This window comes from Carassius carassius, chromosome 31, assembly GCF_963082965.1.
Source record: "Carassius carassius chromosome 31, fCarCar2.1, whole genome shotgun sequence".
Taxonomy (NCBI): Eukaryota; Metazoa; Chordata; class Actinopteri; order Cypriniformes; family Cyprinidae; genus Carassius; species Carassius carassius.
In genome coordinates, this window is record NC_081785.1 from 13755210 (window position 1) to 13816157 (window position 60948).

The 60948-nt window shown below is 36.9% G+C and overlaps 1 protein-coding gene and 2 pseudogenes across 5 annotated transcripts; all 3 read right to left on the reverse strand.

Moving 5' to 3' along the window:
• Positions 1-33521: 33521 nt before the first annotated feature.
• LOC132111601 (forkhead box protein G1-like) lies at positions 33522-53345 on the reverse strand. Of its 5 annotated transcripts, XM_059519048.1 has the most exons (8): positions 53213-53345; positions 52991-53069; positions 52637-52733; positions 51217-51306; positions 51026-51121; positions 48830-48986; positions 44400-45746; positions 33535-34339 (listed from the first exon to the last, which is right to left on the reverse strand). In XM_059519048.1, the coding sequence occupies exon 7, from the start codon at positions 45676-45678 to the stop codon at positions 44422-44424; it is 1257 nt and encodes a 418-aa protein (XP_059375031.1). In that variant the 5' UTR covers positions 45679-45746; positions 48830-48986; positions 51026-51121; positions 51217-51306; positions 52637-52733; positions 52991-53069; positions 53213-53345; the 3' UTR covers positions 33535-34339; positions 44400-44421. The 5 variants fall into 5 exon arrangements, 4 of the variants coding, with proteins under 4 accessions (XP_059375031.1, XP_059375030.1, XP_059375033.1 ...); XR_009424829.1 differs by lacking the exon at positions 44400-45746 and having other exon boundaries at positions 33522-34339; XM_059519047.1 differs by lacking the exon at positions 33535-34339 and having other exon boundaries at positions 43465-45746.
• Positions 53346-55306: 1961 nt separating this feature from the next.
• LOC132111602 (spectrin alpha chain, non-erythrocytic 1-like) lies at positions 55307-58346 on the reverse strand (annotated as a pseudogene).
• Positions 58347-59182: 836 nt separating this feature from the next.
• Positions 59183-60503, reverse strand: LOC132111920 (spectrin alpha chain, non-erythrocytic 1-like; annotated as a pseudogene).
• Positions 60504-60948: the final 445 nt, after the last annotated feature.

Sequence of the window (60948 nt, forward strand, 5' to 3'; positions counted from 1 at the left end):
CTGATTGGGGCCTCCATAAACCAGCTAGCACCTTCCTCTTTTCAGACATCTGGGGGATTCTCACATACAATCTGCCATGAACCACAATAGGAGTAATTTATTGTACTTGAAATACAAATGTATGGTGACTGATGATACGGCTTTCCATAGTTCAACCACGCATGAGCAGAAAAATACAAATACAAATCCCTTTTTTTTTTTTTTTTGATACAAGATGTATTGGAGTATAAATTAAATCTAAATTCCTCATATTTTACACCATTGGTTAATCCATTGGTTAATTGTGAAAAAAGGGGGAAATAATGTAAAGCATGTTCCATGTGTAGGTGGAGAATTGGCAAGTAGACAAGAAGAAAAGCAAGGACCTGCTCCAAGATGGGTTGCGTTAAGATTTCACACATGCAGAAAAAGCCAATAAACAAATAGCCATCCCTTGATGGCCTGAAATCAGATGCTAAATGAAGTCACTTGGGATGGAGCCGACAAATGTAGCCAAGGCTCAGAGAGCATCTCAAACTCTGTTGTTTTCTTCTGACCCGACCCCCTAAAAAGCCTTTCCCTGTTTCATACTTCTATGATTGAATTCAGTAGGATCATGTATCCCAAAGAAAAGGCAATTAGTAGATGACACTGAAATGGCAAAGGAAACAAGCTTTAAACATGGCAGAAGACAGCTGTCCAGATATTACCAGTCGCCGGAGCAAACTGCACCCGATTAAAGTTTAATGCAGCTTTTAAGCAAGGATTTTGCTTATCAGTGCAATGGGGTCTGAGGGAAAATATTGTTATTGATTCTTTCATTTTAGACGTAACCGATCCTTTAAGTAATTTCTCTGGGTTCCTGTGTGTCAGTTTTTAAGTGTCTGCTTGGGTTGGATCATGAGGCCCAAGTTCATTTAGAATTCAGAGCTTAATGCACAAAGTGTTCCCAATACGATTTCAGACACATCTGTTGGAGGATGAGACGTTTATTCCATCGGAGACCCAACCGACGACAACATTGTCTAAGTTGGGGCAGCTGAATTATGAAAATGAAGTGCTGCTCAGAGGCATCTTAATTGATGGGAGATTCCAAGGGAGAACATTTTAAAATATTGATCCACCACTATCTTAAAAGTAGAGAGCTATTTACATCAGTTCATTAAGGTACTACATTGCTTTTGTTTTTCACTCAACATATTCTTCTGGTTTGAAATAGTTCCAATAGTATTTTATTAGGAAATGCAATTATTGTTATGCTTGGCTATTTTGTTCCAAGTTATTTTTGTTAAATACACTGCTATTCATATATACATACATATATATATATATATATATATATATATATATATATATATATATTTCATTTATATTCAGCAAGGACAATAAAGACATTTATTATGTGACAAAAAATGTCTATTTCTATTTTTATATTTAAAGAACCCTGATAAAATGTATCACTGTTTCCTAAAAGCATGAAGCAGCACAACTGTTTTCAACACTGATAATAAGACACATTTCTTGAGCACCAAATCAGCATATTGAAATGATGCTGAAAATTAAGGAATAATTTATATTTTTAAATATATTAAAATATAAAACAGTTGTTATATATTGTAATATTTCACAATATTAATGTTTACACAACTTTGGTGAGCAGATACTGAAAAACATTTTACTATCCCCAAATGTTTGAATAGTATTGCTTATGTTTTGCCTTAAAATAATCTGTGACAGTGGATAGCATATATTAATATTTCAACAGTATTAAACGTCAACAGACCCAAATATCTGTTTAAGGCGAACTTGATATAAAGATTTACTTAAGGAGAAGCTGGTATAAACTCTCAGATTAAAATTCAGTTTTAAAATGGAGAGAGAGAGAGAGAGAGAGAGAGAGAGAGGGAGAGAGATAGAGAGAGAGAGAGAGAGAGAGAGAGAGAGAGAGAGACGGCAACAAAGTTTGGCTCATTGTGCAGGTCCCTCCACTCCATGAACAGACTGCAGCGATATACAATAGCCCCGCTCAGGAATGGAGGTGTGGGCTAATTTGTCCATCTCCTGCAGTAACCCTCCACTGCTGTAAGAGAAGAAAGACCACATTCAGACCTCAACTGGATTAGACAGGCCAAAAAGAGCAGGATGTTGAAAGAATGGGAAGCTTTTGTTACATTCCCTTTCAGATCATATAAGATTTTGATTAAAGAACAGTGGTTTTAATGCATATTGGTCGATTCAAATTCAATCTGAACTTTTTAGACATTAACGTACAAACCGACAACAGTAACCCGAGCTTAAGTAGTACATCTTTGGCACATTAAGGGTTCTTCAAGAAAGGAAACCAAAGACAGAAAATATAGGTTCAGGTTTCAGGCTTTAGCCAGTGTGAAAATATCGTCAATTCGATAAAAAATTTATAATGCAACTTTCCTGGTCTTAAATTTCCTTTGGCTGCACTTGAAATGGGCACTTGTTTCCCCATTATGGCTTTTTTAATCTACTTATGTCCGACTTGTCTTGCTTAAAGATCACTCCACTGTATTGGATGTTCAGTATCTAAGGTATGTGTTCCTCTGCCAGGCCTGATGAAATAACACAACAGTTTACATATTTCTAAACCCGATCTGCAGACCGATTGAAAAATCCATACCGACAATCAAATTTCCCTGAAAATATATACATACAAGTCTGCTTTGAGGTGACTGAAATGAGCAAATTTGGTTTCAGGAGACAGGAAGAGAGTCGGGTCTAAGGAGCACGGATCAGGCGGTAAATGGCTACTCATCGCAACCAGGAACGAAACTCATCCATCCCAAGAGACCCTTAGAGAAGGGTGAGAGAGGCAAGCGGTGAGGAAGGAAGAATTTGCGCTGCTCTCTCTTCCTTGCAGCTGGTATGAATTATTCACTGAGGGGGAGGGATCGCCTTACATTAGCCATCTTGTTTCTTGTGCCTTTAATGACAGTTGTTGTAAACATACATAGACAAACACCGTTCCCGCTCCTACACAAATCTCTCTCTCTCATCTGACTGAGAGAAATATCTCAATTCTTTTTTTGTCTCAATTTTGTCCCCGCTCCCAATAGATCAATGAAGAATATCTGACCTTTTTTTCTTGTGGTGCCCTTTTAATGTGCCTATGTGTGTTTTGAAAGTCGGATGGGAGGGAGGGTGTTCGTAGCGAACTGTCATCACCACCATTATCCATCAGGCATAAAATCAGGGTGCTGAATGACATGTAAGTGTTTGTGTCCCCTCCTTGAATTTGCAAGGTCAAGGGGAGACATTTGGCCCCTGCTAAGAACTAAAGCCCCCAGTATTCAAAACATTTACCTATTTGTGTTTAAGAGATGGCCTGCTTAAATAAATGATGACGGTTTACATAAGTGTCTAAGGAACAACATTCGATCTCACGTGCGTTCCTGTGGCCATACGGGTTTCATGGATTTGGTTTTGCGTGGAGAGTTAAATTGGGCAACAGTAACACCATATCGAGGCCTCAAGGCCTTTTAGAGAGATATTATAGAGAGCCTATGGATGTTTTCCTTCCTATCTACACCTTTGGGTTCCTCTGTGCTTGAATTGTTAATGCCTATTTCAAGATCAAGAGATGATACAGGATATTCGAGAAGCCTGAGATATTCATCTTGTGTAGTGCACACTTCAACAGTGCTGACTGCTGGACTGAATACTCTTCACCAACATAATCAGGATCCCCTCAAGTGCTTGCTAGTAATACTCATTCAATATCACAGTGAGATGGATTCCTATGTGTTTGCTAATTCTTCCGATATGTCTTCCCAGTGTCACAGCCTAGTGTTCAGTAGAAACATCCAGGCATTTGGTCTGCGGGCACTCGAGGTGGGTCGTCTGTCAACAGCCAAACTTTGGCCGCGGCCTCCCGAATAAGCACACTGAGAGCTGCTTTGTCCCGATCTGCCCTTCGCACTCAAGCAGACCAGAGGAATGTCAGGTCTCCAAGGTGAGATTGTGTGGATAGCTTCGACTGATCACTTGAGGAAGTCCCAGTTGTTAAAGTGAGCCTCAGAGGCACCCCGAAGCAGCTTAGGGGAATCGCCATATTGATATACGATGAAAACCGGGGGCCCGGCAATCCCTCCTTAATCCTATAATGCAATGCTGCACTGTGGATTTGGTTATCGGAGGGTTCTCCAGTGTCACTCGTGGAGGCGTATCTGTGTGACCTGACATGGTGACCACGATCGCTGACTCGCCTATTCAACTTGACTCAAGTTGATTCACTCACTTGGATCTAGAGTTTCCCTTTCTCCCTCTCGCTCTCCCTTTTGCCTCTCCCTCTCCCACCTCTCCTGTTTCTATCTGAGATCAGACAGCAATGTTACTACACCACATCTTGATTTGTTTGTGTAGTGCGTTTCAGGGAACCGCTGAGGAAATGGAAACAGAGAGCCTGAAATTATCTTGCATTATTCAAATGCTTTGCCAACTAGCATGAGCTATTTTATCTCTGTTTACTCTGTGACCTGAGATCAGAAGCTAAGTGGCATATGTATGTCCATTAGCTGCAGGATTGAAGCTCCCTCTCACCCACCACCCTGTTTTCATAATTAGCCCTTCCCTGCTAAATGTCAGAGTCTGCTGCTGCACATCCATCCGACGGGCCCTTGGCAGCATATGCTAACTCCTAAACAACACTGATATGGCTAAGTGTTTCAGGAAGCGAGGCCTCGGTTCCAAGGGGTTATGTAATGGAGCCGGCTCCTTCATTAAAGGCTTCCTGCGCTCTGTGGAGTGTGCCTCGTGTCCCTAGGCTCCTTGCATTGCCATTCATGCTGCCCACATGCAAACAAATATTAATTTTACCCCAGCACAAACAATAACAAAAGCAGATGTCAGTCAAACACTCTTGAGTGTGGCGGTGACCTGCTGTCTTAGGGAGGACTGGCTGGGTGGGACTTCAGAGGCCAGCTCTGCAGAGGCTTGTAAGATGTGTAAGAGGGCGGTAGGCGGACTCTGGGCCTTGTTGTGCTGTGTCCCGTCTCCACCATTAGGTGGAGTGCTTGCTGTCGGTGGAAATGAATCTGTTTTGTGCCCACATCTCATGTCAGCTCCATGCAAGCAGAGAAACTGATTAGATAATTAGTATCACCATTGATTATGATCTTATTATTCAAATGATAATGCACAGATACAATCATGAGTTGTTATGTGCACTGTAAATGGTTATCTATAAGCATGTTGCAAATATAGAAAAGACTTGGTTTTCTTTGTTTATTAGTACTTAAATATTATATATCTCTTAAGTGCTTCAGTGTGTAATGTTAATTTTTCATAAATTTGTTACAGGCATTCACTACAATCATGAAGCATTTTAATACACTCTCAGAAAAAATATACAAATTTGTTAATGGGGCGATAGCCAAATGTATAAAATGTAAATTTTTTAACCTGATTTACCCATTAATGGTGCATATTAGTACCTAAAGCGACCGTATTAGTATCTTTTGAAAGCTTGGACAGCTTGGTACCTTTTTTTTTCTGAGTGTATATAGTGTTTGTAAGGATGAATATGAACATGCAGTACAATAGACCATTGATGTAGCTTGAAATGTAGTTGCATTACAAGACACTATTGCAAGGATTAGCTAAATACATCTAAGCTTTAATACTTTTCAAAGGATTGGGGTCAGTAAGATTTTTTAAAAATGTTTTAGATAGAAGTGTCTTATGCTCACCATGGCAACATTTATTTGATCAAAATATAATAATACTGTTAAATATTATTACCATCTAAAATAATTTAAATGTACAATTTCTATTTTAATATATGTTAATGTACTTTATTTCTGTGGTGGGAAAGGTGAATCGAAAATTCCCTTACTTGTAATTTTCACTGATCTGTCTTATTGCTCATTTGGTGCCTGAGAAACGATTGAAGCTGAAAACAGTTGTGCTGCTGAATGTTTTTGTGGAAATCTTGAAAAAATTAAATAGAAAGATGAAAGTGAGGTTGCTGATAGAACTTCAAGGTGCCGATGCCGAGAGTGGGGACTCACTGCACTGACGCTTGACAAAATATTTTGGTAGGAAATAAGTCATTACCAGAGCCAATGACAGGCGGACGATGAGTCTGGCATTGGTCGGCGGTGGAGGGGGGTGATGATCTGTCCATGCTTGAAAGTAACTCCATAGGGCAGCACTCTCTCAGATTTCCCTTCTCTGTCCCCATAACCAAGAGGTGGCCTGTGAAAAAACAACCATCAAAAAAAAAAAAAAAAAAACACTTCACCCTCTACACCCACCCCCTCACAATACGACTCCCCTCTTCCTTTCAGGGCAGGGGACGAGCTTCTCAGGCTTTGTGCAATTAAACACTCCATCTGTCTGAGAAGCCTACGTCCTCCTGGAGCATTCGCAGCCTCTTCTAATTGCAATTCTTATTAGAAATCAAGCACCACACTGAAGACACAATGCTTGCATTTCAGCATCCCCTCTGCAAAAGAAAAGTGAACAAAAAAAATCAAGCTAATTAATGATTATCCATAAGCTGCTGATCTGCATAACTGCGCCCATCCCTCCAAGGTTCAATTTAAGCCTGATTATGATGCCACATATCAGCTTGTGCTTTATTCATACAAATGGAGGGCAAACCCACTCGGAGAGCACAAGTACACTTTTATACTTTATGTACAATGTATATGACAATGTTTCTGCATAACACAAAGAGTGTCCATCTTTTGATGTGTTCTTTGGGTGAAGTGTGAATTGAGGAAGGCTGGCGGCCAGATGGGACTGCTGGATCAGGTTACCTGTTAAAACTGCACATCTGCCCCTGCAGTCAATCTCACTGATGTCTGTGACAGGTCGATGGAGCCTGTGCAGGAAGAGCTGAAGCACGGGATGGGAAGAGTGAACTGGGATGGGTCTGACCACTATAATTTCGATTTCACTGGACAGGGCAGGAATTCTATAAGGCCACTTGGTGCTCTGGAGTCAGTGGGACAGAGGGACAAAGGCAGAGTTCAGTTACACAGGGGCCAGGGCCGTGGCACCCAGTCGATACAAAATAGATTTACACAGTCTCTTACATAAGTTTTTGAAATGTCACAGGCTCCTCTGTCCCCTCTTTGTCTGCAAACATGGTGTCGAGTATTATCGCAGATTCATTCACACAATCGCCTTGGGAAAGATGAGACCTTTGCAATCCTGTTGTGGATAGCATGTGTCTGAGAGCTTCAAAACAATATTATACACTTCACGTTAAGTTAGTGTGCTTTATTAAAATAAATGTATGACAATGCCTATCTATTTTATTTTATTTTTACAAAAAAGTGAAGTGACGCGACATACAGCCAAATATGGTGACCCATACTCTGAATTCGTGCTCTGCATTTGACCCATCCAGTTTAGATTGTAGAGTCACTATTTGCATTATAAGGGGAAATACCATTGGCCACAACTACTTGCACCATAATAGTATAAATACAATAAAAATATGTAGAACTTGTGTAGACAATGTACCTTTTTTATTTTACTTGTGCAAGACAAATACATCTTATTTACTCATTTATTTATTTATATTATATTATATTTGTTTATTTAATTTTATTATATATAGAAAATATTTTTATTTATTTGTGTGCTTTTTATAATTCACACAGCATAGTGTATGCAGTGTTTGTACATTTTTATATTATATATTATATAATTACATAGTGTACATAGGAAAAATTTGTTTATAATAATTTATATTATTTTATTTTCAGAACTTTTTTAAGATTATTTGATGAATAGGAAGTTCAAAAGAACAGTATTTTTTATAATTTTAGTGTAAGAGTCTTTTGACGCTTTTAAGAAATTCTTTCTGAATAAAAGTAGTAATGTAAAAATCTTCAAAACATACTTTAAAAGAAAACTTTTGATTGGCAGTCTGCATATATAATATAATTATTATAAAGATGTATAGTGTAAAAAAACGGCTGTAGAAAAAAACTAAACTATACTATGAAATAAATAAAATACTTATAGTTAATATAGTTAGTAATTATAATATATACACAATATGTATGTTATACTACTAAATATCTGTTTTATTATAGCATGTTACCATACATAAAACAAACAGTGTTAGTTATGTTATGTTAGTATTTGCTTTCCCTTATATCTGCCTTTGCATGTGAACATTTATTGTATAAATACCCCTGCATTTACAAAGCCAGATTTCAACGGCTGTGTGGAATCATCCATAAACCATTTCACCTGTCACCCACGTAAAGGTAAATGACTTATCTTTGCTCTTTGAAAGGGGCCCTAACCCCATCCTTGGCCTCACTTTGCTATTTTTGATATTCTGCTTACAAGTGATTTGAAAGTTGATTGTGAGCAGGCAGTCTGAAACTTTCCTGTCAGCTACTTTAAGGGCAAATAGATAGCCTCATGAATTATGCATAGGAGACAATTTTCTCTCTGTCATTGAGTCATCAGTCAGAAGCTTTGCGAGGACCCCGGAAGCAGCCAGCCCAGCTACATTCAAAGCCTCTAATATACAGGGGTGGTCTGGGCAGCGTTTATGAATTTCTCACTTAAGACAGCAGAGGTGCGGAAAAATTCCTCGCTGACTTCCAGAGCACCTAGCTTCACAATGTTATGCTTTTTTAATTATTTAAAATGCAGAACCCACAGGTGCATAATGGTTCCTTTTTTCAAATAAAGATGTATTTTCATAAGGCAAATAAATGCAAATATTTGCACGTTTTGTCTTTTTTTGTTGTTGTTGCTAACAGAGACGCGTGACTGAAAGGACCCACTAGAGCAGCAATTTGATCCATGATTGCATGCATTTACCCGTGTAATTGAAATAATGAGAGATGATTGCTTTGAGCTATTAGTCATAAGTTCCTGATCTTTTTGTTTAATCCTGGCATCAGCTGTCAGTGTGCTGGTAGGAGCTTTGGGGAAGAGACACTAAGGATATCATTTGCATCACCTCAGACTGTAATTTGTTTTCCCCCTCATATTTTTCGTCTATCTCTCTTACCCTCTGTCTGTCTGTCTCTTCTCTGCAGCTCTCTGAGCTGCACAGGAGTTCTCATGATGTTTTGATGGGAACAAAGTAAGACAGAGCCCAAATATTCATGGTACTCATAACCAGGATGTTGTCAGCCGTAAGCAAAATAAAAGTCTTGGCAGCAGGTGCATGTAAGGTGTAATTCTTCCACAGAGGCCATTTTGTCCTAATGGGGACACACTTTACAACAGCCTGTAACACAAGGTGTTATGTATCACTCCACCAATGACAAACCCTCACAGCGTTTTACAAATGAAGTAATAATTCCCCATTGTATCAGGACCAGCTGTCTGAGACTATCAAAAAAAAAACAAAGGAAAAGAAGCAGGGGGAAAAGAAAAAGATAGAACGGCAATTAATCACAACCATTATCTTCAAGACAAATCAAAGGTGTCAAGCTGTTTTGTAAATATTACTGTGCCAGCAATATTTGATTATGAATTTGACACAAGACAACTACAGCAGGTATCATAAACATCTGGTAATTACGTACACGGAGACAAAACATTCGCCTTGTTTATATCAGCTGTGGCGGGCTGACTTGTTTAATTGACTTGCATCTTATTGTTAGACGGCAAATTTAAACTTGTTTAAAAACATGTTATGTGTTTCAGGTGGTTGGTGGAATGATGCTAATAATAAAAATCGTTGTGACTACCGGCAACAAAGTTAGATGTTTTTGATTAACACATTTCATGTTTGTTTTAAACTACATTCTGAAAGCGTACATGGATAAAGGGCTTGTTTTTTTTTCAGCATGAAATCTCTTTTATTTGTTGATAATGTGCTGCCACTGCAGAACAAAACTGAGCTTTCTCTCAGAAATTACTTTTGTTATTGTTTAGACTCAAGGCATTTGCTTTTCATGATAATCCCTTTGAAATGCTACATTTTGCATATGCTTTAACTAACTTAAAGCCATAGTTCAGCCATCTGCATTTAGCCATCAAACTTAGAATTTTTTTTTATTTTTCATCCAAACAATCTAAGTCAGTGGATTTGTTGTTTTGGATCCCTTTGACTTCATTTATGGCCAAAAAACAATCTGACATTTTTCTAAATATCTTTAGAGTATTTTGTGTAATTTTTAGGTCAGCTGCCCCTTTAACCTAAATGATTAAAGTTTATTTGTCTTTAAAGTATACTGGAATAAGTGAAGTTATCGCATCACTGCTAATGTGGGAGCACTGCTGGCCTCTTAACACCAGACATCAGATCTCTTGCTTTTTCAGTTTCTGAAAGCCTCGCCAGGTAGTTGCAAGCTTTTTTTCCCCTCTCCTGAATCTCTTGTATTTTTGAGCTGGAGAGATGGTGGATTAGACAGAGTGACAATTCCTGCAGGTGAAATGTGTGTCAATTCTCTGATGAATGCTCGTGTGTCTCCCTTCACTCTCTATCCTCTCTTCAATCCTCTCCCAAAGGTAACAGGTATTAGTAAGAGATCTCTACATATTCCCCTGTAGGCTTTCCTTTAAAGAGCATCCTCTTCAAACGCCTCTCCTATTCAGCCAAATCTTTCATCTAAAGCACTAAACCACTGCAGGCTATTATGAACCCTGACACTTAAAAAAGATTTTTTTTTTCTATCATATCCACCTGCGTGTCAAAGTAACGATGTGACACACACATTAAGGGCCGTATTTATCTCCCTATCTGGGTTCCTGTCTCAAAGGGGAAAGGATCGGTTAGGCAGAACTCACTTTCTGGATGGTTCATTGCTATTCTGAAAGCGTCGCCGTTTGTCTGAGGGTTCGCTTCTTTTCCCTCCAAGTCCTATTCCTTCTGTCAGCATGTCTGCGAGCGCAGGCAGGTACACACATGCGCCAGATAAGCAAAGTCACCTCCAGACTCTCTGAATGTATGAAATCTCTCTACTTTCTGGCAATTTAGTTTTTTGTAGCCGAGCGTGTGAGATCCATAACATGATATGGAATACATTCTGCGGTCACTTGCCTGATCTCTCGCGTTCCAGGTGGCCCCGGCGTGCTTTTCTGCTCAGCGGTATGAGGCTTTTTAGAGGCATCTTCCCCCAGACACAATTTCAATGTTCTAAGCATTAGGAAGAGGTATGAGAGAGATCTCACTGTTATCGCCTAACACGCTTGCTACCGTAATTAAATAGAAATGCAAAGCACAGAGCAATTTGGGCCCCGGTGAAGGCTGGATATTTCCTTTAACAGTTACAATTTAATTGGACCATATCAATTTATTTCACATTTTAAAATGTCATGGCTTCGCAAGAACTAACAAAATTTGCATCCTGCACAGAATGTTATTGCACAAGAGTGAAATAAATATATAAGTCTAAATGCCAGTGTAAATGCCAAGTATTTTGAAAGGCGCTAAAGTAGGCTTGTAAAAGCACAGCATCCTCTCTCCTGTGCCTGCTCTTCGCAAAGTTTGCCAAATGCTTTCAGTGCAAGCAGTCGGGCTGGCTTAAAAGGATAGCAAACTGTGTCATGCCATTGTTAGTGTTTTGACATCTGTTTTCAAACTCAAAGAATTACTCATCCACACAACCAAGGAGCTACAACTTTGACACACAGACAACGAGGACAAAGGACTACCAATTTGTCCAATAACAAATTATAAAATACACCAGAAGCCACAATGTAAATTAGCCAAGGTCTTTAGATGCCTCTCCAATAATGAGATAAAATGTGCTGCAGTCATTTAAAGAGGATTTTATTTCATGTGCTTTCCATTGCTGTCATCAAACTGTGACCCTCTCGTGTGTGTTTAAACAGGATTCTCAGCTGCAACTGTTAAACTGCTGTAAATATGAACCATCGGCAGTCTTTCACCGTAAAACAATGTGCATTTGCAAATAAAATCTTTATCCTCCGCTTGCTTATTTGCTTAAAACATTTTATTTTCCCTTTGGAATACTACAGACGGAATTCGAAAATATTTTTTTTGCCTTGACTTGCAATTTCTGTTCTTTTAAACAAATAACAGCATTGTTATAGTAAATGGATATTTCATCCAAAAATTTAAATTCTGTCATCAAAATAATATTGTGTTCAATAGATGAATGTTATGCAGGTTTGGTATTGCAGGATGTGTTAACTGCCTCTTTAATAAGCTTATAGTTTAAATAACGTTTAACAAACCTCAATAAAAAAATATGAAGAACATAAAAGCTCATTATAATGTTATTCAGTATATTATTAACATTTCCAGGAAAATGTCAGTTTATGAACAATTTCAATAAAAGGATAGTTCACCCAAATTGTTTTTCACCATTTCCTCACCTGCATGTCTTTACAGTCCTGTGTGACTATCTTCTGTGATGATATTTTGAAAAATGTTTCACATTTATTTTATGTTCTACAGAAGGAGCAATAAAAAAAGGTCCTTTAAAGTAATTTAGTGGCATTCTCAAACATTGCAATGCTGTGTAAGTAAAACAGGTGTCTTGTTATGACACAGCTAGAACCAGAACTTTAATATATTATAGTGTGTTTATGTAACGGAGGCCAGAGACTATGTGCTGTGCAGGTAAACCTCACTCTCCTGATCACAAGAGATGCACTAGCGACTGATGCTAGTGGCTGCAGTCATTTAGCCTCCTTTTAGTGTGTCCACCTCCCACGCTGAAGACTTGGGTTCAAGACCCACTCTGAATGAGAACGAGGTTTGGCGGTGAGGACCCGTGAGAGAGGGGTTACATATATATAGGCAAATTTACAGTATATTTGAAACCACAAATCTTTTTACATTCACACCAAGGATATTCTATAGCTACAGCTGGAACTGTTTTGTTGCTATTGTTTGATTTTGGAACATTTTACCTTTACACCCCCTCTGCGGATATTTTATTTTCGCTGCTTTTGGTGCAAACTGTCACAACAGCCTTCACATTTAGTTCTCTCTTCCAGGCCTTTGGGTGGTGTCTTGTTGCATTCAATTATGAATACAGATTAATATATTCCAGTCCTTGCTTTGTTGTTTTAAATGGGTTAAAAGTTGAAAGACGAGCAAACTGTCATATCAGCATACTCCACCGGGGCAGACAAGGAGACAAACCTGCCTGGGAAAAAAAACTGGCTGTTCAATGAGGCCTCAAATTCCAAAACAATTTATCACCAGATTAAATATCCCTGAAGAGGAGAAGGACTTGTCCATGGGCTGTTTGTAATTCAATGCAGCAGCAACATTGTCAAGTGCCAAAGCTGAACTAAGAGACTTATTACTCCTCTGTGACAAGTTTAGCCTCCGGGTGTCTGCACAAAGCCTCTTCTTACACGTAAAAAGTACCCCCCTTGTAAAAGTGTTGTCTGCGAGTATTTAAAGTCATTATCGCACAGTATTTACAAAACATCCCATCAGAACAGTTTGACATTTGACCACCTATTTTGCTGATTGTGTACAATAGAGGTGTCATGGTGCTCAAAAAGAGCTCTTTGGAATGTGTACAAACTTTGGCCAAAGTTTAGGTTATCACATAACACTCAACAGAAATGAAGACGTGCTAAAAGAGAGATAAGATGGAGAGAGAGAGAGAGAGAGAGAGAGAGAGAACATTCTCTCCCACATTCCTTACCTGCACCTCGTGGTGAGGAACCAGTTCACTGACACATGATGAATTAGCTCGCTCATTACCAAGGACAGGAGTTTTTCTTTCTAAACAGAGGAAAGGGCTCAGAGCGGCAGCTTTCCAGGCGTTTGTCACTGACTTAATGACTCTGTTGAAATGTCGAAGTACATACTGGTAAAACAAATAAGCTAACACAGGCAAGAAAATACCAATAAGAACTGAATTTGTGTATGTGTGTGTGTGTGTGTGTGTGTGTGTGTGTGTGTGTGTGTCTGTAAATGTATGTTTGTTTATGTTTACTGTATACTAATACTATAATGCTATATATATATATTTCATGATACAGCATCTACAAGGGGATACATAGAGCTCTTGTTGCTTTCTTGTGTATACAACACTTGAATCAGTCAAACGTAGTGATCGCACAAAAGAAAAAAGAAAAAAAGGAAAAGGAAAGTAAGATAACAAAAATATCTGCTATCATAATGCGCATGAATGAAGTCTATTGTCTTGAACATGCTTGAATATGGCAAACAACTCAGTTTTATCAGTTCTAGTAGTCATCTCAAAGACGTGTTTAGCAACGATGCATGTCAGGATCATGCAAGAGAGGAGGAAACAGTTCAAATATACCATGCATCTGTGATATCCATCTGTTTAGAATTAGGCTTGGGATTTAGGAGGCAGTCAGTCATAATATTTGGCTATATTGGACTTTTTTCTCTGGAAGACCTCCCCCACTCCGTCCTGGGAATCGCCCTCCATTTGCTACTACAAATAAACTTTGGATTCATTCACCAAGTTTGGTGACAATTGGATGTAAACTGTTTTCATCACTTTAAAGGGAGATTTGCCTCCTTGGCTCTCTAGTGAAAACACCTTTTGACTTGAGCCAACAGTGCAAATTATCGAGGAAAAACAAACAGTCTGGGAGGGAGCGGACCTTTTTGTTCCACGCATAGATACGGATGAAAAGCCCCAGTTTTGGCGGATGGAGGGATGTCACAGACATGGTGTACACACCTGTTATTCGTCTCTTTTCCATTATGAACGCCTTCATGACAACAAAGCTGCTCCGAGCAAAAGACACCACCCATTCTTTCGTCCAATGTCGTGTTTTCTCCACAAGACTGAATAAACCCCATTAGCACCTTAAGCGTAATTATATCCTCTCAGGTGTCGTTTAATGCCTCAACTTGACATGTTTTCAAGTCTCCCTGTCATGTTTTGGAAGGTCAAAACCCTTCATCTGACGTCAAAGGATGGGGCATTTACATTTTGACAAAAAGATATAAATATAATAGCAACAGTAACAATCAATTTGGTGTTTTAAAGTGTTTGGGTGTGGCCCCAGAACACATGTATCATCATACACACACACACACACACACACACACACACACATTGTTCACCTGATCCCAGTCCTTGATATAGTTTTTGTTTCCCCTCCCCTGACAAAGAGCCCCAACAAACCATGTTTCACCTGCAGTAACACAAAGTAAACAAGTGAATGATGGCTTCTAATAATGAATGTATAGAGCCATTGTACTGTGTGGAGTCATTGGCTCATGTAAAGATTTAGTGTCAGGCCTCAGGGTAGCTACCTAATGCTTGTCTCACTTTTCCTCAAAAACATCAAAGAGAACTTGTCTTCAAAAGTCACAATAAAGCACATAGGTAGAGCTCTGGAGTTTGCAGGGCGCTCATTCAGCAGACATCCACCCATGTCATTGTGCCGATGGGTAGATATCTTAGATGTCAGGGGATGCCCTGCGTGGTTTGCTCCAAATGAACTCGTCAGTGCTGCCAAATCCCTACAGGAAAGGAAAAGGTTGTGTGTTTGTTGATGTGAGGAGGGCTTGTCTTTTGTGAAGGTAATTATCCAGTGTGCAAACACAGTCTTTTAGTTGCACTCTGAGTACAGATGCATGTTTTGTTTGCCTTGTTTGTGAGTATGTAAGCATCTCCTGGGGGGGAAAAATCAAAAATCAAAACACAGGCCTCGAGGTCAGAAGCTCAGCCGTGATCTCAGTTCTGCCTGATCATGATATGATTTCACATTGATGTTTAGGAGTGGGTTTTTTTTTTAACTTCTGGCAGTTTTATGTACAGGGGGTTGATTTTTATCAAAGTATATATATTTTTTATTATATCATACAGAATACAGAATTTCAATATTGTGCAAAAAAAAAAAGAAAAATGTATACTGTACATATTTCACAAATTACAATTCTCCCACACACTTAACACATTTGCTTCAGTTAAGTTTTATTTAAATCTAGTTAACTTCAAAAGAGAAATCAAAGTAATTATCAGTTGAGTATTTTTATTGTCCATCATTTCCAATCAAGCTGTAGTAATGCAAAACATAATTAATTATGTGTATATACGTAAACTGCAAAATCTCTGAAATGTTATTTCCACTATAGAATACTACTAAACACAACACATATTTTGAGATGTGGTAGAAATGTTCATTATTTTCAGGAAAAAAAAGTGTAAATGAATTTATGTATGTGTATTTATGTATGTATGTATATGTGCTCTTAGACATTTCATTGAACAAATTAATGAAGAAAACCAAGAGTGTCCACACTTCAAGAAAAGTCTTATAAAATATGGCCCAATTTACAGTGTTAAAAATAAAGGAGATTTCTGTATTGATATTTCAAAGGTGGTTTACCCACACTTTGCATTGTTTTGTGTTTTAGGTTTAAAGGAACGGAAACATTACTGGTAATTTTCTGACAGGGCATTATCCATTTTTCTACTGGCTTGTTAGATTTACAGAAATGTAACACTTTTGCTTATTCTTTATGATTAAGAAGTATATTCACAGTTAACACAGTTAATTCTATGTCAGATTTAAGTGAGTGGACTGCGTTTCTCTTCCTCTTTTAGGGAAGTGGTGAACTCTAAATGCTGTCGAGGTAAAAACTGAGGTCTTGAGAGCTCACCTCTATTATGTGCTTTGGAGGACAGTTGGCTGTGGGGGCTACTGGTATCCGTGGCAACCACTGATAAGGATCATTAGTGGGGTCACTGGTTACTAGGGAAACCCATGAGGTTGTCAGCAGGCAGGGGGGCAACTGGTCAGATTCGTGCTTCGGGAGCACAGCACATCCTGTGAGAAAACAGACTAGAGGTTAACCGTAGTGGAGAATGTGGTTGTTGGGGGTCAGAGATACTGTCTCTGGTGAAACTGCACCCCTCTTGGAAAGCGTGCCAAAAACAAAGCTCTAATAAGTAAGCCTCAAAAAGAAGCACACTTGATACCACTCTTTGTGGTGGTCTGTACCTGTCCAGGCATGCAGATGAAAAAACAGGTCTGAAATGATCTCATGAGCAGCCCTGAGCAAAAAATCTATGTTAAAAAATTATAAAGGAACAGAGGCCAGTTTTGAAATGTGAAAAGTTTTTTTTGACTCAACCTGATATTCCACTGGGAAATGTTATTCTCTCTTTCAAAACTAATGGAGATCTCATGTTTGTTTCAGATGAATAACCCACAATGGGAAATAAATTGACACAAATGAGATCTAAGATATCCAATAAGATAAGATACATTTGGTCTTTAAGGAATCTGATGAAATGAAATGTTTATTATTATTATTATTATTATTATTATTATTATTATTATTATTATTTTAATTGCAGAGATATTTGATTTGAGCTAAGTTTGACACATTATTGAGATTTCTCTTGAAACCTCTGAGGTTTTTCTCATCTCATTGGAAAAACAGCTGAGATATTAAAGTTATATTTGATTTTTTATTTTCTTTTTCTCTGGGATCTAAACACTAAGGTCACTGTAAAAAAAAAAAAATGCTTTTTTCGTATTGATTTTTTACCAGTTGCAATTCATTGTGTTATGTTTTCAGTTAATGGAAATGTCCATAAATGTAATTAATAATGTCCTGGCAGAAATATACCAGTACATTTTCAAAAAATGGTGTATAGATTTTTACCTCTTTGAGTGAGTTTTTTTTTTTTTTAGATGTTCATATTTCTTACAAAGATCTTTTGCAATAATGTATGCATCATTTAATATGCATCAATAATGTATGCATCATGTATCATTTAATATATAAATGATTGATATCCATAGTTTATTAGTTTATTATTAGCATAAATATTTTCTGCTTTAATGTAATAATGTAATGTAATTTCTGGGTAAGTAATTGCTTTTTACTGCTAATTTCAAATATATAGCCAAACAAGAGAATTAAATAAGACTAAACAAGAAGTTTATTACAAATTTCTAACACTGAGTTATCTGTACTACCAGTGATGTACTAGTCTACCAGTGCAGCACTGTAGTTTTCGTCAGGGTGCAAGGCATTCATAAGGCTCTCTCGACCTTTTTTTCTATTAATTTGAGCCTTAAATGGATTTTCTCATGACACAGAGCATGCAGAGTTTCCATGGTGACGGAAACCACTGCTCAGCATCTCCAAGGTAAAAAGCCACAGTGATTGACATGCGTTGAATACTACTAAAAGAATGTGAGGAGAAAATGTGCACATTAGAATGAGCACATAGCATTTACCCTGTGACAACTCCCTGATGTGTTAAACCACAATTTGCCTCAAGTTGGGAAAGAAACAGACTGTTTTTAAAACATGCACCCACCAAACTAGCTATACGTGATAGGAAAACTGATTAAACATAGCTACGCAGCTGTTTAGAATAACCAATCTCCACAGAGATGTCTGAAACCTTCTGGAATCACATTTTACAATGCCACAGCTAATAATCATTTTCACCGATTGTTGACAAATACATGCAAGGTGTTTGAATTGACAGCATTATTATAGATTTGTGACACTCCCTCAGAGAATTTGAAACGGACTGAATTGTCAGAACAGAAGTGTCATATCTATTAGCTGGATAGCTATAGCAGCTTCTATACCATAGATCAAGAATAAATCCCAGTGTCACTGTCATGACAACCTGAGCACCTATGGCCATGTCTGAGAAATGGCCCTTGCCTGCAGCGATCTTGTCTTTTTTTTTTTTTTTTCTGGGGAACAAAGACTGTTGTACCTTTCAAGGTTGATTCGAGGTGTATCCTGTTTCGCTCTGTGCTCTCTCCCACCCATTTGTCAAGGCAAAGATCATTAGCCTCTTAAATTATGTTCCTCCTTCACTACTTTTTCCAACAACCCAGTTTTTCTCCTCACCTACACAAATTAAAGATGCTGCAAATGAGATGCTGTTTTTTGTTATCCACACCATCTCATAGTGTTTATTTTCATTCAATAGCTGGGGTTATTCTGAGGTCTCTATCTCAGCTAATCTTTTAAATGGTTGCTTGTCTTTTAAATCCGTTTTGATACGACCCTTCTGAAATGCCACCCACATAAGGAAACAATATCAGAGTTTGAGTGATCCACTTAACTTATAAACAGTGGATTTATATATCTATATTAATATTTCGTTGCAGTTCAATTCATTCTTTGTTACTTTATTCATATTTTGGTAAATTCGTATTTGAATTGCAATTGCTTCCTAACTGTGCACTTCAGTTAACCATAACCTGCACATACATGAGGAAGCTTTAATGTGATTCATTCTACCCTTTGTTTAGTGCAGCAGTACACACATTATATTGCTTTAGCTCCCATGCGTCCAGCTGCAGACCAAAATATTGCAGTTATTTTTTTAATCACACCAATTTAGGTTTTTCATTTCACAGAGGTGTCGTTCAATTAGTGGCTTGTTTGGCCCATAGAGGTGCCACTTATACTTATTGACCATGCCTGTGCCAGTCCTGGGGTCAAGTTGTTTCAGTTGGTGGTGCCAAGGCAGGTGCTAAAGATTAGTGCCGCCAAGAGTGTCTGTACTATGAAGAGGCAGTATTTTATTTGCAAACTGATTTGTTCTAAGACGTAATCAACACAAACAGTTGGACACTGTAGTAATACTGAAATGTTTTTTTTACATTTCAAGCCTATAATTGGGACTGCAATGAAACCAGCCATAGCAGTGAAACCATTTTACTTTTCAAAAACCAAAATTATGATAACATGATGTGTGAATACTTTTTGTGTTATTATAACACTTATGTGTTGCATGTACTTATTGGATGTGATTTGAAATCCCAGCAAAAAAAAAAAAACATCCAATATCCTTTGCATTTCTTTTTGCTGTCTTTTCCTATTTATTATTTTTTTTTAAGTAAAATGTATTTTAAAAACATATTTAAAATCTTATGTCTATCTGTGCATGGCAGCACAAGCTTTCAACAAACACAAGCTTTTAAGCATATGTACACTGACACTAAACATAATACACCACTTTGTGGGTGCGATGGTCTGTTCTCTGAGGTTAGAGAGGGGACCAGGTGCTCTCTTCTGATCAGATACTGTATTTCTCGGTGATGCCTGGGGGAATAAGTCTAGCCTTTGACTCTCTACTGGGACAGTTATAATGAGCCGCCAGTTATGTTCTCCTGGGGGTACAACATCTTACCTGTGCCATGTTCATTCTGCTGATTTGTGATGTCTGAGGAGGATGTGTCAGTCTCTGGCGATCAGTAATCGCCTGTGTGTGGACAGACACGCTGATGTTCCCCCACAGATATGGTTATCATCTTAGGATCTCTTCAGGTCTTTGTTTGTTGCTGCATACATGCAAAACCTTGACAAAGTTGTGATCTACAGTTTAAAATTAAGCTTTTGAAGTATGATTTTACTGTTTTGAATTTAGCATGTGTTTATTTCAAGCTATTTAAAGAGAATCTTTATTGTAATCTATTTTAAACCGATGGTTCACCCCAAAATAAAACTGGTTGTAATTTGCTCACATTGTTCTAACCCTGAAAAAAATAAAAATAAACTGAATTTTTTTTTTTTTTACACATTTTTTTATTAATGATTCTGATTGATATATTTTGTTTATTTATAATTTTTTATTTATTTATCAAATATTGTACAATAATATAAAGGTCAGAGGGGTCTGATATTGTTTTGTACCTCATTAGATTATAATGGGGGACAGAAGACTGCCTCCTCGAAGGAAGTGTGTGAGTTCATTGGAGTAGATCCATCCTCAGCTCTGTCTGTCCTTTTCTTACTCAGGGTGGAGGGGCTTAGAACTTGGCTGTTCTGTGGCCCTAAATGACAGGGTTCCTCTCACTCGTACAAAGCCAACAAAGCTCCCGTCTGCCCTTCCCACCCCTCCTGACCTAGACAATGCAGGTAAGAAAAACGTCACACATTCATCGGGTCAGCCTTTTCCCCTGCAGGTCAAGCCCTCTTAAGCCACTCGTTCTTCCCGTGTTAACAGCAATTAACTAGAAATGAACCAATTTACAAACATAATGGGCCGATTGCATAGGAAGCGTCCTATCTGAGTGCAAAGGGTAGGTCTTTTGGATCACGCAGACCCACCTCGTTGCCCTCACTCTTCCCAAAAAGAAAGCAATCCTCAAGCTGTGGAGGAGTGTAAATTAGTTTTCTCTTTCTTCTTCTTGGTTGCTTCAAACAGAACACCTCTCACTCCATTCCTCCTGTAATGAGGAAGGCTATACAAAGCTCTCAGAGTCTCTAAAGGTGCCATGTGCTGTGTAACCCAAAAAAATAGGGGGCGGGATCAAATTTTCTGGCATTTTGATTTCACATGTTCATTTCAAATAGTAAATCCATTATGTCAAATCTATTACGTATTCTATTGCAAACCTAATCAAAATGTAAAATGAATGTACTAAATTAATTAGAATTAAAGAATAAAGTTAGTAAAAAAAATTCAATCAACTTGCTTTAAAAGATTTCATTTGCCTAAATGTTTAATTTGATTTTGCACTGAAATTGTTTATTTTCATAAACAATATATATATATATATATATATATATATATATATATATATATATATATATATATATTTGTTTTGGATGAGCTCGGACGATATGGTGAATTTCTAACCCTTAGAGCCAACAATTAAGTCACACTGCTTTAAAAACTGCATTTAATTACTTTTCCAAAGCCTACATAATAACAATTAAATATAATCAGAGAAAACTGACACACCAAGATTATGATATGCACAGATTTAATGAGAGCCCATATTTTTTATCACTGCTCTTTCTTTGCTTTACATTCGTACACCTGACTCGGAGTGTCTGAGATAAATTTAATTGTCAATTTTTAAATTGATGTTTGCATCTTGCAAGTTATTGCAGAGTTGTTTCCCTCAGACCAGTAATGTGTATGTTATTTTTGGGCTGTCTTTTATTAAACATTTTTAGTTTTGTCATCTATCCCAGAAGGGGGATCCATATGGCTAGCATCAGGAGTGTTGCCAAAACACCTATCTTGATTGACAGGTCAAACATGTGAGGCAAGCGATGTGATGCGGTGACCGGAAAGATGTGTTGAAGGCTGAATGACCGGGTGATGTCTTGTCTTCAAAAGGAGAGAGTGTGGACTGTGGGAAAGAGAGAGGAGAGGCATAGATACTGATTTTGTACGATTTTTAAAGTGTGAATGTGTTCTTGGCTCAAGTTGTAAAGCAGTTCACTGCTGTCATATTCAGACGCTAACCACTAAATAACTCCAGCTTGTTGTGGTGAGGGGACATCTCCAGAGAGGCTATAAATTTTTTACCTCCTGGTTTCCCCTGTCAGCAGGGCTGAATACAGCATATGCAACTGAAATGTTCACTTTAGATGAGTTAAGAGGCTAATTTCTTGATTTTTAACACCATTCAGATTAACCAACATTAGATGTCTAATGGAGTTTGATACATGTTGATGAACAGTAGGTGGTTTTTCATGAAACAAATCACTGGAGAACTGCTTTTATTCTCCTGGAGCAACTATGTAGAACATTTGGATCAGGAATATTGCCTTATAACAATAACTGTTTTTTAAACAGTGATATTGTATATAATTGAATATTCTGGCACAAATGCGATTAAAACTTTTCAAACACCCTGCTGGGAATCACCTTCCAAACAACTAGGTAACAGTTCCTTCCCTGTCATTCTGAATGTGTGCGCACAAACTGGGGATTGTTATTTTCAGGATAAAAAAAATGTGTGCAAATATTAAAAATGGAAAATAGCACACACTCATCCTCCCAGCTCCCACGGGGGCAGGGTGATATTGGGCACACCAGTCTGGTGTCAATTTATGCAGTCCATGCTTCTGTTGCCTCGATTCATTAAGATGATTCACGCTGCTGAAATGCTGTGAGGAAAGAGACAGAGTGCAACAGGGAAACATTAATTACATGTGACTTAATTCTACCTACTCTTAAAAAACACCAAAAGTGACAGAATTCTTAGAGGAATACAAAGCGATGAATAATTGCAGAAGAAGGTGTTTTGTGGACTCCATAAAGGCATATTTCATGAATTTACTGGTTTGATTTAGAACGCAAGTGCAGCTGTCCCAAGGCAAACAGTGGGGGAGAAATCAATGCAAAACTGTTTAAAAAAAAAAAGAGTTCATAAAAGGAGTTTCTCAGAATACAGTGGATAATCTGATTAGGACCTAATAAACACAGTGTCTCACCACCACTGAGAGCAATGCAAACGGAGCTGGAATTCATACCAAACCACTCAGACCAATGAGCTCTAATCAGTGAAAACAAACAGTATTAAAGTGAAAAAAAAAGTATTATGGCCATTTGTCTATTTACAGTTTGTTTTGCTTTCTGATCAGGTTACTCTGTGTCCTAACTACAAATGAAGCGACGCTGCAACACGCCATAAAAGGTATATTTTACATGTTGATCTGAGGTTTTTTTTGTTTGTTTGTTTTGTTTTTTTACCTTTATAGCCATACTGAAAGCGACAACAGATAGTTTACCTCTGATCTTGAAAATAAATTGTAAAACTGCAAACTGTGTTTTCCATGACAAAGATGGTATCAGTCACTCAGTATGTAGTTTTAATAATGTTAATTAATTAAATTATAAACTTGTCAATTTCATTAAATCTGTATTTTTGCTGTTTTTAAATATGTAATATATAATTACATATATTGGTTATAATAGTTGTATTTAATTATATTACTAATAATATATTACTTATTAATTATAAATGTATATATATATATTTCAGTTTTACCTTCCAAAATGAATGTTTTGAAAGATGTTGCTTCTAAGTCTGCATTCATTTGAATGAAATGGCAATAAAAACAGTAATATTGTGACATATTATTGCAATTTAAAACAACTGTCTATTTCATTATTTTTGACAATGTAATTTATAACTGTGCTTTCAGAGTCTCATGATTCTTCAGAAATCATTTAATATGCTGATTTGGTGCTCAAGTAACATTTCATATTCATCACTGTTGAAAACTGTTGTGCTGCTTTATATTTTTGTTACTTTTTAGGATTCTCTGATCAATAGAAAGTTCTAATCTAATCTAATCTAATCTAATAATCTAATACAATACAATAGAATATACTTGTATTTTTTATATAATATAATGGAAGGTTTATTACTTGCATGGACGTATACATATTTTTTTAACTAAGTTCTTTTTTAAGATAATTCTCGAGATAATTCTCTTTGGAGTAGTGTCATCATAATTGCAAATAATGGCCTAAATGTTTTTCTCCTGATTTCAGAATAGTCTGTGCTTTAACTTTCTTGACCCTGTCTTCTTCGTTCATTACTTTATCACGAGTAACAATGTTTTGCAATGTTTGGTATCATCCTTCTTCTGTTGCATGATAAATTCCTCCTCTGGGATTTCAAGCTAATACTCTCAAGCAGTCCAGCCCTCAGCCCGCTCTTCTCTATCAACAGCCACTTGTTCAAATAATTAGAGAGTAATATCTCACTTCACCTCCTTCTTTTCTTTCACAACTTCATCCCCGAGCCTGTTTCTCTGTGTCAGCTTGAAGCCCAAACCTTGTGCTGCCCCAGGTGTGCCCTTTCAGTGATTCTTCCATCAGTGTTTATGCTAAAAGTGCATGTTGAGGACAGGATGGTTAACAACACTGCGTCTGACCTCTCTGTGATGTTTAAACCCAAAAGGTCTGCCACCAACCATTAGAGCTCAAAATCTGACCATCGTCCTAATTATGACTACAATGAATTTCACTATTTCTATGCAAAAATAAAGAAAGAAGACTATTAAGGTATTATCCAGCTGGGATTTTTCACCTACTCTGTGTTCTTTCTGGACTTTGTCCCCCTCACACTCTTCACCTCCCCAATCAGCCGATCCAGAAGGTGTTCATTCTTCATTGCCTTGTATATAACATCTGGCTTCTAAGGCTAAAGTTGATCCATCCATTGCACTGAAGTCCAGTCTATGTTTAGATCTGAAATTGTAATAGAGATAAGTAATAATACCAGCGTTGGATTGGATAAAAGTTTTGGTGGAAGATCTTTTTGTGTTCACCATAACTTAGTAGAATAATTTATTTAGGCTTTTATGTATTATTCGATTATTTCATTGACATTCACCACTAATTTCTAGACAATCAAGTAATAAAGTAAATATGGTGTCATCATTAATGAGAAAGGAAATTCACCTTCAAGAGTGACTTGAGATATACATATCATAACAAGATCAACTACCACAACAACAATAATAATAATAATAATAATAATACTGGCACATAGCTTGAATAGTAGTCATAAATTACCTGTTATATGGCTACAGTCTTTTTATATATGTGATTCAAATGCTTTTATACAATTGACTGAACATTATAAAACACTTTATCTCTCCTCACCATGTCTGCATGATAATGTTATGTATGTTTGACTGCTCACAAGCAACTCCCCCAGGAAAACAATATCAACCTCAAACAATTCTTAAGCACTCTGAGAGAAAAAGAAAATCTATTCCACTAAACAAACTGCTCGATTTTTCAGCTACTACTATTGTCCTAATACTTGTAAGCTAATTTCCGCTCTGGTTAACAGTGCACCATTTCAGATCTTTGACTTCTAAAACATTGTAAAATGACATCTTTCAGCACGAAAGAAATTCTCACCACTCGCCTGCAATTTGTGACAGTTTTAAAGGCTTAAAAGATGCCTTAAAAAATATGTCCTCTTTCGCCGTGTGAACCCTGTAAAATGGAGTGTTACAAAGCAAAATGTCTTTAACAGTCCTGTAAAATAACAAAACATGTTCCTCTTACAAAGGATCCTCGCAGTACTTCGGAATTAAGAATAATGCACACCTATCCCAAGAAAAAAAGTGACTCTGGTCTGCTAAGGACCATGGGAAATAAAAAGAGGACCAGGAGCAAGTGATTTTTTTTGGGGGGGTGGGGGGGGGGCTCTTAATTTGAAATATGTAAAACAAGAAGAATGTGCATCATCTTGTGAAACAAATCTAATTAGTCTTTTAAGTTTGCACAAAGTAAATATTCAATAGAACTTGCACTATAATCTCATCTACGATCTTTCTCAAGCATTGTTTGCTTCAATACCTGGTGGATTACACTAATGGACAAAGCAATCTGTCAGTGATATCTTTATCTCACAGCTGTTCCCAGGTCAGTCAATGCACCCAGCTGAGTGGTCAGTGATACACCACTCATGCAAGCTGCAAGGGACATGAGCCCCAGGACATGAGGCCTAAACCTGCTCGAATATCGCCCTTTCCAGCCACCTTATCTGTCGCAAAAATGAAGAATGAATTTGGACATTGCCCAAAAGCACATCTGTGAGCCTGAAGAGTTTGTGCATTTTTGTTTGAGTGTCCTTTTTTAGTTCGAGGTATAGAGTATCACTGAAGAAATGCATTGCCTAAGTAATCATGCACAATATTTATTAAACTAATTGGAATAGTGCATGAACTACATAGGCTAGTGATTATGTAAATAATGAAATAAAATTAACACTACATTTAACAGTTGCATAACATTGTTTTATTGCATCAGTTCCTCAAAAGTTAAAAAAGATAAATAGCATTATTCGTACAACAAAATGTTTCTTGAAGAGCAATAAAGCCTAATCTGCAGTGCACTGCAGTATAAACTGTTAATACAATTAATACTAACTACTAATAAACTTTATTTCACCCAAATAAATTGCTGTCATCATTTACCCTCATGTCATTACAAACCTCTCTTCTGTGGAAGATAAAAGAAGATCCTTTGAAGAATGTTGTTAACCAAATAGTTCTGGTTACCTTTGACTTCCATTGTATGGACTGAACGAATGAACAAATTAATGAAAATGTCATGCTGGTGTAAATTATAACAGAATTTTTATATTTTACACTTAAATAACTAAACACAGGTCAGTGGTAAATGTAGGTGTGTTCATTAATTCATTTTTATATATATATATATATATTATTTTGTACGCTTTTGCTGTTGATGATGATGCAGACTGACACGTACAGTATACAGGCTTGTGATAGGAAGTGGATTTACACTTCATTTGTACACATTATTTCTATTTTTGTACACTTTATCTTTATATGTCCATGTGAGATTAACATTGTGGATAATTTGTGAATGTGTCCCAAAATGTTTGAAGACCCTGCATGCTGATTTTTAAGTTGTTTAAGTTAAGTAGTTATGTTCGTAACCAATAGGGGAAAAAAAAATTATTTTAAAATTAATTTTCCCTTTTGTTCTTTAATATTTATTCTGGATAAAGGAAATGGTTAAACAGAGATAACCTCAAATTTTTATTTACTGCAACTATATACAACAAATACAAAGCTTACTCATACAGTATATATCACCTACTGTTAACCCCTGGCAAATTACAATACAAGCTGTTATGATTCATCATGATATTTATATTAATCATATTCCTATAAATGTAACATTCTTAAATGATAGTGTCGGAGACATCGCAACTGTTTATGTACTGCAACATTGCATGAAAATATACAGCTTTTATTCATTATACTAAAACCTTTATCTTACAAGTACAAAGCAAGAACCTCCTAATCCTTAATTTTTATGTGAGCTGTTGGAAATTCAAACATGTTTTCAACTTTTCAAGCAATCCGTCTGCAGACAAGGCCTGTTATTTTTAGGTAGCCTATATCAGCTGTTTTCCAGATTTCCCGCAATTAAAGGCTGACTCAACTGATTTAAGACAAATACTCTGAAAAGAAAGCTCAAAACATTAATTTTGTCCTCTGGTGGGATGCACAATTATTTCAATTATAGGCTATTGTTGCTTGTTTGGTCTGTTCGTATTCTTACAGTTGGTAATAGTAGGCCTAAGTGTGGCTGTCAATGGTTTTCATAAATATTCTCCTCGGTATAGACACTCATGCTAAAACTTTTGCCCTCACAATCTCAGTTACACCTCTAAGATGTCAGGTATATATTAATCTGTCACATAGAGCTTTGCAGGTCACTTAATTACTCTCTAATCAGATGTATTTCAGTGGCTGAATGACAGATGTACACTATTCTTACTGATGTTATTCCATTAGTGGTCTTTGTGACATACTGGTCCCTCCTTCCATTACATGAAGCAAATGATTGTCATTGCATGATAACTGCACAGGTGCTTTGTTACTGCGGTGCAGGTGCTTCTTGTGTTCTTGTGTGTTTGCAACGAGAGTAATGATCAGCTAGGGCTTTGCAATAATTGCAGAAAACACAGCATCAGTTCACATACACGCAAAATGTATTTTATTAAAACAAAACTTTTGATAATGTTCCACTTGCCACGTGTCTTCTATCCACCCTGACCCAAACTCTGTGAACCCCTCCCCCTCATGACCTCACAAAAACTCCAAACGCATTTGATTCATTATTTGTCTCTCCTACTCGCAGATTAGCTGTCTGAAAACAGACACACATTGCACGGGTCTTGTGTATTCCAGCACATCTGTTTTGAATGAAGACTTCTCCTGTGGTCTCGCCTCTTACTTAGCAGGACTCCCTGGTTGAATCCAAGTCTAATTTTCAGTATGACACCCTGAGGGATCGCTTACCGGGCTTTAGTGGTGGAGCGGCGGCTCTTTGTGGCCAGCAGGTCGATATATGAGAGTGTTCCTGCTGGAGCTGGGCACAGGTGAAAGCAGTAGATTAAGATAATGAGAAGACTGAGGCTAGGCTTTGTGTCCCCTGAACACATTCAGCATGTGAGGAGGTGGTATGTGTAGTTTAGCTGTTCTGTTAGAAAGATGTACCATGGAAAGTGAGCGCTGTGCACGTTTGCAGATAAAAAGTCAGGAAAGATTTATTATAAGAGGAAAGCACGTGTCTCCAGACCCAAGGATAACCGAAGAAAAAGGTTTGAGATGCTGTCATAGAACAACTCATGATGATTACCACAACATGAATTTTGGGGGAATGTGTTCATGTTCCCCTCACTGTCTGTGGAGGAAGGAAAGATGAATATTAAATCAAGATAAGACATTGAAACACATCTCATTCATTATCACAAAAATGCTTTTTTTATTATTTAATTTAATTTTCTTTTATATTCCACGCAACAGAGAAAAGGAATAACCCCATTTTATGTGTACACCTGACTCAAATAAACACCCAAAACAAATCCCACAACCGACAGTATCGCATGATGTGGCACCCAGGTTCGACTCTTGTCACTCTATGACTCGCCAGCTGAAATAGCAGAGGTATAAGGCTATTTCTATTTCAGACGACCACGACAAAATCTAGTTCAGTGGAGAGCAGCGCTCCCTCGTTTTCCGTGAGTCGACAATCATCGGAAGCGCGCACAACTTCGTAAGTGAGGGGCTGCCAGCTGCCGCGGCGGGAAAGAGCAGGTTGCCATGGCAGCCGCGTTCGGAGGAGAGCTGCAGGTTGGCAGGAAAAAGCGTGTCAACAATTGCCCTGTTGCAGCGCGAGAGAGGAGCCGCTTCGTAGCCCTGCACTCCTGACGGCCCCGTGCCTCGCGCCGCAGACACCCCATGCTGTTTAATAATATCCATTCGCAGAATGTGATTGATCTTGGACTGTGTGGTAAAGATCAGCAGTCAGAGACTTTCCATTTTCTTTCCTCAAAACTCTCCAAACAAACATAACTGCCGCAATTAGTAAACAAGTCTGTCTGCGCGCTACGAGGGCTTAAACGCGCGGGCAATTACAACAGATCTTTAAAACCGTGTGTGTCTTCGCCACGTACAGTGGCAAACTGAAACCTGCTGTAAAATAAATAAATGAATAAAACAGTTGTTTCTGGCATATTAAGGGGTGACAGAAACGTGTTATTTTGGCAACTTCTGATATAAATTATCAAATTATTGCCAATTTAAAAAAGGCTTATAAAAGAGTCATCAGGGCCTTTGCTGTTCAATTCACAAGGTCCCCGTGCACTGTTCTTGCACACTGCATCTGTAATAGTTCACTTCAAGTGACAAAAATGCCTTAACAGCGTCATCGAACACTTGGAAAGCTAAATATAATTGCACCTATAAACCAAACACGTAAATTCTAATAGACATGACAGTAATGTTGTATTTGAAAGTAAATGTGAATTGTTAATTTTATAAATTGTCATTTCCTATGATTATGGGCATTTTTGCGTCGTCCAAGGCCACAGGGCGAAGAGGACGCTTACGAAAGGTCGTTCCAAGAGAAATATAGCAAATGAATCCTTTCACAAAGGGCCTTCCACAACTCCTTTGTAGTGTGCATTCCATGGTGACTTCAATGAATTCGTTTGGCAGTTTATGATCACGTGGTCCCGGGTGACGCGTTCATTTTGGAAGCTGAAGTGAATTTATTGAGATGTTGGATTCAAAGCTAACGGCAAGTATAGGCTATCATAGGCCACATATGTTAATTTTTTTAAGCGCTTCACAAACAGACACACGTTGAAAATAAATTGGATGTATTGACGCAAAGAGATTATGACGCAACATTTGATGTTTAAACATTAATTTATAATGTTATCAAAGGTAATATTGGTGTAGATAAACAAATAAGCAACAACAAACAAATAAATAAACAGGTAGGTAGTGTGTGTTTTGGTGTGTAGCTATACCAGACGCGCACGTAGCCTACCTCACTGCTCCATTAAGTCTACTAGCCTACTCAGCCCTTTTAAGTGAGTAGGATATGATGCTCATTTTCGACTGGAATTCGCCAATGATATATTGTAACAGTCGCCTAGTGCATAGAAACTACACCAAAGGTGAATTCAGGTGAATAAAATGCCATTCACTTTGCAGGCATTATTGGAACGCATACAGAGAGGGTTGTATTTTCACAGTAGTTTCCGTTCACATTGTCCTTTTTAAGAGTGTTGGTTTGTCACGAGGTAAAATACCAATCTTCTTTATTTTCTTCTATCTGCCTTTATTTTGCTGTATTTGTTCTCTCAGGTCGATGAAACCAACCTGTCGGTTAATGTCGCCTATTCAGCGACTCGATGCACAATTGCTTTGAAAATTGTCAGAAATATTTTTCATAAAATGCTGGCGACAAAACAGCCCGATTGTGCTCGGTACCCTGCAATCATTCTGGATTTTTACACCTTATAAACAAAGTCGGGGGAATTTTTCCTTTGTGTGCAGACAAGTGCGACTTATTTGCCATACACATCTCGCCTCTTCCTGAACACTCTCGGTTGAAACTGTGAATTTGCTGTCATCGGTCTAATCACGGTGCTATTGATTTTTTGAGCTCCGGAGCCATATCTGCCCTAATAGCCGTTCAAGTCCAATTGACTGGTCTGATGATGACAGACTGTTGGTGTTGTTTATTTAAAGCAAGGCAAAAGAATATGAATCATAATTGCTATAAACAACAGCAGCATGGCCACGGATCAGCACGCAGAACTGTTCGGGTGAGTAATTAAAGCTAATAAGATGCAAAGCATGGAGGCAGCACGTGTATAAAATCGACACCTGTTTTAAGACACAAAATCGATACATATAGGTGATGAGAGAGAGTGTAGGCAGGCTGATCAACGATTGGGCTTTGTGATGCAGAATTGATCTGGGCCGCAGCCTGAGAGGGGCGCAGCGGGGCTGCCGTTTGTTTAGTAAACTCCCAAGAATCCAAGTAGATAATTGCTCTGGGAAATTGGTGGCAAGGGCAGCTTGGGTTCCGTGTTCCACCCACCTAGAGGGCCGACTGGACGTCTGCATCTCTTTATTTTCTCAAAAAATAAAAAAACATCGCAGCATGAGTACTAGGAGAGAGGTGCATGGGGAAGAGAACCAGCGCAGCGCAGGCCGATGTGTGACTGGGACTCGAGCTCTGCTCCTCCGTGTTGAGTCTCTGTGACGAACTTCCTGATGATGACTGCGACTGTTTTTTGACCGAAGAAACAACACATATGGCATAGCTGCTCCTTCCGATACCTCCATGATTGTGTCCTCGCTCATTCAGAGAATCACCCCCCAGAGCGTTTGTTACACTGTTGATTTATTTTAATTACTCATGCTCGAACTGAAGCGAGATCCCCTTTGAAATGATTGTTAACTTTCCTTGTAGCCTTATCGTTGTGTGTGTGTGTGTGTGAGAGAGAGAGAGAGAGAGAGAGAGAGAGAGAGATAGCTAGATGGATGTGTCTTTACACAATCTAGATTAAGGTTACGTATTATTATTAGCTTATTATAAATCAAGAAATAAAAGGGTGGAACACCACTCTATTGCTATTATCTCCTAGACATTTGCATTCATATTAATAAGACAACTAAATTAATCCGAAATTAGCTTTTATATTTGAATGGATCATATACTGTGGTGAGAAAATATGTATATAATAATAATAATTTACACATGAAATATGCAATATATGTCATATATTGTTATTTTTATATTTAGAATATAAATATATAGGCTACAAATACATACAGCCCACTTTATATAATGTCTTGAACTGATGCACCTCTTTAAATTAATCATTTGATACAATGCACTACTTACATACATAGGGTTTTACATAATATTTTTATTTAAAAAACATATTTTATTATGCAAGTAATTTCTTTCGTTACATCTATAATTATATTATCTGTAAACCTTACCATACCACCAAACCTGTCCCACCCTAATCTTAAATATATGAATAAGAATAAGACCTAATCTTATTCAATGGTAGCAAAAGGGGTTTGTAATATAACATGAATACAGCAAGTGCACTGTCCCTAAACATGACTTTTATTTTTACATAAATACATAGTACTTAAGGACACCAATTCAAAATTGGACCATATATATATTAAGTATATATATATAAGTAACAGAACAAACTGAGACAGACTCAATCCGGAAGAACTGTGGCTATGTCTCCAAAACGCTTCAAGAAACCTGCAAAGCAAAGTTTTAGGCACTTGTATAAAAATGCTGTAAAGTGAGGATGCCGTCAAAAATATGTCATAAATGGATTTTATTAATTAACTTCTATTAACTTAACTAAATTAAATCAACATTTGGTGTGACCACACCATGGGTTAAAAAGGGCCGACTGAACGTCTGCATCTCTTTGGGTTGCTCTTAGGTGCACTTGCGCATTGTTTTTCCAGGGTTTCTTCAAGCATTTTGGAGACATTGCCACAGTTCTTCTAGATTGAGTCTGTCTCAGTTTGTTCTGTTTCTTCTTGTTAGTTATTCTAGACAGACTGGATGATGATGAGATCAGATCTCTTTGTGGAGCACTGACTGATGTCAGACTCCTTGTGCAAACAAAAATCTCACTGAATTATTACATTTAATGGCAGAAATAATGTTTGGAAATGTAAACTGATATTTACTACTGACACACTACAGCAAAAGATAGAATTTTTTTGTTGTTGTTGTTAAAAATTCTAATGTGCTAAGACTTTTGCACAGTATACACTTTCTGAGGCATAACAGTTTTCTTCACCTAAGAAAGAAACGCAAACCCTCATTATCTCCTCCATGATGTATTAGTTGTCTTTCAATGAGACATATTGTTTACTTTCAAACTGTAGACAATAAAAGACACCCTCAAGATGATATCTCTGGAGACCTGTAATGTCTACAGTGAGTGAAACCTTTGGGTGTTGAAAAGTGTGCCAGCTTAAACCTCACATATCTGATGGGGAAAATATTATATATATATGCATCAGATCTCTCAATTAAAATAGCTGCTGTGACACTGATCCTTTGCTTTCCCTGCGTATGTGTATGTGTGTGTGTGTGCGTATGTGTGTCTAAGGAGACCTTTGTTCAAGGTTTTCTTATGTTTACAAGCTACCAAACATAAACACACACAAATCTGATATTATTTAGGCATCGGTTTCATTTCTGTCTGCAAACTGGCCAAATGTTGGGAAACATTTCAGGTTATACAGAAATCTAGAAGCTTCAGTGGTCATGCAAAGGCTTTTCTCCCCAAAGGAATCAACAACAACAGATATGTTTTTTTCTCCCAAAGTAACAATTTACTAGGTCACAGTAGATCAGCATGTTTCTCCTTTACAACAAAACCATTAGCAACCGGGGAATATTATCTTGACATCAAACAAAATGTCACAAATCATTGCTTATAAATATGGAAAATGTACATATCTTCTTATGCAAAGCAAATTGTTGTACAACATCAAGGTTTTCTTTTCTATTTAATTTAAATAAGATTGTCTAAAGGGAAAAAGTTAAACTCCTATAAAGGGATGCAAAATAACAGTCTAGGTTTTTTTTACAATGCTTCTGTTTTCTTTTTCTTTCTTTTTTGTACTGACAGCAATTTAATCAAACTGTGACTTCATGCCCTACTATTTGCAAATTGTATAGCACCTCTAAAACATAAAGGCAAAACATTTCACAAACAAGTTACATGGACCTTGATTACAACTGTAAACATTCTCAGCATGGGTGAGTAACGCATCACAGGGAGGATTCAGGCTACTGCAGCACACACTGCCAGATATCTAGGAGGAAGACAATGACAAATTTAAGACTGTTATTTCTCTTTTCAATTTATGCACATCCCTCTATCCCCGCCCCCCACCTCTTTGGCACTAAAAGAAATTGTGACACAGTAACACTAACAGATGCCAGATCATTCATCATAAGGCAAGATAACAGTAATATAGCTAAATTCACCTTATATCAAAAAAAAAAAAAAAAAAAAACAAACAAACAAAAAAAAAAAACGAGAAAAGAAAGACAAATGCGTATATACATTTAAAAAAATTGGGAATACACCCAATTAAAATACACAAAAGATATTTAAATAATAGAAATATTTCAAATAAGACATTAATAGGACATTATATAGGACACCCAAGTTATTTTCTCAATAGCATATAAGGCAACAAGTTTTTTGTTGATGTAGAGTAATGTAGACAGCAAAAATAAAAACATTCAGAGTCTTTCTGTGATTACTGGATTGATGGAAATATATAAAAAATTGCATACTTTTTAATTATTAAACAAGTTTATAACTTTAATTCTATTTTGCCATTACCCTGTCTTTGTGTTAAATATCTCCCAAAAAAAATATTTAAAAAAAAAAAAAAAAAGGACATTTAACTACTCTCTTCTTTTTTATTATTTTGATGAAAAAATGTATTTTCTGTCAGTAAGCAACGGATCACCTTTATGATGGACACCTTACCACCTGGACAGATATTAATTGTTTTCAAATGTCTGCTTTGTATTATAAAACAACATTCTAAATTCTCAGTCAACAGTAATAATGACTCATATTTTATATTGCCAAATAATGCAGTGTTCTTCTACACTGCTGAATTTTGATCACATAATTTTGAATTTCAATTAGCTTGTGCAACTTTTCACAGGTTAATGTGCATTTTTTAAGTTAATGGCTGGTTATACAGAAATGTTGTTTTTTTTTATTTAGTACTATGATTTACTTTATAATATTGAATCCCACATTTATATCAAATGTTGAAGACCATATGCCAGCCTCGGCATCTTCATGATAGTCACATCCAAATAATATGTGTGACTTAATCTCCCTGTCTTCCTTCTTTTTTGTCTCCCTCCCTTCCTCTGGTCCTCCTTGAAGTGCATTCAGTCACTCTGATGAGGATGAATAGTGAAAACTATTCAGCGTGTCATGGGCTTGTGCACAGAGCATCACAGGGACAGAGCTGAGGTCAGTAGGAGGCACCTTAAACAACCTTATTTCCTCCCAGCCTCTAAATCCCAAACCCATGCACTCTCATTTGGTCAACCTGATTTATATAAAACTTCAAACTTCATGTCGCGATCCAGTTTACTTGTACACTATGTAAAGTTCAACTCAAAAAGAATTCTTAAATGCAAATTCTTACTCAGAGCCTCACAGCACTTAATGCTGCCATTATTGTTTCTTCAAAGGAATATCTCTTGCACCTCAAAGCAAACAGCCAGATTTTCTCATCAATACTCCCATTTCCCCCTTATACCTTTATTTAACCTGGGAAAACTCTTAGAGAACAGTTTCTCTTTTGCGGAGCTGCCCTGGATGGAGGAGGGGTTAAGGGGAACAGAGTAACATGATGCAGCACTCAACTCGGGGTTAAGTGCTTTGCTCAGGTGCACAACGGCAGTACTATACACTAGGACCCTTCTGTTACCCATTCATGCTCTTTGGTGCCCTACTGAGGAATCAAACCCACAGACCCCCAGTTTGTAGTTGGTGGCCCTGTGTGCTCAGCTAGCTACATAGACACACATGCTCCCTCAGATCTCAGCATCTTTCCTCCCAATCCGTCCTGCGGAATTCCCCCTTGATCTCAGTCAACAATCCCTCACAAATTAGAGCACCATTGCTATGCAATCTCAAGAGATCTCTTGTGCCCAAATCCTTTGGACCCATCTCTGTAAAATCCTCAAACAATCAGACATCTTAACACATCTTCCTGTATACAATCTCCAGCAGGCTGGCAATAGAGAAGTTTGTCTTGTTTGTTGAGAAGCCAAAGTCTCTCTTTTTTTAAAATCCGTATAAAAAGTGTCCCCTCCTCAGAAAGTAATCCACTGATGAGATACTTCATGGGCACGGGATGACCCACATCTATCTGCTATCTTTGGAATGAAGCCACAGCCACCATTTAGAGAATTGTCCATTCATATTATTCCACAGGTGTAAAGATGATCATCAAGAGCAGTGTTACAGCCACCACATTTTGCATATAGCATTCAGTCAGGATCTCATATGGAAGATAAACGAGGTCAGTGTAAAAACAGAGTGGGCGAGTTTGCTACCTTAAGTGTTTACATGTTTGTTTATTGGTAAAATGTAATGTTTTTTTAATTGAAATAAATAATGAAATAAAAATAGCACAATCAACAAACAGAAGATGTATTTTCTATTTTTCGTAAATTTCGTAATTTCACGAAACGGATGTACCCTAACCCTTTAAATTATGATTCTACATTAAACGCAAACACAGAGGACGACATTCATATAATAATGTGTCATGCATGTTGATATTTCAATCTGTAATTCGCGTGACGTGAATGTTAATATTTATCGTCACGTTAAGATGTCAAAGCATGCGTGGGGTGCCACAAGGGTCTGGCACCTGTTCGTTCCGACTTTTATTTGCGTATAGGCTGTGTACACAAATGAAATCTGATGAAAAATTCTCGCTCGTGCACATGTTGTAAAATATTATGGCTCTAACAAATCCGCATGCATTTGCATCCGAAATTAACAAAGGAATTAAATTAGCATAGGCAATGTTTTCCTCTCTGGTTAGGTTGGCTGTCTGTCAGAAGCGCCGTGTTCAAGTCATAGCCTACTGATAAAAGAGGTGGGCGCAGGGCTGTATGAATGAATCTGTGCGACACCATTGCAGACGAATAGTTGTACAAGATCAGAAAGTAATCTTGATATGTTTAACAAGTAGCCCAAAGCGAAGACTGATAAATAATAAAGGAGCTTTTAGTGGATCCAATTTATGAAACATTAACTCTAGGGGCATAATGGAGTAATTAGTTTTTATCTCACGTTGGATGTTATTGGACACTGCGCCGCTGAATGAAAACTTTTCTTGTCAGGCCTAACTGTAAAGAGTAATTTTCTGCACCGGGAGAGATTAGAAGGGTGGTCTTTAATGCTCCTGGTGAGATCTGGATGTTCAGGTACAACACAGTGTTTATGTAGTACTCCCAAAAGTGTATCAAAGTTCGGATCCGTGGAAATAAAAGAAATGTCAAACAAAACAAGCATTAGACTGCATAAAATAAAGTATGGACAAGGGAAACAGGTGAGGCTTTGTTTAGGTGGCTGAGGTAGATCAATATCTCGGCTTGCAGGCCAGGAATCTTGCCCGTTTTCCTCTAGCACTCTGCAGATCAGCTTACGGCTTGTAGACAGACTGTCGCCTATACCTCACTGACAGACAACCTGCCTCACCCCAAAAGACGGAATAGAGAAAATATCTTCATTCTCTTCTGAAGGAACCGGTCGAATTAGTTCGTCAAAATAATTAAAAAAACAGCCTGGGCCTAAAGGAATAGATCGACTGAAATAAACAGAGAGGAAAGACATGGCTTTTATCAACCTACGCGTGTTTATGATGGGACCGTTTAAAGGCCAAGCCCATCCTCCTCAGGGTTTCCTCCGCCTCCAGTGAATAACCTACGTAACATCTTTAGTGTTTGTCTAAAACAGACTAAATGTTAGTTTTAAAACAAACAGTAAACATTTTGCGAGACGTATTGATATAGACTTTGCATTTAGATTTAGTTTTTCAAGACACCATGGCGCGCTGTCCACCACCAAGGGCGGAAGTCGAAAGAGTCGATGGATGCATCAGTGCTCGATTGGCCAAACTGACAGTGAAAGAGTCTTCTTTCTTTCTTTCTTTCTTTCTTTCTTTCTTTCTTTCTTTTCCTTTCTTAGATTTTGTCAGACCCAATTTTTTTTAATTTCATTAATTCAGATGGATTAATTCTTTAATATTTGAAGATGGATTGAAGATCCTCATGGCCCTCGATCTACAATTGCATTATTATTATTATTAGGCTAACTATTTTTATTGTTGTTGTTTTATTTTGTTATTTATTATTTAATTGGTTGTTGATGTTTTGTTTTCTTTTTTTGTCTTATTATTGTCTAACAGTTTATCATCATTATTTCTATTTCCTCTGTTCGTTTTGTTGTTACTGTATGTTTCTCCACAGTTTCTTTAGTTTTAGAATTATTAAACAAAAATTAGCATTATGATTCAGTAGTCCAATTAGTTGGGTCTATATGTTTACACTGACAATCAGGATCGCAGAATCTTAATAAAAAATAAATAAATAAATAAATATATATATATATATAGGCCTATAAATATTTTTGCTTACAAATAATGTTTGACTATAGATTAGTTGGCTTCAAAATGAATAGCATTACCCTACAGCATAACGCTGTGACAGACATAGATCTATATGTTCACAGCCCACCCCCAGCCCCCCAACTTAACAAGAAGTTCATACCGATGTGACATCACAAACAAATAAAAAAAATGTTGCATTAATCCATCAGTCGTTTCAGAGGCGCGAGCGAGAGTTCATTACAATCAGCAGTCCTTTTTGTATGCCTGTTGGTTCCGTTTCGGACACCTAACCCGGGAGTTTGCAATTTGATAGCACAAAGGCTGTGATTCCACGCATTGTCTCGAGGCTGCTTTTGATAGATAGTGCTTTACAACTGAAGGAGTGATGTCAGGTAACAAGAAGAATTTTGGCACCTGTTGGTAACGTTTTAAGCCTAAAGAAAACTTTTGTTTACTTAATAAAAAAAAACTGACGAACCACTAAAGAACATTGGCCTAATATTTAATAAATTAAAACAAATAATTAATAATAATAATAACAACTATTATTATTATTATTATTATAAGATAGTTGTTGTTCATTAGCCTGAATGAATGTTATTACATCATGTGTCCCAGGTGGTGTTTCCTTCTTGTGACTAAATACACCAGACTAAACATATTGGTTTAACGCATGTCTTTTATGTGTCACACAATTCTCCAAAAATGGCTTTGGGGTCTGTTATAAGAAAGAACAAACGATATTAAAGCTCAGACTACCACAATTAATAGTAAAATAATTCGGTTGATAGATATCAATATCAAGCAATATCAAACTGCATGATATACGAAACATTTAACTGTAGCTATATGCCATTGGGATAAAAAAAAAAGTGTCTTAACAGACAATACATTAATAGTAACCAAAAGCTGTCACACCGCTCTCTAACAATGCGGTGAAATGACCGCGTACATAATCCTATACTCCAAAGCTTGTATTTCCCCGTTTTACAGTAGCCTTTTAACATTGTGAATACACAACATTCCAGAAATTGACTAGTGCGCGAGAGAATATTGTGTAAAATTATGAATTTTAAATCCTTTATTGAGAAACAGGCTACTTGTTCACTAGCACTGGCAGTCTAAGAAATAAAATTTCAGAAATAAAACTTTTTTAACATTAAATAATTCAAATGAAGCATTTCACAACTTGACTTTCTTATTAATACTTAGACTAAACAGGCCTATGGTGTATCTTACACGTATTTTGGCAGCTTATTCCACTGGGGTTAACGTCCAAACGACCAGGAACACAAATAGTCTCTCATTGGAGACTTGCCCCGCCACTGTGGTTAAAACCCGTATAAAACAAGACGATAATTTACACCAAAAACAAAAAAGGATTTAAATGACTGAAACTGCTCGCCTGGTTGTAACTCTTCCCATAGAAATACTGCTCACACCTTAGCCTACTTGGCGAATTTGCAAGAGTGTAGCAATTTTATTTTCAAAGACACAGAAAGCCTCTGTCTGATAATACTGAAACAGATAAAAAGTGGATAACTCGCTCAAATGTGGCGATTTAAATAGTCATAATTCGATAGAGATTTTTTTAATTATCTCTGCTTGATATAAAATGTTACTTCATGACTTCTTGTCATAAAAGCTACACACCTTTAAACACTAGGATCAGTTTAAAAGTATCTGGAATAACTAGAATTATGCATACAAAATTCCAGAGAGACCATGAATTAGAAGAATTACATTTGCTTTTAAACAATCCAATTTCATCATGATACAAGTTGTTTGTTTAACTCGACAGCTCCCTTCACGAAGTCGAAAGCTTTATACACACACACACTCATTAAAACGATTATTCACGATCTGTCGAATGTTTTCTTTCACTAAGCAAATATTTTACTACAATATAGACTGGGGTATACGAACCCTCTTCCAAAATAACCTGTTGACCCAAAGACGAAGATTAGCCTACTTGGTCTAATAGCAAATAAGTAAATCTTGCTAAAGGAAAAGTATTTTTTGTTAAAAATGAATAAATAAATAAATAAAACCTATATGAGCTATGTGACATGGTAACCTACTTTTCTACTCACTATTCTGACAAAAGTGTGATTATTTTTAGATAATTATGTACATTATGATTTTATTGTGTATATAATATTGTTAAAAAACTTTAGTATTGGCTATTTTTAATTTTACTGTTTTTGTCGATTTATTTTGATACAATAATAATAAAAATAATAATAATAATAATGATTAAACATTTCACAGCTTATTTGTGCTTTGTTCCTTTGTTTGTTAAAATATTTGAAATCTGTTTAGTGGTTTAGTTGGAACAAATTTATGTATTATCTCTTGTGTTTTTTTTCACAGCTTGTAAATGATATTACGGTTCGTCTTGCCACAGGGAAAACTAAGTTTACGAGAGGCCATGTATTTTGCAAAGATATGAGGTTAATGTCACTCCAGTTCTGCGTCATTCTAGCGCCCTCACTCTGCCTGGCTGGTCTGGCTCATATCACATGAAGAGAGGAAACGTCTTCTGCATTCTACAAGTATTGTAATGGTTCAGAGTTGGATCAGCTTCGTTTTACCACACCATTATATGTGAATTGACGAAAGGGAATAAGCTTTATAACACTGATTTATATCACAAATTCTAACCTGGCCTCCTCATAGGGCTGGCTATATGACATTTTTATAAAACAACTAATACCAAGCAGCATAACTGACTATGATGGTCGCCCCGGAAGGTTTTTCTCTCTTTCTTTCTTTCTTTTTTTATGCATATACATTTCATGTGCAAAAAGCAGAGTTGAATATTTAAGCACAAGCTGTTGCAAGAAATACATAGCAGATTGAAAGTTTGTTGGAATTATACAGGTAGCACTTTTGCAGTAGTGCTTTGTTCATAGAGCTCAATTAATTATTTCAAAATCATTTTATGAACATCAAAATGTTTTATCAGTGACAATTATTTAGCCTATGGTAGCTATAATTTATATGCGAAACCACGTGCAGGGAAAAAGTACTGTATCGTTCTTGTAGGCTACGTGTTCTTTTGTATTTACTATTTTGTTTAATGCGTTAATTTTAGCAGGGTACTGCGATATTAGGATGCTGATGTGCTTGCGTGCTGTCCCCAGATCCCCCCGCAGTCTCTCTGTGCCTCGGGTAATAAATAGAAACCACGCCTTTTGTGTAGCCTGTGCCTAAACCCTGCTTGCAAGACCTTGTCAAAAGACACAAAGGAAAAATAGCTATTATTTCAAGTGCATCGCTTCATTAAGTCTGCATAAACGTCTATGCAATTCAGTTCAAAACAGTCGGTTCGTCTTAACTATGGGTCCACAGCGTCGAACCAAAAATTATCCCCTTGCAGATTTCAATTAATGGTGCGATTCTAGGCCTCGTTTCTGCTTCGGGTAGAATGGTTAATTTTTGTGTTGAAAACTCACGCTGTTGACCGGAAGCAGAGGCAAACCAATTAAACCCAGAGCAAACAATCACTGCCCAAAGATCATCATTTTGCTGTCATAGATTCCCATTAAAAATGCTTTGATCGTGATGTTACCATCATTTAACATCCACCACATGCAAGCTCTGCTTTTAATACATAGCCTACACTTTTAGTAATTACTTGCATGTCATCAGACAAATGCGAAATAAAAAATGTAGAGAACATACTAAACAATTAAGATTCAGACGAAACATTTCGTAAAAGTATTACATTTAAATTCACATGGTTAATTTTCATCCGTAGCTTTATATGCATCTATATGCATGTATAAATAAGTAGGATACACTTACATTAAAACATTAAAAATAAAAGCATTTTGCATCTCAGCAAATAGGCTATACACCAAGCCAAATTATCGTCAAATGGAATATTTTATATATATATATATATATATATATATATATATATATATATATATATATATATATAGGCTATACATTTTTTTTTGCATTTCTATTAATAAAAAATATTTTTATTATGCTTCTAAATTCGACCTCTGCTTTTTTGTTTTTGAGTGGTCACCCCGTTTAACATTTGAGCGATAAGATCTTGCGAGGAGATATTGAGTTCCACCGGTCTATTGTATAAAGCACAGAGGTTATTGCATTACGGTTGGGCACATCCAGCACAATGTCACTTTTAAAAACATGAACAAATTACTGGACTTCAAGTGTTGAAAGCCAAGTCGTTGCTCTGTACTATTGCAACTAATGACTCTATTGTTGGCTGAAAAATGAGCAGATAGTGATTTTCAGGCGTTATGCATTGCTTTGTATGGCCTCTACAACCAGGATACGCTTGTAATAAATGTGTAATAAGCTACAGAAAAAAAATAATATTTAAGAACACATTAGCATGAAGTAACGCAATGAAATGGGAGAATTTGATTTTAAGGCACATTATTCAGGTGGGGTTGTTAGGCCTACGACCTAATATTATAAAATTAGTCTAGTATATCGAATGCCATTGTTTGCTCTTTCTTTTTCCTTATCGCTTAACAAGTGAAACAGTATATATATAAATATATATGAATATATATATAAACTTTGTGTGTCATTTTTGTCCCCCTTTTCTAAAATAAATATGTACGTTTATGTTTGTAACACATTGCAGGCCGAGGCCTTCAGTTGGGCTAAACCCGCAAACTGTCGCTTAAATGTTTACATGTATGTAAACACACTATGCTAATCAGTATCTTGTCAGACTAAAAATGCTAGCTCTTCAAAAAAAAAGGCAAAATGTTCGTAATAAATGTACTTAACCTACTTTTTTTATTTTGTTTGGTTAACAGTTTAAGCGACAAACACGGGCATTAGACCACAAAATCACAACAATGGAATTTAAAGACGACATAAACAATCACTCAATATTTTATGAGGCATTTACTCAACACGGGTTACACGTTCGCAAAAGTTAACCTATAATTACAACAGGTATTGACATTTCACTAATTACAAAAAGAATGTGACCTGCATGGTGGTGACCACATAGTAAGCAAACACATGCTGAAAGCATTCATTTCGTTTTTCCCATTCAGAACCGTCTGTAAAGTTAGGAATACTGAAAACAAACAACAACTATATTTTGTTGATTGATACCTATTCTTTGGTCTACAAAGAAACTGTGTTGTTAATATGCATAAAATGCACTATAGATGCAGTATTCAGTCTGTATTAAAGAAACAAACAACAAGGAGCCACGGATTTGAACGGGCATTGTGCACTTAGAACATATTTATTTCAAAATGAAAATAAAACGTTGTGTTAATTTTTTAAAAATCTCACCCCACCTCGTGACATGATAATACTGCAAACATGACTGGAGGTTGTTCTGTAATCTATTAGATATTTTAACATTTAAAATTATAGAAAGAAATTCAACCACTATTTAAATAAACATTCTAAAGTAATCATACTGCCTTTCCAAAAAAAAAAAAAAAAAAAACTATGCTTCATCCTTTTTTCTTTTTTTTACTCTGGTCACATTGCACGTTGCTGACAATGGAATAATAAACAGTTCCGCTACACTTGACGTTTGTATACAGAAATAAATGCATAATAATAATAGTAATAATAATACAAAATACCTGGAATTCGGCTTCCATTGTCTGTTCATACTCCTTAATTTTTTTTGTTTCATTTATAGGCCTATATATTACAGTGTAAATTGGTGAAAATTTTCACTTACAGTCTGATCCTGTGGATGCTAGTTAGTGTATAAGTGGATTTGATGTTGACCCTTGATTCTGATGTGTGAAGTAGTCAGAAAGTCCGCTGGAAAGTCCGGAGGAAAAACTAGGTAGGGAAGGCCTTAAGGAGTCACACGCGAGAGAGGAGGCCGTTTGCGGGGAGGAGGAAGAGACGGCCCTGGAGCTCATGGATGTGCTGCTCTGGGAGCTCATGGATGGGTGAGGGACGTGGGGGAAAAAATAACTGGTCTGGCCCGCCAGTAGGTTCACTGAACACGGATTCAAAGAGTACGTCCCGGAGCAGGGTACGGAGAGCCCACATGGCACAGAGGCGGCCAAAGCGGCCGCTGTGAGATGATGTGTGGCGTACGGAATCTCTCCATTCACGAGTCTGTCAACAGTCAAGCCATTGGAGGCAGGGAAAGAGTGATTGCTCCCCAAACTGTTTTGAGTCAACATTGTGCTATAGGACATTGGGTGACTAGGGTAAGCCGGGGACGTGCCGTTGTAACTCAACGCGCTGCTCGCTCTCGGATGGTGGAGCGAGAGGAACGGAGACATGGGCCAATATAAAGAGCCAGCTCTATCCATAAATGTCAGTCCGGTGGAAGTTAGCCTCGCGCCCCTTTTAAACGCCAGTTTTGCCCTAGAAGTGGTCGATCTGCGCCGAAGTTTGCCCGTCGTGCCGCCAATGAACACGTCGTCGCTGGAGGGGTCAAGCATCCAGTAGTTCCCCTTCCCGGGGTCATCGTAGTGCCGGGGCACTTTAACAAAACATTTGTTCAAACTCAAGTTGTGCCTGATGGAATTCTGCCATCCCTGTTTGTTCTCCCGGTAATACGGGAAATTTTTCATAATGAACTCGTAAATACCGTTAAGGGTTAACCGCTTCTCCGGACTCTGCCGAATAGCCATCATAATCAAAGCGTTGTAGCTAAAAGGAGGTTTCTCGTACTTGCCGTTTTTCTTGTCGCCTTCTTTGACTCCTTCGCCTTCCTTTGAGTCCCGTTTCTCTTCCTGCTTCTCCTTCTCGTCCGTGCACGAGGAGTCGTGGGATGAATTGTCACTTTTAGCGCAAGTGTTCTCCGACTTTTGCTCCTGTGCTTGGACAGGTAAAGGAGTCTTCTCCTCTTCTTCATGCACCGCTCTGTGCTGTTGCTGTTGGTGGTGGTGATGATGGTGGTTGTCGCTTTGCACGGCTTCGGGAACCAGACTGTTTATACTGAACGATGATTTAGGAATCATTTTGACTTCTTTCCTTTCTCCCATATCCAACATCACAAGTAAGATAGAGTAGCAACAACCAGCAGCAGTTGGACTTCAAACCTCTTGCTCTGGCAACTCCTCTAATTAAAAAAACACACACAACAACTATTTCATGTTCCTTAAAAACACGTCGATATGAGACAGCTAGCTACAATTAATTATGGAGCCACAGACACTAGGCTGTAAAAAAAAATAGCTTGAACTCTTTTAGAGACTGCAGCCAACCACAGCAGCATAAGTATTAACCGCGCAGCCAATCATTGAGCAGTTCATAGCGCCTGTTCCCGTGCGTAAGGATACACAAGATCCACCAATGCTCATGCCCAGTCAACAATGGCTTTCTTTTCCCAAAGCAAACTCCTAGGAAGAAAACGGTCCACATAACCTTTTTTTTTTGATAATTGTAGAGTGCTGTTTCAACATATCCATGCGTCCTCAATTTGTTTTCATACCGCAGGGGGGGAAACAAAAAGGGACTCAAAGGTAGCCACAAAAACAGGTACTACTTCCTGTATTGGAAATGCATGGCTTTTAATAAATAGACATGGAGCAACAGCACATAGTTATAACATTAATTGATACTTGGTGAACAGCGACAGTAGTCTATATTTGCAGCGTTTGCATTAAATGTAAATCCTTTGTGACTATATTTATAAGATGGAATATATTGATTCGTTCTCGCTTAGGCCTGTCTATCACATTTGAAGTGTTTTTCTTAAAAGCGTCAAGTCCGTATGTAGCAGTATACTTACTCGCACGTTTATGTAAACGATTCTGAAAATACACGAGTATGACGTTCATCCAAAGAGTAATAAAACGTTATAAGCGTCTCCATTCCTATAGCGGATATTAATGTTATAAATAACAATATCGTATCAACAATTATGTTACAAGACAGGCAGATGATAAGAACAAGATATAGCATATATATATACTATTAATAACTATGATGATGATAATAATAATAATAATAACACAAGCAGAGGATCATTTCTGGGGTTTTATATTATTAATTTAACCTGATAAACCAGACACATGCTGTCTTTTCATTGCTGTAGCTATTTACAAGGCAGACAACAACCAATGACATTGAATACAGAAGGTCAGTTAGTATGATCAAAGATGTCCGCGTAAGAGGAAATATAGTATTCTAAGAGGATGGATCTTTATAAGAATTTAGACCAAACAGGGAGCTCCCAACACAAAATAAGTACTTTATATACCAGAACAGTACTATAGCCTAGTTAAGGCCCCTTGTTGCCTATTTTTTTAAGAAATTCAGAATAGACCTTCAATGCATGATAGTTTAATAATAATAATAATAATAATGCATTAATTAATTAATCTTCTTAAGGACCCAAGAAACGCAAGAATAACCTCGCGGATGCTGACATCAATTAGTTGCTTTATATTTACGGTTGAAGTTTCTCTAATGGAAGGGGTGATATGTGTGTATTTGTGCTGGGGACGTTGCAGGGGGGTTGACTGAACAACAGACACACGCACGGCACACACGCATTCACATGTGCAAACAAATCCTACACAGACACACGCAAACAAACAAACAAACAAGCAAACAAACAAAACGCACTGGATTACCTCAAGGTGGAATTTTAATAATAAACTCGGGCCTGCATAAACCTATAATTTCATATAAACATTCGAATCAATCAAATAAACACATTACCAAATTCAGCCTATTACAGTGTAACATAAATAGTAAATAAAAAACACAAAATGATTTTTTTTTCACATTTACCTATTTATTTATGTTGTGTTTTTGTATTATTTAATAGCTCTTTATTTTCTGTATTCTAGATGTGACCAAATGCATTAGCCTACAATATATGCGCTATATTTCACGCCAAAATGTACAAGTGAATCAGACATTTTATGCAGAACATCCCTAAGGATTATTGGTCGACATTAAGTGATTGTCGCATAGGATATAATAATTTTTGTTGCACTGCACACATTATTATTGTAATCATACATTAAAGTTGATTTCCAATAAAAACAAAGATCTGGCACCAGTTGCAAAACCGGCTATAGTTATGGAAAAAAAATTGTAATTAGGACATCATTGATTGCATATAGACCAGTTTTATCAACGCACATGCCACATGTTGCTTTTCATGTACTTTGATAAAGCTTGACCCTTCCAAGCCGAAGGGAAAATAAAAATTTGAGCGGGTAAGATTGTGTCTCGATCATGTTAAGTTGCTTTTATAACATGTTTGTAGCCCACTTTCAGCAATCAAGATGTTAATGTCTCTTTAGTCACTGTCTGACTGCGACCAAAGTGAACAATATGTGTAAGAAAAAATAAAATAAATTCTTTGCGCGGATCAAACCGAATTAGACACGGATAATTCACACGTTTTCAAACTCTCATTTGATTAGAGTTGTTTCCACATATTCCTTTAAGTAGCCTAAGTGCATTTAGCCCGTTTTCACAGCACACAATAATAGCTACTAGGCCTATTAATATATTTAAAGTTCATATCAAACATGAGGCTTCTGCTGCCACTGCACAGTTCAGTTTGCGACTGGCTCTTAACAACATGTACAATAACAGTCCTGAGCAATATTATCATCATTCGATTAATTACATAAACGTGTGGCATTATAACATTATTTTATTTGATGTAGCCTAACGTGTTTTTGATAATTTGTCATAAGAAATATAAATCGGTAAATTTCAGTACTATTATTTTCCATTAACGCTGGATCATAAGATATCAAAACTATGGCAACGTCTTGTGCTAACGAATTATAAACGAAAGGAAAGGGTTTTTTATGTTTTATATATTTTAGTATTTATTTATTAGCATTGGACCAACCTGAATGCATGCATATATATATATATATATATATATATATATATATATATATATATATATATATATATATATATGCATACAGCAATATAAAATAAAATGTTCATGATTCTTTGAGTATGCAGACAGTGTTTCATATTTTCTGAAATGTTTAATGATGTCCTCTAATATATTTATTTTGGTTATAACATTCCATTCAACTTTTACCAACAGCAGAACGATTGTGTTGATAAAGTTATTTTTGCATAGTGATGTGGGCTCTTGCTAAAAATGACTGAAATGTTCATACACACGTCGCTTATATAAAAACAGTTGTCACTTACCTTGACAAACAAGCATACGCCTGTGTTGAAACGAGAACTGATGAACAGGGAAGCAATCCCGCACAAAGTCAGACTGTCTTCTGTAGCTTGTGTCTTTATTAGAGTGCCCTCTAGCGGCCAGGAAATATTACAGCAAATCCTCTCTTTTGCGCTTAGACTTCATTCAACAGATAATGGTCAAAAAAAAAAAATATATTTTATATATATATATATATAGCAAAACCTATTTTTTGCGCTTAGACTTTATTCAACAGATAATTGGCAAAGAAAAACCTTATATATATATATATATATATATATATATATATATATATATATATATATATATATATATATATATATATATATATATTTCTTTTCCCCCAATATAACTAATTTAACTTATTTATCTGGATTCCAACAGGCTACTAAATAATTGAACCATCTCACAGGGTCCAAATGAAAAAACCCATACGCAAAAATTTATCTCATAGGGCAAGCTGGAGAATTAAAGTAAAACTGACTTTTCGTTTTATAAAGCCAAATAAATAGGTACACTGATCAATTTTAAGTATGATATACTCTTCCCTCTTCAATCCTATCTTTAAAATGAAATTTTGACAACTCGTCAAAACAAAACTCGTAAATGCATTTTGTGCAGTGTTTTAGCAAGGTGATTTCTTCAATCGAGATATTTCCGTTTGTTGCCTGAAAAACAATATAAAACAATTCGAGATGTATTTACTCATTATAGGCCAAAAACGAACAAAAATTTTCACTGACAATACAATTACAAATCATTATCGTGTTAATTATGCATTGCGGCAACTTATGCATCATAACTAAAAATTAATGATAATGAACTATTAAGTTTTATCTTAAGAATAGTTAGTACTAAAGTAAAAAAAAGTTGTACTAAATATTATTTAGGCTAATAGTCGTGAGAAGTAGCCTAGGCCTATGCATTTTTTATTTATTTTTGGCTTTCACTTTTTATACAATTAAAGTAAGTGGTAGGTCTAGCTATAACTTGTTTCTGAATGATCCCTAAAATGATCAAATGTTTCTAAACTCGAACACGATGGCTTTTCGTGGGGTGGATTTTCTCAAGGACTGAAAACAATTAATTTATAGTCTGTAGCGCCATCATGTGGTTGGTCAAGTGACAGCATAATTGATGCATAACGAGAAAAGGCTTTATAAACAGTCAAATTACTTATTTATATGATCTAACTGTATATAGGTTGCACTATGCACAGTTTTTGATAAACTCATGATAGAACACAGATAATACTATCAGACTTTAATTTGTTTGGAGATACTACAACCATCCAAAGTCTAAATTTATTGAAATAATATTTAATAATATAAATGTAAAAATTGTAGATCTGTAAACACGTCAGCACAGCTTTTCCTTGCTTTTTTTGTTCTTATTAATTTTAGAACAAAGACACATGCAGCAATTATTGATGACAGTAATATTTGATTGTTTACTCATGTTTAGAAGGCAATAATCATGAAACCTTTTGTTCCATTTTACACACTTTTACGAAATCAAAATTAAGCACATGATTTTTATTCATATACCAAAAATATATATTCATATAATGGAAAAAAAAACTATGATCTGATGGATTTTAGTTTAAGATTTTAGTTTTAATTCTATACACATATTAAACAATTATTTACAAGGTATCATTGCACATCTGTAATAACAAAAAAATGTAAGTTAGATCAGCAGTATTAGTTTTACAGAATACTAATTCTATCAAATAATAACAATAATGTATAACAGTAGATTTAAATATAAATAGCTATTAAAAGAAGTCAGTTGTCAACTATTGCCAAATCAAAATATTTTTTGAAAAATTTCATAAAGGCACTGCTGTTTATAGACTTGTCCTTGGCACCATTCTGAAGCTGGTTTTGTGGTGAAGGCGGTGAGGCATACGAGGGAGGCTGGTTCCCCTGTAGACTTCTTTCATTCTTTGTTACACTCACTGAAGAGATCAATTTTTTTAAATTATGTTTTAGAGAAACCATTGAACATCTGATGAGAGATAAATAGATCTTTACCCATCAAAATAACATTAAAAAGAGATTTTCATTTTGATTGACCACACTGTTGCATTTGAAAGTCATTTATGATAACAATCCAGGCCCTGATACTACAGACGAATTATCCTTTAGTACTGAGATTTAACAGCAACACATCACCTGAGTCTTGGCTCCCTCTCCTCTGTCAGGTTAGCGGTGTTTGTTGTAATACATGTGGGAAGGTTTAGGTGGTGGCTCTCTCTCTCTGTGGAGTCACTGTTAATACAAATCCACAGTAAGTGTTAAGCAGAAGCACACACACTGGCACAAATAACCGCACAGAAGTACTCAGGCTCTGTTTGTTCTCTCACCCTTATCCTGGTTCGACTTTGTGGTGGAATCTTGTGTGTCAGATGTGTCAGCTGGCACAGACTCACACTGCTCTGTGCTTTCTCTACTTGCTTTTGTGTTAATTTTGTGTGGGGACAAACATGACAATCAAATGAGCATGTGAGAAAACCTAGCTGTCCAATAATCTAATTCATTTAGGAGCTGACATAAATATATGTATATATATGTGTGTGTGTGTGTGTGTAAATGAGACAATTCAAAGACAAATAACAAGATAAAAAACATCTATTCAAGTGTTCTCTTTATATTCATGTTTGTATATTCATGTTAGTAAAAATAAATATATTTTCAGTACACTTCGAGTATTTGTGAATGTACACATCTGAATAATTAATATCAAGAATGATTCATTCATAAATATTATATTTCTGGGTTGGAGTCATGTGGCATTTTATGACCTGAAGTAGCCTTGCCTTGTCATAAAAAGTCTTAATTATATTATAAGAGACTTGCTGACCTTGACAGACCATTCTGGGGGTCTGCAAAGCTCTGCAGTATGTGACCCTGTCTGTCTCAAAATCTAATTATGAGCATCAAAATTTCATTTGGATTTTCAACCATTTATTTCACTATGACTTCAGTCTTTGACATGGCTTTACTCAGTCAATATTAAAGATATCAAGGTTACATTTTCAAATGATGTTCTTTACATTATAAAGGATGATTTATGTAAAACAGGAAACCACAAGACTTCAGCTGGGTTTTCCCAGGCAGGGTAGTAACATATGATATAGTTTATTTATAGTTTTTAAATATTAATAAGCAGTGAAGCAGTTCTGATAATGTATACACTGTTGTTCAAAAGTTTGGGGTAAGTACAATTTATGTTTTATTTTTTAATGAAATTAATACTTTTTTTTTTTTGTTCAGCATGGATGCAATAAATTGCTCAAAAGTTTCCAGTGTGTATAATGTTTACAATATTACTGTTTTCTGTTTGGAGCATTGAGAATCATAAGAAATGTGTCTTGAGCAGCAAATCAGTATTTTAGATTGATTTCTGAAGGATCATGTGACACTGACGACTGAAAAGTAATGGCTTCTGAAATTTCAGCTTTGTCATCACAGGACTAAAATACATTTTAGAACGTATTAAAATAGAAAAGAGTTATTTCACAATATTAGTCTTTTTAATGTATTTATGTTCAAACATACCACCTTAGTAAGAATAAAATATCAAAATTAAAAACATGCTCATGACGGAAGAGATGCATTCAAATCACTGAATGTATCAATGTAATCGTCGTTTACATGATGTTACATCTGGGATAATGACTGCCATCGCTCAACCTAAGCCAGAGTCAAGCAGATTATAGATTTGTTTTCCTCTGACATGTGAGCAGACGTTCCTTTTACAGTGGCAGGTGGTGTGAATCATACCTCACATGATTTTGAATGTGTTCTCCTTTCAGCTGTAGCAGGGACTGTCTTTACAGACTGCTCCAGCCAGTGTGATGAGTGGCCAACATGTGCAGTTCTGTATTAAATGACATGGATCAAAGAGAAAAATAATAATAAATAAATAAAATAATAATAACTCCACTACAAAAACATCTCCTTAAATTGATATAATGCCTCTTAATTGTTGTCATCATGTGGTGGACTCACAGATGCAGGGTTGTCTACAAAAATAATTGCCTTTTCTGTCTGGATACATAGTTAATTAATGATAAACATAGCACTCAATGTGTCCAGTGTGTGTGACAATGTTGTGTGTGTCGACTCATACCTCACTGGCGGCATTTTGGTCATTAAACAGATTGAGTGTCTCCTCTTCCAGTAGTGCATAGACTGTTTCCCAGTGATCCAAGCCCTGTTCCAAACCAACAGATCAATGCTCCACCATTAAGTGCTCTTACAGAAACAAAACCACACTATAAACAAGGAAGTGGAGCTAAGGATGTCAGAGAAAGCTTTTTAATCAATATCACCACTGGTGTTGGTTGGAAAGCTTACTTTATTTCCTCCTTGCTTCAGTTTAATCTCCAAGGTACCCTCCGTTATGGCACGTCCTGCTCTGATCAAGAATATTACACAAGTTACAGACCAAAAAAAGGTGGAATCTAACAAGAAAAGCATTTACCTTGGCCTCAACAGTCGTCCCTGTTGGAGAGTCAGTAGAGGGGGATGCTTCTACTTCTTCTGGGTCTGAAAGGGAAGCTGGAGGAGATGACTGAGGTTTTTCTGGTGGGGTGGAGGGAGGGAGGTTTTTGTCCTTTGAGGGTTGCTTGTCGACCATTTCTTCGTCTTTGCAGGGTGGCTCAGGTGGCTTTGACATAGGATGACCCAGTATCACTTTATCTGGTGTTGATGTTTCAGATGTCTAGGAGAGATCATTGGTTTAGCTGTGACATTGAGGGAGGGTTTAGACCTCATCTTCAGATGTGGTATGGTCAATCTTGGGGGTGACAGCGTTGTGTAAATAATGGGGTTTGTACACAGCACTGGACATTCCTGAGGAAGAGTCGGGGCTGTCCAGAACAGAGGTGGACGGTTTGTTAGGGGCGGTTTGTTTTCCCTCTGGGCCATCAAAGAAAGAGCAGAAAAATTACAATAAGGTGAATCGAAACTGCTAAATGTGTATGTTTCTATCCATTATCCTGTTTTTTTAAACACTTTTGCAAATATGCAATTAAAAAGTGAGAGTAATGCTAGTATGAGTAATCATTATTTTAATTATTTACTATTTTATCTGTGTTCTTCTGGTATGAAGGGCATTAAAGCTCTCACTCTGAGCTTGAATCATGGCCTCCAGATCCTCCTGCTACTTCATCAACTCCAGAACATCTCAAACAGAGTCCTGTCCACAAATTCAATACAATTATATTTGATGAAACTAATGGGAGTCTTATGCTGATATGTAAACATTTTCCCAATTCCCCAAATGTTCCCAGCCCATAGTCCTCTGTTCTGTGCGTGCTCTGGTTGTCTAAGGTTGTCTAATGTATTCCAGCCTTTAGGTGCGAGTGTCGTACCTCATGACTCATGAAGTTCCCCTCTCCTATCAAACGTCTTCCTTAGTTTTTAACCATTTCTGATTCGTCCAACTGCCTGTCAATCTGTGTGCGGTACTCTTTGTGTCTTTTAATGAGCTGCTCCAGGTCTTTAACCTCACCTCCAACCACCTGCAGATAAACAAATGAAAACCAGAGAGAGAAAAAACCTTTCATACATCAGCTCTCTCCAATCAATTAGATATCTCTAAACAGCCTCTTTCTTTTGGAGTCCTTGTCTGTGCTGGTTGACCTCCTTCAGCCTCTTGCATATTTCTAGATCAGTGGCAGTTTTCAGGAGTGCTTCTACACTTCTACGCTGGCTTTCCAACTCCAGGTCAACTGTTTCTAGTTTCCTGAGGAAAGCTTCAGTGGCCTCCTCACTCTTTCCATAGTCTTTGGACTCTAATACAGGCCTCTGCTCCCTCCTTTGCTCCAGTTGGGAAACCTGGGTCATTATGAAGAGATATCAGACATTAGATTTAATCATATGTTTATGAATCACATTACAGTGTGAACTGGTAACACTCCTCTGAGAGAAAAGTCTGGATTTTTAGTGCTAGTTGAAGCAGGCGATCGTTGTTTGCTGACTCTTTCTTCAAAGTGTCACTGATCTCCCGTGATGCAAAGTGTCGTCCTCGCACCAGGTTCTGTTCTGCATCCTGTACAGCCATTATTAGAGCGAACCGGCTCCTGATTTTTCTGCATGATGACCTGTAAGAGGAGGTATTAGCATATCATAGTTCTTTGTGTTTGCTGAAAGACCTGTAACAAAACATTAGTTTATCAAATTATCAGATTTCTGGACCAGACTAACCAGATGTTTTTTGACTATGGCTTGTATACTCTGCAGGGAGGTGCCCCAGTCTTTTGTGGCTGTGGACTACAGCTCGTCCTGAATCCATCCACTTCTCCTGAGTCCTGAGTTTCCCTGCGTGCCTGCAGAGGCCACAGCCACAGAGTTTTACTCATTCACCCACGAGGAAACCTTTATAAATGAGAATTTAACTTTGTAAAAGACATACTGATGTGCAAAATAAATTGGACTACATAGGTGAATGTCTATTTTCCACATTCAGCAGGAGCTGTTTACTTCACACACCTCATAGCTTCCTTCCAGGAATTTCTGCAGCTGTAGAGATTCTTCCAATGCTTTTCATCTGGTTTTGCTAATTTCCGAATACTTTGTCCTTCCTTTAAGAAAGGAATTTTACTTAAACAGTACTTCTCAAGATTTCTGATCCATAGACCTTTGTGAAAAACAAGTGTGCTTTCTTGTATTGAATGTGCACTTTTAGTGTACTTCAAATTGTTAGAGTAAATTTGTACGTTTTCTTAAGTCACCTGAAGCTTAAGTGCTTGATCCAGAGTTTTCTTTCGGTCCTCCCAAGCTTGAGCAAGCTTTGTTTTGGCATCCTCCAGCTTGTGTAGTGCTTCTCTTATCTCTGCTGAATCGCTGTGTCTGGACCTAACAAGATTCTGTCCAAAACTCTTAAATGAATCTATACGCTCACCGCAAGCATCAATCTTAGCCTGCAATCATTAAATGTTGCTCTAACACAAGTATGGTATCATATAACATTATGTATTAGTATTTACTATGACAAATTAGAAGTCATTTTGAATCAGTGCATCATATAAAAGAATACATGTCACTGTATTAGTTTTAGCATAGTAGTTTGTGCCAGAACAAGCCCAAACCCTTAAGGTTGCCTCCATCACACCAGTTTTTAAAAAGCCTGGATGTGATGTGTTTGATCTGTCTAACTACAGGCCTATATCTAATCCTCCTTTTTTGGCGAAGGTTCTTGAACGTGTTGTTGTATCACAACTTCATTCTCACTTGTCCATGAATGAGCTTTTAGAACCTTTTCAATCTGGGTTTCGATCAGGACATAGTACTTAGACTGCCTTGGTCCGAGTTACGAACTATCTCCTCGTCTCTGCTGACTCTGGTGCCCTTACTATCTTGGTGCTGTTGGACTTGAGTGCAGCCTTTGACACGGTGTGTCACTCTATATTGATTGAGAGAATAGAGACTTGGCTTGGTATTTCCGGTACAGTGTTGGAGTGGTTTAAATCTTATCTCACTGATCGTACACAGTTTGTCATTTTAGAAAACAATAAATCTAACGTTGGACAGGTACTTCACAGTGTTCCTCAGAGGTCTGTTCTTGGCCCGATACTTTTTAATATTTACATGCTTCCTTTAGGGCAGATTATAAGAAAGCATGGTTTGGGGTTCCACTTCTATGCTGATGATACTCAGATTTATATTAGCACGGAAACTAATATCACAGGTATATCAGCAAACCTATCTGACTGTCTGCAGGAGATTAAATTATGGATGTACCACAATGTTCTTAAATTGAATGGTACAAAGTCTGAGGTTCTTTTAGTTGGTACCCCTGCAGCTGCCTGTAATGGTAGAAATTTTAGTTTACACCTTGAAAATAATGTAGTATCTCCGTTACCTCAAGTTCGCAACCTTGGTGTAATTTTTGATACTCATTTGACACTTGAAGCACATATCAAGAGCATTTCAAAATCTGCATTTTTCCATCTAAGGAATATTGCCAGGATTAGGCCTTTTCTCTCATTACCTGATGCAGAAAGTCTTGTCCATGCACTTGTTACCTCTAGGGTTGATTATTGTAATGCCCTTTATCTTGGCCTACCTGCAAAGTCTGTTAAGCGACTGCAACACATACAGAACTCCGCTGCTCGTGTTCTTACACATACTCCTTCTCGTCAGCATATCTCTGGGGTGCTTAGGAACTTGCATTGTCTTCCGGTCCATGCCCGTATTGATTTTAAAACTCTTATTTTAACATATAAATCTGTACATCGAACTGCACCATCATATATATGTGATTTAATTACGCCATATATGCCCCCTCGTTCTCTCCGCTCTGCCATCTCTCTTCTCCTTAAACAGCCTTCTTGTAGATTAAAAACGATGGGTGACAGAGCCTTCTCTGTGGCAGCCCCCAGGCTGTGGAATGCACTTCCCTTAACTGTTAGGAATGCCCCAACATTAACAAGTTTTAAGAAATGGTTAAAAACCCATCTTTTTAAGATGGTGTTTGTGTCTTGATTGGTGACACTGGATGTACATGGTATTTTTTTTTTAATGTTATTTATTTTATTTTTTTTGTGTACTGACTTTTGTTCTGTGCTTGTAGCGCTTTGGGTATAAGAAAAGCGCAGTATAAATAAAATGTATTATTATAAATGTGAATATATGTTTTAATATCTTCCAGTTCTGGTGCTCTAGTATGAAACTCTCAGCTTCTCTCTTATTCTTAGGCAGACCTTTCTTCATCTCATCACTTTGCTTCGAGGTCCAGTCCAACAGGAGGTGCTGGTTAGATTTAAACAGCTGCAGCTAACTGCTCCTTCCTATCACAACAAAATGTATATTCGGTTTATTTTCAAAGTATATTCTGTTCTATTTTCTTTTAATGTATATTTAAAATACATTTTTACGATGTTAGACTATTTAAAATTTTTAACTGATTATTATTACTATTATTATTATTATTATTATAAATTAATAATATAGCAACTAATGGTTGCATATCTTCGTTTGATTTCCTTGTGCAGCTTCACTAAAGCGATGTTGATCTCTTCCTGCTTCTTGCTAAGTTTGTCAGACAGATCACAGTGTCTCCTTAACCTATCTTTCGTCTCCTTCTCCAGGGCCTGGTTTTACAAATTAGAGCCATTGTCTTCTCTGTAACCCTTCGTGTAAGCTGACTAGCTTTAGTGAGTTACACAAACCCTCACCCTACAGCACATAATGGACCATGAATGGTTTATTTTAAATCTTTTGTACATACAGCAGTTAGTTCATTGGAAGGTGCTGAGTGTTTTTCTATAAAGCCTTTAACCACAATACAAGCACACACAATAGATGTTGTATAGGACGTGCTACCCACAGTGCACTGATTAATATGGATGAATGTGTTCTTTGTATAACAGCTGTCTATTCTACTCACAGTGCCTCTCTCTTGGATAACTTTGGCCTCCTTCTCCATCTCCTCGTGTCTGCGAATAAGATCCACTCCACAGCTTTGACCCTGGAGCAACAGCATCTGTGGCCAAAAAAAATACAATAAATATTTAATTAAGACTCTATGTGACCCTGGACCACAAAATCAGTCTTAAGTCAATGGGGTATATTTTTAGCAATAGCCAAAAAAAAACAAAAAAAAACCTTGAATGGGTCAAAATGATCAATGTTTCTTTTATGTCAAAAATCATTAGGATATTAAGTAAAGATCATGTTCCATGAAGATATTTTGTAAATTTCCTATCATATATATCTTTAAACCTATTTTTTGGTAATGTCATTAATAAAACATTCCTGTAAATGTACCAGAATTAGCCAGGCTATTTTAGGCTATTTTACATCCGTAGTCCCTGGACAAGATGTAACAAGTCACCCTAAAATAAAAATTTATTAAAAATACATACTAAAAAAAATGTATAATTACAATTAGTAATTAGTACAAATCATACAATCATATGCATTGCTTAGAACTTCATTTGGACAACTTTAAAGGTGATTTTCTCAGTATTTTGATTTAGTTGTATCTTGGCCAAAAATTGTCCTAATAAACCATGCATCAATGGAAAGCTTATTTTATTCAGCTTTCAGATGATTTATAAGTCTCAATTTCGAGAAATTGACCCATATGACTGGTTTTGTGGTCCGGGGTCACAAAATAACAACGAATATTTAATTAAATATATTTAAAATGTTATATTGAAAAACTAAGTGTAAAATACATTTTCATTTTCTCTCATATTGGTTTCAAAGCCAAAGTTGGGTTATGTGGTCCAGGGTCACATTTATAAATAACAACAAATAAATATAGTATTATCTCTGACTGACTACTGAGCCAGTTTGTGACTTTGGTACAGCGACTTACTGTACCTGCTGGACAGATTCAACGATATTTCCACGATATAACAACACCTGATGCTTCTGCAATATCTTCACTTCAGTCTGAAGATTGCTCATGTCCATTTTGGAGTCTTCTAGTATTTTATTCATATGGTCTGTGATCCATTCATCTGCCTAAAATACAAATAAACATCACAAACTAACCAATTTGTTTCTCTTTGTTTAAGTCGCCAGGATCGGAAATGTCTAATGATCAACCCACCTTGTCTTCCTGAGAATTAAGAAGTTTTTCAAAAGCTTCATGGCATTTGATCAACGTTTCTACATAATCCACCATTGTTCCCAAATCACTGTTCTCAAACAGGATCTGCAAAATACAGATATTGTTAGCCTTAAAATTATAAATGTCTAATTACAAACTTGATTCTGAAATGAGCTTGTGAACTAATGCTATACAGATATTTTATATACTGTATGCCAGACCAGACATTTCTTACATGTTGACATGTAAATAAAAGTAACTCCTGGTAGTTTACAGGAGCACTGACCTCTTGGGAGCTAGTGATCTTTTTCATGTACTCAGTGTCTCTATAAAACACCTGCTCCAGATATGTGTTCTCCAGCCATTTCCGCTAGGAATGCCAGTTATCAGAAAGCTTCTCTCTCTATTCTCGAAGAGCTTTCAGATTGTCCTGGATCTGATGGCCACACAGGATGTTTAAACATATATTTGTTATGTATTTAGCATTTATATTTATGTCAGTTTATTAAACAAAATTATAGTTTGCAATATTGTAGTTTTAAATCAGACAAAATAAGTTTCTCACCTCTTTAGCATTAAGTTTGTCATGCTTTAGCAGGTCCTGGTCCATGGATATGGCCTGAACATATGTTTCCTCACGTGCCACAATCTCAGCCCATAGCTGCTGGTGCTGGAACAACTGCAAATCACAGGTGGCAATACCTTTATCTGGTCAAGGTTTTTGCAGAATTTGTGGCATTCCTCAGATTTACATAGATTTTCTTTACGATCTTCGGATAAATCCTGCAGCTCTTCCCATGATTCTCTGTCATAAAGTGAACTTAAAGTATGATTATCTGTAGACTGTAAAATGATGCAACTTCATACACAGGACTGATATATCACAAACAACTGACACAAATATGAGATTACTGTATTTATTAGTTTGTAATATTTTGTTTAGAATCTGTTTTCCTGATCACATGGTGTTTCTCGGTTGAAGCGGCTCTCATGATGATTACTTTTGATGAGTCTGTCAGCCAAATCTTCACAGGTGTGCATCCTCTCCAGTCCCACCTCCAGCTGCTTTAAAGGAGCCATGACCCACAATTTGCACTTTTCCACGAGATTCAATGCATGTTATGATTGCCTAACGATTATACACTGGCCGGGAAGCCGATATTTAAAAGTGAAGCGTTTGTTTACCTCAGGGTTTGTAAAATAGCCCACGTGCACGCGCACTCAAATACGAGATTTTGATTTCTGATTTCAGGATATACAATATATGGACACCGCAGCAGGAAGCTCGCCCTTCCCCTCTCCCCCTCATATTCAGTCGAGAAAGAGTTGCTCTGTGGTTGACTGCCAGAATCAACATGTAAATGTGTTTTCTCTACCAAGAACGGACCTACCTATCAGAGACCAGTGGATTAAATAAATTTTTAATGAAGCGGTTAGTGATGGCAAAATCGAGGCCTCGTGAACCAATGAAACAGTTGAACCAAATGTGCCATATTGTTTCGAGGCTTCGAATCAATCCGACACC

What these genes read in the sequence shown, in the direction of transcription:
- LOC132111601 (XM_059519048.1), bottom strand. Translation starts at nt 45,678, where the DNA reads ATGTTGGATATGGGAGAAAGGAAAGAAGTCAAAATGATTCCTAAATCA.